The sequence below is a fragment of the Haemaphysalis longicornis genome, unplaced genomic scaffold (genome assembly GCF_048455015.1).
Source record: "Haemaphysalis longicornis isolate Haplotype H1 unplaced genomic scaffold, Haemaphysalis longicornis Haplotype H1 scaffold_10, whole genome shotgun sequence".
Classification (NCBI taxonomy): Eukaryota; Metazoa; Arthropoda; class Arachnida; order Ixodida; family Ixodidae; genus Haemaphysalis; species Haemaphysalis longicornis.
The window spans coordinates 55,594,270-55,666,358 of NW_027526204.1; the positions used below are offsets into that span (position 1 = coordinate 55,594,270).

General features: G+C 46.0%; 2 protein-coding genes and 1 pseudogene across 2 annotated transcripts in view; 1 reads left to right on the forward strand and 2 right to left on the reverse strand.

The window, feature by feature from the left end:
• Window positions 1–6,066: 6,066 nt before the first annotated feature.
• LOC144158567 (isoamyl acetate-hydrolyzing esterase 1 homolog) lies at window positions 6,067–32,379 on the reverse strand. The gene is made up of 6 exons (XM_077689529.1): window positions 32,137–32,379; window positions 31,702–31,757; window positions 18,375–18,594; window positions 15,627–15,714; window positions 12,523–12,638; window positions 6,067–6,399 (listed from the first exon to the last, which is right to left on the reverse strand). Exons 1-6 carry the CDS (start codon window positions 32,305–32,307, stop codon window positions 6,214–6,216), a joined length of 837 nt encoding a protein of 278 aa, XP_077545655.1. The 5' UTR covers window positions 32,308–32,379; the 3' UTR covers window positions 6,067–6,213.
• A 21,863-nt stretch (window positions 32,380–54,242) lies between these two features.
• On the reverse strand, window positions 54,243–55,157 carry LOC144157740 (uncharacterized; annotated as a pseudogene).
• An 8,725-nt stretch (window positions 55,158–63,882) lies between these two features.
• Window positions 63,883–72,089, forward strand: part of LOC144157741 (uncharacterized) — a 13,773-nt gene continuing 5,566 nt past the window's right edge. Inside the window, exons 1-3 of the mRNA XM_077688514.1 lie at window positions 63,883–64,040; window positions 67,949–68,103; window positions 70,822–70,889. Of these exons, the coding sequence (XP_077544640.1) occupies window positions 63,924–64,040; window positions 67,949–68,103; window positions 70,822–70,889 (340 nt within the window). The 5' untranslated portion in view covers window positions 63,883–63,923. The remainder of the gene's footprint in view (window positions 64,041–67,948; window positions 68,104–70,821; window positions 70,890–72,089) is intronic.

A 72,089-nucleotide genomic window follows, 5' to 3' on the forward strand; every position in this document is an offset into this window, starting at 1 on the left:
GGCACATACCCACGTGGGGGATTGGCCAGGAATCTCCTCGTCTTCCTTGGCAACGGGGGGAGATGGGCGTGCGCTGCCTCGCCGCTGACATGGCACATACCCACGTGGGGGATTGGCCAGGAATCGGGCGTGAGAAGGGCTAATGCACCCGCTTAAAGGAGTACTGACACGAAATTTCAAAGCTGAGATCCGCTCTAGCAATCAAGTACAACGACAACACAAATAGGTGTCTGTGAATAAATGCATCTTTCTTTGTAGTTGTGTGTGTGTGTGTGATCTCTCTTTCGCGAACATTGCCGAACCGCGCAAATTCAACTCGTGTATTCGCACTTTCACATTCTTCCCCTCGGGGAAATGCGGGGAATTTTTTCTCAAAGAAGCTACTTCGTTAGTCATGAAAGATCGCACTCCGGTCAAAACCTCATGTATGGAATGTTTGTGAGAAGTTGTTTGTTGTAAATAACGACTTGCTTACTAGCGCCCGCTGGCGGAAAACCCTTTGTCTGCAGTGTATGTCAGAAAAGCTTCACTTTGAGACGAAGACTCGTTAACGACACGAAATTTCACTCTGGTGAAAAGCCGCTTGTTTGTCGCATGAGTCAGAAAAGATTTCCCCAGAAAGCACACTTGGTGTATCCTCAGACATTGCACCGGAGCTGAAGGTGTTCCTACAGACGTATGAGAGAAATTGAGTCAGTCGCAATAATGCCATTGTCACGAGATGACGACGAAGTGGTCGCTGGCTCATAGCAGTTTGCGACTTTTCTGAGACGAAGACAAAAAAAAATCCCGCCATCTCCACGAAGTGAATGATGATGAAAGGGGCGAAGCTAAAATGCTTATCGGTAAAACCGTGAAACATTCGCCCACACATCATATTGCCACACGATCCGACAAAGCGTTCCATTTTTAGTGATAGCGGGGAATGCCAGCGACCACCGGAACAGCGCCGCGTCATGCGACCGCGTTCGAGAAAATTCTGCGCCGCGGGTAGAACGCGCAAGTGTGCCGAGTGGCGTCCAGCGCACAGCTCGCGGACGCACGTGAGAGGACTCGACGAGCAACGCGTTCGCAGTGCAGGAGAGCTCTCTCGTGCTCGACGGCGGCGTCCCTGTTCGCGTTTCTTCAGTTGGGTGGGCACAAGTTCGCCTAATTAAAAAATTTCCCGCATTTCCCTGAGGGGAAGAATGTGAAAGTGCGAATGCACGAGTTGAATTTGCACAATTCGGTGATGTTCGCGAAAGAGCGATCACACACACACACACAACTACAAAGAAAGAAAGATGCATTTATTCACAGACACCTATTTGTGTTGTCGTTGTACTTGATTGCTAGAGCGGATCTCAGCTTTGAAATTTCGTGTCAGTACTCCTTTAAGCGGGTGCATTAGCCCTTCTCACGCCCGATTCCTGGCCAATCCCCCACGTGGGTATGTGCCATGTCAGCGGCCAGGCAGCGCGCGCCCATCTCCCCCCGTTGCCAAGGAAGACGAGGAGATTCCTGGCCAATCCCCCACGTGGGTATGCTATGCGGACATCTCCGGTGGACGCAGGTTCAGGGTCGCTTAAGAAGTGCATTCGCACTTAAAACAGTTGTTTTGCCCTACTCTATTCATCTGTCGTCTTGTCATTCGTGACAATATAAAGACTGGACACGTCAAGCTTTCCATCGCTTGCTCCGTTTACAAGCCCGTCGACGACGTCGATGTTTGTGGTGATTATGTAGGGCTTTGTTTGGGACTAGGAGAATCTGCATGGGTAAGTTGGCAAATTCGGTGTGTGACATTTGACCACCTTGGCCGTTGCCTTCTGCAGAGCGTCTTGTGTCGCGTACCCCCGGTACGTGCCTTGAGCTCGCAGGCGACGAACGACAACCTCTTCTTCTTCCTCTCCTCCTTGTTGGGTAGCAACGAACGTGTTGAACGTTTTAACCTCGCAGGCCAATCTTTGGGTCGCCAATCCCTAGGGGGATCCTGCCACAATCATCATCATCATTCTGCCGTGTATGGCCGGGACAGGGCCCGAGCAAGAGGAGCTTCGCCCCTAAAATGTGTGTGGTGCGTAGCCTGGCTTGATATCTCCCATGGACGACATCGTTGTCACATGCATCCATGCTGCATCACAATACCATTGGTGTATTGAGCGTGCTAAAGGGGGGAATCTGCTCAAACTGTCTCGTGGTCCAGGAAAGCAACATTGAAGAGGAGTGAAGACAACACCGAACCTTAGGTGCACCGTGAATGCCAAGAATGATTGGGGCAGATTTTGTGCGATACATTTTTATCACTGCTTTGGGACCTGTCAGAAAATTTTAAAATATGGGAATCCGTTTACCTCAATTTGTCTGAGGAAGGTAAGAGAGCATTTCTGTGTGTTTCCTGTTATTGAAAACCCTTTTACGTCAAGCGTGGGGATGACAGGTGGAATTACATTTTCCTTGACTTACAACACCTTCGCCTCCTTCAGCTTCTGTTTAGCGGCTCCTGACTATTCCCTTGCTCGTTAAGTTTCCCACCCCTGCCGTGTTTTCGCCCTCTTTTTCTTTTTGTCTCGTGTTGCTTTCTACGTCATTAGGACTAATGTACCAACTCGCCCAACCGTCTGTTTTCGCTTCCTTAAATTTGTACTCCCACCTCAGCTTTTACGTCATTTTCCGCCATTGAGTGTCCACACTTTCAAGGTACAGGGGTGAATAGAGTTCTTGTATATAGCTCCCCTAGGGGAGCAGAGTTGCGCGTTCATCCACCATCTTGAGTTCCAAGTGGTGCGGGAAAGCCACCCGTCTCGCATGTAGGAGCTGCAGTTAGGCCGCCGAGCATTTTGCAGCGGCGAGGAGGTGCGGTGACGAGCGGCGCGGACAAAAACTGGAGCACGATAGTCGGCTGTTCGGCGGCTTATCAGCTGAGCGGCTGCCGCGGCCGCCGCTTCCGCAACCACCGATGCTCAGTTGAGCAGAGCTGACTGAATACGGGGTCTTGTGCGCAGCACTGAAAGCGGGCTTCCGTGTCGAACTGGAACTCGCGGCATGTGGCAATCAGACGCGCAACTCTTCCGCTACGCGATATACAGGAACTCTAGGGGTGACCGGATTAGCCTGCCATCTGTTGACACAAAGTTGCAGTAGTACTCAATATGGCTGCAGCTGCATTTGTTGACAGGCTATAGCATAGAGTTTTGAGTATCTAATGAGGAACTCTGTGGGCTATTTATGCAGGGCGGTTAATGTTCGGATGAGGATGGCACATTTGCCGACCCTCAAAGGACAAAATAGGTGGCTTTTTTATTTACACGATAGCGTTATTAGGCCTTTTCTGTTTTTTTTTTCGTGCCTGCTAGCCGTGCGCAATCAACCGTGCCCATCAAGCGTCCGCGAAAGTAGGTCATCGATGCTAACATGAAAATAAAAGTGAGGCATCCAGATACCATGGCTTGCCCGAATCGGAAGTACATAGCCGCGCAAGTAGGGACACTATTATCGAGTTCATAAATTCACCGTGAACTCGCCATGTTTTTTGCGTAAGCAAAACGTAAGCAATTAGTTACATGTACACTATCACTATGACTACACGAAGTGGAATTTGACGCTTAGCATATAACGCTCACGCACTAGTATCAGATATTTTGCATAAAAGATATAAAACCATTTCCATGTCGTATAAAAATTAGGACCACAGCCGAGGTTGGCAAAAAAAACCCTTTTATGGTTAAAATTTGCGTCAACACCACAAAGCCCGATCGAGTAACGTTAATCCAAAAGCTGCAAAAGCGAGCGAAAGGTGTGTGTTCAGCTGCGTAACATCACACATTTTTTTTTTCCGTATCTATTCATTTCTTTCAATCGTTTTTTAGTGACATAGTTGACCTCTCTGCTTCAATGCCCGTTTTGTTACATCACCTTCGCGACCGTCGCCGGCGCCGCTGTGTCGTCTGCTGCAGTGTACATTTTCATGACAGCTGGTTGTATGGCGCGGTAAGGACAGCGAAACGCTACGCCTGATAACGGCTGAGCGTGCTGATGCCGCCGATTCACTCATTCTTCTAGCTTAAAGAAATGTTTCTACTGGGGGGGGGGGGTGCGGCCGTTTGGAAATATATTAACAGACACAAACACTGCTGTAGCAACTCGGGATCTGTAGCCACAACAAACGCTACCTTGTAAGGTTTAACAGCTGAAAAATCAGTCCTCATATCTGAAAAACAAAAGCTGTTTTTCGATTAAAATTTTAGCGAGGGTAAGAATGGGCGAATTGAAGGCGAAATCAGCTAAGTTAGAACACCACATCGCACCGAAGGATTAGCGACGAAGCTGTTTTCGCTACGAAGCGGGAAGGCGGGGCGCCACCATGCTGATCTACTCTACGTACGGGATGTTACCGACGGGAAGGCGTCCCCAAAACGGGCTCCATCGCCTCCGGCATGTGGGGTAGTGTGGTGGTAAGCGGCCAGCAAAGGTCACTGCTTTGGAGGTGAGGACAAGAAGTCGAAGGCAAACTTAGCTAGTTTTCTGCATGGTGAGAGATGAGCCGAAGCAATACGGGATCAATACCCTACCTGGCTAGGTTAGAGTTCAGGACTCGAGCAGAGCGACAGCATGGATTCGCTGTTCCAAAGAGAATGGACTATTCACTGAGAGGGCGGATTTTATAACAATCGCCGTAAGGGCTCCGCACTTCTCCATTCTATTGAGCATACGGCTCGCAAACAGTAGAGACACACACAACACTCCAGAGTTCGTGAAGGGCCGGAAGTAGCGGCGCTGGTTGAGACTGAGAATCAAAGATGAGATCTCGGCTGCAGCGTCCGCCCGCCGAGACAAGTCGCTACGTGCCGTTTGCATCCGCCGATGTTTGAGTCATGCCAGCCGTTCTCCGGCGCGTTGTGATCTATCCGGGGCAGGCTTGTAGTAGTAGATACGTTTGGCTTTCTTACACGCCATGACACTTCTCAAAACTTGCAGCAAGCGCGAACGTGGTAGCGGCGCGCAGAATTGTAACAGGGAGCAACGTGAAGGCCGCAACGTAAAAATTCGGATCTCACGCATGTCCGTGAGTTTGCGTTCCGAGCATGCGCAGTTTTCAGCCTTGAAAGTTTCACGTACGTGGAGCTTCTACGTGCGAGAAACTAAAACTGTCTAATAACTTTCTTGAGCAGAAGCAGTAACTGGGTCACTACATCGTGAGGATAAGGTCGTTGTCCACAACGTCCGAGCCTATTCGAGCCCGCATGCCTGACAAATAGCCAAGAACACCATTAAAAAGACGCTGCAACACTTTTTTAACTATTTATATAACCGAAATGCTTTTCAGAGCGTAGTCAACAAGCACACCCAATACTTAAAACACACAAAATGCTTCAACCTAAAATTACGGCTTTATGCTCATCAGGTTACTCAGGAACTTGCTCAAAAAGGTTTCGCTTTCTTTCCCGGTCCTGGTTTTCAAGCGCTCAAATTACGTCATTACAGCAATAGGGGAGCTATTGACCGGCCTCCTTTCAGTTTCAGCAATGAGACTTTCGATATCAATTTTAGAAAAAGAGCCACTAAAGCACAGCAGAGACGAAAGGCGCATCTGCTGCGACGAGCAAATCATGCAGTGCCGCTCCGTCTTGGTGATAACTATAGCGTTTAAAATCCTTCCAGACGCGAAGGAAAGAGTGAAAGCGTTTACCAGAAGTGTTGCAGGGTCCCTTTAAATAATACGCCGCGTGGTTTTCCGACTGCAACGCCCATTTACATATCGTGTTGGGAGACTAGATCATCGACGTAACAGCAATATCGTAATCTACGAACATGAAAAACGGCGTTTCATACAGTTAGGTTGGCTGGGACGTCAAATGACGTCATTATTTAAAGATATTACGACAGTTGCGACAGCAGTCTGAACCGGACCTAAGCTTTCGTTAACTGCAGCGTTTAGAAGCAAATCAACGCAGCTAGCTCATAACTACATTCTGGCCTTCCGTATGCGTGTGCCCTCATGCCGTTAGCCGGAAGGCCAAGTGTAAAACAAAAATGTCCGCTAAGACGCCCTAGTGATAAAATAAACGAATTCCAACTCCTTCATGCTTTTCTTAAATCACGCGAAACGTTCATTTCTTTGAAGTCACAAATTCAATCCTTTATTTTGCGTCATTTCTGCCAACTCTTATCAAGGGTTTCAAGCAGAGCGTCCTCCTAGCGAACAACTATCTAGCCGCTTGTGTCACGTGCAGCTCAGTAGCGAGGCTTCCAACCGTCGATGCCGCGTCCCGGATTCGAAGGGTCGAGGTTCTTGAAGTCCGGGAAGATCTGGCTCACGTTGCCGACCGCTCTCACGAGAGCGGGCATAAGCAGCTTGGCGAACTTCTGTGACCCGACGGTGGAGAAATGTAGTCCCTCCGCGAAGAAACTGCGCCAGTTCTGCAAAGTAAAGTGAAAGTGCGGAGGCGTATAAAGTGCGAGAAATTAGGCTGATGACAGATGAGGACGGCAGGGACAAGCGCTACTTTCAACTAACATTTCTTCGTAAAAACGTTCATATATATACACAAATCTCTCTTAGGCCAAGTTGTGACCAGGATCCCAATCATGAGGCAGAGATAATTAGAAGGATAAGAATGGCGTGGAGTGCATTCGGCAGGCATTCTCGCATAATGAATGGCAGCCTACCATTGTCCCTGAAGAAGAAAGTGTATGATAGCTGCATCTAACCGGCACTCACCTACGGGGCAGAAACTTGGAGGCTCACTAAGAGGGTTCAACTTAAATTGAGGACGACTCAGCGAGCAATGGAACGGAAGATGAAAGGCGTAACATTAAAGGGAAGGTGAAGCGGTTTTAGAATTAAAAGAAAAGTTGACTAGCAGCAAGTACACATTGAATAGTTCCCGTGTACGAAATATTTTCGCAATACATGCAATAGAAGCGGCGCAATGAGACAACAAAAATGGCCCGATGCCCCGCCCCCATCTCGCCGCGCGATGCCGGAAGACCGAAGAGCGCGGGCGAAAACCGGCTGAAAAACGTCATACCTGGACTTCCGGCCGGATCGGCCGCCTCGGCCATGCTCTTGTCGCCGTGTTTCCTTGTGAATGATACTTGTCGTTGTTGTGGTTGATAGCACTCATTTGTACAATTTTCGTGTTCAAAAAGTATGCACGAACGCCAAACGAGGCATACGTTATCATGCCGTATTCCTAAGCAGAATAATGCCACGCCGGGATGCTTGATAACATACGGAAGCGACAGCCGAGGTGGCTGTGCTTGATGACAGAGAATATACTACACTACGTTATATACTTTGTAAACCGCTCCAATGCGGGTTGTTTTTTTTTTTTTTGTGCGAAGGACGTGAATGTTCACATTAGATTCTAGATTTAGGAAGGATGGGGAATGCTGCTGTACTTTGGCCGGGGTTGTTTCGTTCCATTCCAGAAACCAAGTCACATTTTTTCAGGAAATACTTGTTTCGTTAAACGCGTCGGTTTTCTTTCCCTATGGGCTCAGGACAGTGTTAAAAAAACAATTTTTTGGCGAAACTAAAACAAGGGGCCAATCCTGATAGAAGTTCTCTCCCGGCTAAGAGGTAAACAGTATTCCTACAAAGTAAAAGAACCAAGACAACGAGATTACTTATTTTGCAAGTATACATGTCACGATAAGGTGATGTTTGTCTGGAATTAAAAAAAAACACCACTCCGAACCACCACCGTGCCATAATTTGTGTTGACTGCGGGGACCCAATTTTTTGCCCAAGATTCCGTGTGGCTGCATATTATAACCTGGCAAGCACTTGTTGTCACTGAACCTCAAGTGTGCTCCAGTGATAGTCGGTGATATATATAATGATGATACTAAAAAAAATTAGGAGCGAAGAGTAAACATACGGCCTCTGTCCGACTAGCGCGGTAAATGCTTAAATCTAGAAATGCTGAAACCGGCCAACGATTCATTATCACAAACGTTTGGTGATTGTTACCTAAAGTAACGTAACTACAACGTAACTGCCTTGTCCGACTGGTCTGTTAATTATAACGAGGTGGCCGTAATATTGTAGCAGAATGCGCAACGCACAAGCGAAAATCAAGCCCTACTACAGCCAATAATGCTGAGCAGGCACTAGTATGCTGCAGTGTTTTCAGAATAAATGCATGTGAAGCAGTAAGACACCACTCATCCAAGTGCAGCTAGCAATCGCGGAGGCGCCGTAGCGCCGCTGCCGAAATGGCGCGCGCGTGTGAGTCTGTGTACGGGGATGAGTAACGGGGCTGGGGTGGGCGACAACGAACAAAGGAAATGGGGAAGTAGAGTCTGCTTGTTGGTTTATGCGTGTACCGGCAAGATGTGTCTTGCATATACGTTTACAGCGCATGAACGCTATTTTTTCGCGCAGTGCACGTACGTGCTTTTCGCTGGTAGATTGTTTATAAAACGCCCATTAATCTTCGGCATAAATGGTTTTGTGTATAATAAGAAACAGTTAAGGCAGTACCTAATATTAACATAACGTATAAAATACCCCTATGCTGGTTGCCTAATTCAAAAAATATTTTGATGGAACCCACTAGTCGACGTCACAGTCACTGCTTTGGGGTTCTCTATCGTGTAAAGCAAATTTAAGCTCCAAGATAATTGAGCCAACAGCACGGGAAATATATAAAACAAACTACCAATCATGTGCGAAAATTAAACTGCAAGCTAAATTGCCGCAAAGGCAACCGTGCGATCGTTCGCAATGCTTCCGACAACCCGCGCGACCGAAGGGTGTCCTCCTTTGACGTCATGACGGGCGCAACCAATCAGGGGCGTCAAAAGACGAAAAGCGCGCGTCTTTCAAACAGGGCCGCGCTTTTTGCAAGATAAATGCCACTTGGACTCATGTACGATAAATTTCAATGTGATATTCGGAATCAGCGTGCAAGAAACTATATAACTGTTAATCTAACTCAAATTTTTTGGAAAGCGCTTCAGCTTCCCTTTAAGGGACAAGAAGAGAGCGGAGTGGGTCAAGAAACTAACGCGCGTTAAGGAGATATTAGTAGATATTAAGAAGAAGAAATGGGCATGGGCAGGGCGCGTAATGAGAAGACAAGATAACCGTTGGTCATTAAGGGTAACAGAGTGGATCCCTAGAGAAGGCAAGCGTGGCAAGGGGTGGCGGAAAGTTAGATGGGCAGATGAGATGAAGAAGTTTGCAGGGATAAATTGGGCGCAGTTAGCCGAAAACCGCGATAATTGGAGATTAATGGGAAAGACCTTTGCTCTGCAGTGGGCGTAGACAGGCCGGCGAAGACGACGACGATGATATACACAAAACGTGCCCGCATCAGCAAGAAATTAGTCTACAGCACCTATAACCATCTCTCGCGTAACCACGTGACAACATTTTGCGACACAGCTCGCGCTCTTATGTGCAGCTAACAATAGGCAACAACCCACAATTGTGTGGAACCTTGCACTATAAAACAAAACCAAAGAGCTAAAAGAATGAAAACGCAAACGGCGGAGGAAGCGAGGCTTCTCAATGTAAAATCAAAACAGGAATACCACAAAAACCTAACAAGAATTCCTGTCGTGCAACAAAAAAAATTGTTGTGACAACAGAAGTCCTGTTGCTACGACAAAGTCATCTGTAGTTGCGACACATATTTCTGTAGTAACGGAAAAGTCAATTTTCTCAACGACAAACACTCTTGTAGTCACAACAGATCTGACATTTATGTCACTGCGATGTGAGTGCTTTATTGATACAGAAAGTGGAAAAGAAATGGACTGGGGATATTTTGAACTCATTTGGGAGTTCACCAGCATACAACTCAGCCCGAGGGAAGGGGAGAAGGGAATGAAAGGGGATAGATGAGAACAAATGGGAACAGAGAAAGAGGGAGAGAGAGAAAGAAAGAGATGAGGAGTGCGTAAGGCTGGCCGGCAGGCATTGGCTACAGTCGCTTAACAAAGGGCTGTAACGTTCAAACCTTGTGCAACTACTGATGGAGCATCAGGGTCACGACAAGACAGGAATCCGGCACGGCGGAACATCAAACGTAGGACAGGAATACGACACACGGCAGTACACCAGAATCATGACACGACAAGAATACGTGAAGAGGGCAGCACGACACGCGAAAATGCGTCAAACTACAAAAATATTTCCTGTCGTCTTTGTGACTGGGGGTGCGGCCGTTTGGAATTATTCAGAGGAAAGATACGGCAAGGCCAACATCGTCAGGCCGTTCCCCCTCTCTCACAAGCAGTGTGCTCGAGTGACAAAATGAAGTGCACGTACGCATAACCTCAAAATTTCGCCAGGAATGAGCCGTGTTCAGCATTCCCGAACGACAGACACTTGGTGCTCTCGTTCATGGCGGTAATGTGTTTTCAACCTTCCAGAATGACAGGCAGTTTACGTTCTCCTTCATGACGGAAATTGGTGTTTTCACTTTTCTCGAATGACAGACACTTTACGTTCTTGTTCATGGCGGTGAGGACAATTGCTTCCAGCTTTCCAGAATGACAGGCAATTTAGGTTCTTGTTCATGGCGGTAAGAATTATTTTCAGCTTTCCCAAATGACAGCCACTATGTTTTCGCTCACAGCCAAAAAACGTGGTGGCACAATGCACAAGGTGGTGGGATGTTGTGTCTGTCGAGAATGATGGCTTAGGCAAGGATTATCCTTGTATGCGCAAGCCAGCAGGAGCTGGAGGAACTTAAGCCTTTTACAACCTTTTGTACTGCGGTAGCACTATTCTAAATCAATACAAGCTACACTCCCTGTTTCATGGTGAGCGGAAACGAGTGCTTAATCAGAAGTCAAAAAGGTATTACAGGAAAATGCCTATACAACCTACATCAGTAGGTAAACCTTGTTACTTCGCGCATTGTTTCCTTCCTGATATGATACATAAGTTGCTTAGATTTCTCTTTCCTTTCTTCCTTCTGTTAAATGCAACCTGCAGATGTGTCGACGCAGAGCAGGCAGGTCATTCAGTGAAGACTTATACCCGTGCCACACGTACACAAAAATAGGCATTAAGTGCTGAAGGCCTTAAGATGCCAAATGCCATTAACTGGCCGGGCCGTGCTACACGCGAAACCGCAAAGGCATTAAATGTGTTAGGCATGATCGTGATAATGACCAAAAGAGAAATTCACTCATATTTTACAAGTCTTTAACGTAGAGGAAAACATCTTACAAGAGTTACAAAGGTTTCTTTGTGAAAGAAACCGTTATGAGAAACAGTGTTTTCTTAAAAATGGTGTGAGCCATTTCTAAAAGTGGCTTCATCAGCTGCCATCGCCTGCCAGTGGTAGCCAAATCCGAAAAATTTAGCACGACGTGTGACGCGATGTTTTGCCTTTAGCGCTGTTTTTGTGACCTTCGTCTTCTTCAAAACTTCGGCACCAAGGGTGCACAACAAATCGCCTTATTTCGAAGTTCAGCTACGTTTTCGCGTCAACCTCTGGTGCTGAGAGTTTCGTTGGTTTCATTTGGTGCTCATCGCGTTCGAGGGTAGGAAGATTTAAGGTGTTGGTGAAGGTAAATGAGTTGTGCGGAACTCCTTAAACCAAAATGACATTACAGTGAATGGAATTAGATTTTTGCGTGTAGCAGCGAATTAATGGGATTAAAAGTTAAGGCATTAAGCCCTTAATGTCATTTTTCGTGTCCGTGTGGCACGGGTATTAATGCTTACTCATACTTAATAGGAATGGCAGCAAGGGCGGAGTGCGAAACGTGCGGCACATCGGAGACGATACGCGACGTTTTATGCGAGTGCCCACGCTACTCGCCTGCAAGGAAGAAGCTGTCATCAGCACTGAGGAACTTAGCCTCTCGGCGGCCATTTTCGGAGGAGAAGATTCTGTGCCACTGGCCTTCTCAGTCATCCGCTCAGAAGGCGACTAAGGAACTATTGCGTTTTCTACGGGCGACGAACTTGAACACTAGGCTATAGACTGAGAGCCTCCAGTGTCAATCACTGTCAGTGCCTCAGTGCTGGGCATACGTGTCTGGTCCAAATTTGCCTCTTTTTTTCCTCTCTCTTTTTTGCCCATTTCCTCTTTCCCACGTGCAGGATAGCAAACTAGGCTCTAGCCAGTTTAATTTTCCTGCCTTTCTTTTACATTCTTCCTTCCTTCCTTAATGCGTGCCTAAAAAGGCGCAATGAAGCTGACCTCTTTTGCGCACACGACCTTCACTGTGCCGCAATGCGGTTACAAGTTAATTGAAATAGTTGATTTGATTGGGGGGAAATTACAAGCGAAACATAAAATTAAAACCAGCAATATAGCTGGTTGTATGTGACATTGATGTCAAACGTGTTGACTACACCGAAGATGAACCATCCAATAATGCATGACAGCAGACTACAGAGAAGAAACGAACACTAATGGATAATATTCTTCCCGATTTTGGCGCGTCCGTGAGCAACAACCGACATGTTTTCTGAACAGATACATGGCTGTTTTTATAGCCTAATTGCGCTAGAACAAGAAAGTTGTTTTTTTCGCAGTAGTCGCTGTAGGACTGAGTGTGACTCACCGACTGTTTAAGAAGGCCATTGAAAGAATCGACGGTTGTGATTCCACGCTCCTTCCCTACCCTGACGCAAAGTTCCGCGTACTTCTTTGTTGTTTCCAGCCGTCGTGTGGGCCTACCTGGAAACGTAAAAAGGTAAGCGTTGTTGGGAACAATCCCGACACGCATTAGGGAGACTTCGGCTGACTATTCTTGCGAACAAATGTTTATTTTAGTATTCATACTGAGATAGGTTAGGTAATAGAGTGTGTGGAAGCTGTCCCAGAAAATGCAGAAAATTTGTCCTGTAACAAAGAATTAGAACAGAACTGGGAGCATAGCTTGCACTGTATACCCTGTTCGGTTATCCGTCATTCACTTTGGAACCACCTGAAAGATCAATGCGGGAAGTCAAGGGACGATATTATCTCTAAAGAGGCTCAATACGCAAATCAAAGCGAACGTGATCGCCAGCATTCGTGTAATTAGTGATTGTTATCGGCTGACGTGGTCACAGATGCGTTGGACACTTAAATTCGCTGGGGAATGTAGTCTTAGCTCCACGTAACCATATCAGCGTGACTGACCATGGTGAAGTCAGCTTGAAAGAGTTTCGTGCAGTGGCTCTTAGTTTTCCATTGAAATTAGAAGGGTTTGCTAAAGGGCCAGTTGGTACATTGTACTACGAAGAAAAACAGCGCAAAAGAGAGGACAAGTGGTTTGGGTTCTTCGCTTTACCCTGCCTTTCGCGCTGTTTTTCTTCGTAGTACATTGAAGGCATTCTGTTTTGCCTGTACCTGTACATCAATGGCCGCAGCATTAAGGCCCCGTGAAGCTAAACTCGGACTATCACGACTGAATTCTTAAACGAACACTAAAGGCAACCAGCACGTAGGCTTCAACCGAAAGTCTGACCTTCCCATACCCATTTTAACGGTGATTTTGCGCCGATAGATGCCTTAGTTGCCAAGAAATTCGTTAACGAACGCTGAATAAACGCGGCGCACAAAGCGGCTGGAGCCGCTTTTGCGTCACGATAAACGGGAAGCAAGCGAGGCAGGGGTGGTATATTGCAGTATAGCTTGTATTCACTGGCGAGGCACGCATGCAGGCAACCATGGGAGTGTGCCGTTGCTGGTTACGTCGGACTCCGTGGGATGGCGGTACTTGTCCGCGCTAGACACATGATTTGTGTTGGACGTTCAAAACTCAACCCCACCGAACGCAAAGTAAGGCCTCGAGTCCAATGCGAGTGCGATTAAAAACATCTCTGTTGACACCACCGTTGAGAATTGGGTGTAAACGGAGCAGACTACGCATGCCGGTGATTTTTTTATTCGGCGTGCGGACGCACTGGCAGAAGCCGCGCCATGTCCATGGCCGTTTCCAGTGTTGCCAAGCGAAGAAATTGACAGCTAAACTTTTCAATGAATACCACCTATAAAAGCAACTGAATACAACGTTACTATGTACCGAGCGGTTCAATCAGTTTCGGTGAAATCAGTCGGGCTTTCACGAACTCCCACGTCCTTTGTAGCTCCGAAACACTAAGCAAAATGTTCCTTCGTGGGACCCGGGATCACTATCTGACGCTTTTTTGAAGAAAACAATTGCCCTTTTCAGACCCCGCGAATGTTGGCGTCGAACAAACTGCTCGAGCGTACTCGCAGCTGCTCGCACTGTTCATCGAAAAGCGGTACCGTCGCCCCAGGTACGGACGAGTGGCGCCGCCCAGCGGCGGACAGAAAAGACGTTGCGCACGTCAGATGTTTTTAACCCCTTCCGGTGAAACTGGCCGCGGCGTCTGTGTTCCCATTTTCTCTATTTTCGGCCCTCTTAAAAAAAGCGTTACGCATAAGACTGGTACCCGTATATTCGTGTTCTCAGTGAGCTATAAGGTATCGATTTAGAGCAACTTGTATTTTGGCTTGAGTATCCCTTTAAAGGGACAGACAACCGATTTTCGTCGAGTGTATGTTCTCTAGCTCACATGAAAGCCAGCATTTTATATAGTGGGGTGACCGCAAGGAATTTCTAAATTAACCGGCGGAAATAATTTTAATTTGCCACGACACCGTCCGCAATCTGAATGGTGGTCGTTCGCAGTGTACAAACGTGACACTACCTTACGTGTCCTGGTCACGTGACCTGCAAACCTTGCAGCTCCTGAAGCTGCTGAAATTTTTATTCACTCATTGAAAACCTTTTAACACAATTATTGATATAAGTTTAAATTGTATATGTATTTTAAACAATCATTTGAAAATTTTTAAAGACACGCCGCCCGCCGCCGCTGCGGGGTTGCGGGGTCGGCAATACAGCTACATCAAAAGTTAACCAAGCGAAACCACGACTCAACCAGACCAAGAAAAGCTCTTTGCATATCCAATGTTAGCTGAGCTAAGCCGAAACCATTTCTTTTATTTCCCGACGCGCACTGCGTTACTCTTTCTCGGAGCCTTCCAGCGACTTCGCTCTAGCACTGCTGTTCGCCTTCTGTGGCAGGTGATCCCCGGCTCGCGGTGCGCGCCTCGTGAAACTTGAACTTTTTTGGACCACGTTTTTTATGTACCTCACAACGCGGGTGCCTCATGCACAAACTTAAAGCCTGCGCCCCAAGACTTCGCCGCCATTATCGCCTTCGGCTCCATGTCTCGGCGATTGGGCATACCACAGTAAGCCTTCAATGGCCCCTGCCACTGAAGTTTCACGTTGACCCGACGCGGTGGCTCAGTGGCTAAGGTGTTGTGCTGCTGAGCGCGAGGTCGCGGGTTCGATTCCCGGTCGTGGCGGCAGCTTTTCTGATGGAGGCGAAAGGCAAGAACGCCCGTGTGGAGGAGATTTCGGCACACGTTAAAGGTCCCAAGGTGGTCAAAATTAACCCGGAGTCCTCCACTACGGCGCGCCTCATCGCCTGCGTTGCGTCGGCGTGTTAAACCCTACAATCAATCAATCAATCAATCAATCAATCAATCAATCAATCAATCAATCAATCAATCAATCAATCAATCAATCAATCAATCAATCATGTTTCTCGCTGTATTTCCGCTTTCGCGCTGCTCGGTTGTCTTTACAATCGCATCCGTTAGCTTTGGGCTTATGTAGGAAAGCGCGCTACTGGCAACCACCTCGCCTTCCGGTGTGGGCCTTCCATCTCTCCTCGTCCAGGGGCGGTGGCGTGATGAGCACTACTTTGCTGTCAGGAACCCCGCAAGACTGAAAGGAAAGAAATAAAAAGACCAAAAATACTAAGTGATGGACTGAAAATGCAAAATCGCAGCAAGGTTCGCGCTGTCATGTTTCCGACGTCGCTGGTTTGAACCCCTCCCTGAAGGCTGTATGCCTCTGGAGGAGAGGTACAAAAATGCGCGTGTAACCGCGATATCACCGGCCTTTGAAAATCGCAAAGTGGTATATAATAAAGGGACACTGCAACACTAATTTCAACGTTTTTTCGGAATCTTAAAGGCATTCAGAACGAAATCAACGAAGACTGTACTTTGAATAGGGAGTCACAAGATACCTCAGGCCAAAATTACTTCTCTGTGGCCATCAGGCAACTTACACTATATTGAGACTATCCGACTTAACAGCCACATCGTGAGCTACGGAAGTAAAAAGCAGTGTTCCAAGCAGTTCGGTTAGTTTGGACGTGAAATGACGTTATTAGAGAGATATTAGAGAGTTTTAGCATAGCGGGTTCCATCCGCTAACGCCACGGCGGTGGGTATAGCGGGGCTCAACTGGGCAGGCGCAAATTCCTTCCGGTAGGGGGGATACGTTACGCGATCCAGCCTTCGCCATTTTCGCGCATTCCTTCTCACCCTCCCCGCGCGCGCATGCGCAGTAGGGTCCCGATATCCCGCCGCCGTAGCGTGACCCTCCGCTAGCCGCTATGTTAAAACTCTCTATTACGACAGTTGCGACAACAGTGTGAACCTGGCGTTAGAGACTGGTTTAAAATGCGTTTCCCTCTTTCCCAATCTTGGCGTTCTCCGAGCGCTATAATTACGTCATTAGAGCGATGCAGCGTCCATTGGCAGTCTGTCGTTCCTCTGCAGCAATGACACACTTTGTGGCAACTTTTAAATAATCGCCACAAAAGCAACGCAGAAACAAAAGGCAGGCAGGCAGGCAGGCAGGCAGGCAGTAGGGAACACTGAGTTTGCGCCTTGCGGCGAGGTGTGTTGTCGTTCGACAAGCTTTGGGCCCGTAGCCGTGCTCGTTTAAAGGAGCCATGAAGAAAAAATACAACTTCGTTTATTTTAAAGAACTAGGACTCAGTATCTCACTCAGCTCAATTACAGCCACAAAAGATGTTTTTTAACGAAAAAAAGCAAGAAGTATTTGAAAACTTTCAACTTTTGCGCCACAGTGACGTGTTATGAGCAAGAATGGCGTAATACGGGCCAACAATAAAACATATTTTCAGTGCGTTAACTGCACGTTAGCATTCAAGTGATGCGGTCAAATGGAACTAGGGGCCCCATTACAGACGCCCAATCATGTGTCGTCGCGACAGGTGGGTTAGGCGGCCGCCAATCGCACAAACAAGGTCCTGTGACGTCATTGAAAAGTTTAAGGAAATTGGCTAGGGGGTCGCGACTGCTTCACACGTTTTCTTTAATATATCCGTTATTTATTCGAAGATTACGGTGATATTGGTATTGTAGAATCTATCATCATCAGCGTTGCACCGACAACATCACCATCATCCATGCCTGTCGTCATTGCACGATCGGCGTGCGCTCGCGCTACGTCTTCTTTTAAGTCCCCATTAAACCTTCCGACCGCTCGGTCGCTCTCTTCCTTGTCTGAAGGCCTCTCTCGTCCTCAGTGGCTAAAGAATCCCACAGGTATCATTGTTATCGGGACTGAGGACTCAGCCGTCTTTCTAATAAACCCAACTTGCATTTTGTCTTCATGGCTTTTAAAACCTCCCTATATCGCCAAACAACCGCTGTAAATTTCCGAAAGCGAGCGTTTAAAGCCTCCTAACAGTTCGGAAGTTCCAAAGAAGAACACGGCGTGCAATTTTACAGCGATGAAGTGCAGTCCCCGCACTTCGTAACTGGCTGACGAAAAACGCGCCATTATCCCCCCGCTTAGGACCAAATTTAAATACTTTTTGCACCATGCTGTCGTTTTCAGATTTCATATAGTGTTACTGAGTCTATATTAGGGTGTTAAACAAGGCTGTTTAACAGCCTAATATATACCAGGCTGGAGACAATTGTAAGCAAACACATACCCTAACCCCCACAGGTTCTGCCTCCCACCCCCACTCCCCCAAAATACATATGTGAATGCCCACACCCGGAGAAGACCCCAACCGCGTAACATATGGTAACGTAGCTGGGGTCGAGCCTCTGCAACTCACACCTCGCGCAAGCTCTGGGAGGCAGCCGTGACAGATGTGACCATTTCCTGGAGACAATTGTAAGCAAACACATACCCTAACCCCCACAGGTTCTGCCTCCCACCCCCACTCCCCCAAAATACATATGTGAATGCCCACACCCGGAGAAGACCCCAACCGCGTAACATATGGTAACGTAGCTGGGGTCGAGCCTCTGCAACTCACACCTCGCGCAAGCTCTGGGAGGCAGCCGTGACAGATGTGACAGTGAAGACAAGCTCCGCCTGATCAACATGGGTGAAGAGAGGGCCAGGCATTGTGGAGCCCTGGTCTAGCGGCACCATCCAGACAGTCGACAACCTTTAGTTTTTTTCAAATAAACTCTCTCTCTCTATTCCGGCCTGGCTATCCCCTCTGTGGATGCATGCCTAACATACATGCGCAGGCTAGAGTCAAGCACATTCCCTGTAATAAAACGTAAGGCAAAGTGGAACACGCATGGCGGTCAGCAGCGTACCCTGATGTAGTCGAGCAGCTCTCCCAGGTTGGCCGCGTACTCGTCGAGCGGCACGTGGTTTCCACCGCCGTCCTCCGGCTCGGCCGCGTCGTTGGTGCCCAGCATGACCACGAAGGCGGCCACCGAACCCGCGTCCTCGGGGCCGAACACGCGCCGCAGCACGTGCTTGCCCGCGCGCGTGTTGTAGCCGGAGTAGCCCCGAAGCACAACGTCGCACTTCCTGCGTGCGCCGTCGGGAGGCGTGGTGTGGAAAGCCAAACAGGACAAGAAGGAGTTCCTACGCTGCAGTGTACACTGTAAACGCAAACTAGCCGGAAATGGAGTTTTAATCAAGTAATGTGCCCTGAAAAGTACCTATAGCAAAAAATGTACTCCCTAGGCATGATCTAAATAAGTGGACGAACCTCCACGGTAGTACCGTTGCCCATCCGGGTAGCAAAAGGGAGGATTTAGAACGACTTAACACCATTTGTGAGATGGCGTTCGGTTCCTTGTATACTACCACGTCCACAATAAACGCCCTATCTGAGGTAATCATCTCAAGCGGGCGGTCGCCATGTTAGTCTTCTGTTGTCTCCGTGCACCAGCACTTCAACCGTGGCCTAATGCTAATTAGAACGAGTAAGCAGGACGCAACGGTTGCACGCAGCTACAAAACCAATACCGTACGTATACCCGTATAGATGCTTCAACCAGCGCGATCACAGGCAGAGAGCGCGGCCGTGTTGTCTCAATCTGTTTATTTTGGCGATAGGTGGTGTCAAACTCTGCTGCTAACGAAGAGGCAGTTCTCGCCGTTGCAAACAATTGCAACGTTCATCTGCTTCGCTTGCTTGCGCATACATAGACGATTTAAATTCCCGTGCCAGCGCGCCAACGCACCCGACTGCAGCGACTCAACTTGCCCTGGCGGCACGACTGGCTGCCCGGATGTATACAACCTCGCCTCTGTGCTATCAACGCAGCGCGGCCGGTGACTCGGCGCGGCCGGAGCTTCAAGCCTCGCCTTGGGCCGTCGTTTTTTCTTATTTGTGAAGGACTAGTAGTGCCATTTGGTGGAAAGATTTTCATGTGCCCCTGTCACACGAGGAACGGCCGCAAACGGCATTTGGATACGGCGACAGGTGTGGACAGCTCGCTGGTAAGTGGTCTTTCATCAGTCGATGCGTTTGTCAAACGTTTGGATAGGGTTAACAGCGAAGTACCCGGGTACCCGTGCCGCTCACCGCTCGTACGCGCACGGGCAAAGAAAAAAGCGCACACTCGTATTATTTTACTTGTTTGTGGGTTTTGGGGTATGCGTTCGCATTCTTTTGTAGGCTGGTTTGTAACAGGGCATTCGAGGTAAAATCGTTTGTCGCGCGCGGCGTCGTTTCAAAGCAACGTGACGGTTACTTCGTGCTGGCGAGAATCAGCGCAGTCAGACGGAAGCGGTAAGGAAGGTAGAGAGGTCGGGGAAGAGGGCGCTAATATATAAAAGAAAGCGTAATGCAAGACGAGAAATATAACACAACCCGCCTGCATTTCTCCAAACTTCAGGACAGAGCCGCACACGGGTACGTTGTCACAAACTCGAGCGTACGAAGTCTAAAAGTACCGTATATTTTTTTTTTCATTTTTCAACGTGACCTGAGCCACTTATCTTCTCATTGCCGCGCATGCAGACCTGATTGTGTCCCTGTGTTTGAGCGCACAGCCATCCTTTTGCGACATAAGAACCAGCAAACGCGAGAAATTGTAGAAGCCAGCCACATCAGAAAAGCTGGTTCCGAATGTGTCAGTCATCCCTCTATCGCCCTGCTTAATCGAGAAGTCGCATATTTAGACGCACATTGAGCGCTATTTCGGTGCTTCTGGGAATGCGTGTTGGGGGTGGGAGGGGGGTCTTGATGCGGTTATCTTTGCTGATTTTTCGCCTTTCGTGCGCCTCAAAGTTCGTTTTGTGGTTTTGTTGTTACGGTTTTTTAGTATTTTCGGATGAGTGCGCCAAGAACTGTGACGCATTGGGGGCGCGGCAATTGGGCGCTTGGGCATATAAAGCTTTGAATCGTGCAATAATAAACTAGTTGCGAGTGTGCGTTTGTGCCGTCTTCATGTGTTCTTGTCCTCGTTAATTTGCGCGCAGTTTATTTTTCGCAATGCATAATTACCAACTCGCCGAACTCGCAACCCTTTTACAGATCCTATACTCCGTAAAAATGAGTTGCCTGTCCTTTTAGGTACGGCAAAATCTCGCGCAGCGCATCATTCTGCCAGGGGGCCATATCCTAATGTCAATGCACACACTATGAAAGCAGCTTGCACTTAATGCGTCACATTGTCTGCTGATAAGCATTTTAGATTCGCCCCTCTCATCATCATTCACTTCGTGGAGATGGCGGGATTTTCTTTCATAGCTTGTTGTCACTGCAGTAATTAATAGCAGAATCAGTCCTACAAATCACAGAAACGGTTCGTTTCACGTTACACACTAACACACTTTGCACCACACGGAGGAACAATCGGTTGCAGTGATGAGGCATAAGGGTAACTTGTTGTTAAAGGGTCATTGAAGACAACCAGCAAGTTGATTTCAAACGGAAGTCGGACCTCCGCATAGCCATTTCAGCATTGATTTAGTGCCAAGATGCCTTAAGTGCTGAGAAATCGCTGTTCAACTGCTCATCAAGCGTGACGCAAACACGACTGCAGTCGCTGTTTGCATCAGAATAAACTGGAAGCAAGTGAAGCAGCGGTGATTAATAGCAGTATACAAGCAACTGAATACAACATTACCACGTACCAAGCAGTTGGTCAGTTTCGGTCAAATCGCTCATGCTTCCCCAAACTCCCCTGTCATTTGCCGTTCGAGACCACTAAGTAAAATGTTTCTCCATTGGACCTGTGATCAGTATTTACGCTTCACTGAAGAAGAACATTGGCCTTTTGAGGCCTCGGAAGTTTTGGCGTCGAACGATTTTCTCATGCGTAGCTCGCATGCTCCCTTGGAAAGCGGTACTGCCACCCCAAGTATGGACGAGTAGCACCATCCAGCGGCAGCCAAGATAGAAGTTGTGCGCGTCAGGCCACTTAAGCCCTTCCGGTGAAAACGTGTTTTTGCTAGTTTCAACCTTATTTAAAAAAAAAATGCCAGGTGTAAGAGGGGTATAATTGTGTTCCCCGTGAGCTAATCTATCAACCTAGAGAGACTTGCATTTTAACTTCATTGTCATTTAAAGTTGTGCTCGAGTATATTGTGCGGAAGTAATATCTTTTTTATTGCTGCAAAAGCCACGATGGTTATTGTACTGGCACTTGGTTTTATGAAGCCTTTGCATTCCTAATTTAAGTACTGAAATTCGCAGGGAACATGGCATAACAATTTTATTACTGTGCCGTATTATTAAGTTCGTTTAACCATAGTGTCTGTTTTGAATTTTACATGTGGGGCATTTTTTTTTTTTGCTTTTTCAGGCAGATGTTCCTTTGACTCCCTGCCTGCATTCCGCGAAAGGGGAAATTAGCCTCCGCATCGATGGCCAGAGTGTCTTGACTGCATCATCTTTACTGGGAGGACTGTGTAGTCTGTTTGCATCGTTCTGGGTTTTCAACATTCAATATCCCAAGAAGGCACACAGAGCTCTAACGTTTGTGGAACATGCCTTTTTGGACCTTGCCAGCACCAAACCACGTGTGAAGGATTTAGAACTAATTAACTTTTATCGCATCAATATCCCTCACCAATATTTTATTTGTTTTCAATCCTGTAATCATTGGATAGTAGTTTAAAGAATTTCGTATTATGTTTCTGACGTTTTCTTTTTTTTTACTGAACAGGGGATATTTGATGGACCTTTCTGTATGCTGATAATACAGCTATCTTTTAGTGAAGCAATAATATTAACCAACTAATATAACTTGAAACAATTATCTAAATAATGTTGGCAACTGGTGCCAAATGGGAAAAACACGAATTACATGGCTTTTTCTTCTCACTCTGAAGAAGCTGTCGCGATACCACCCATTCTGTTCTATATCCTTGCAATTAACTCCTCAGACTGGGTCACTTTTCTTGGCGCATTTGTGTCTTTATCAAAACGCACTGGTATTTTCCGCAGCATATTTCTCGTTCTTTATATTACTCATTTATCCATTGCCATCTCATTGCTGTCTGTCTCCTACATCATTTATCTCTTGTGCCTTTACCATCTACAAAATGCTCGTTACAAATGCTCGTTACCACCAATTGAAAAAAATTTTTGTTGTTGTAAACCACTGCAACCATTTTTTTCACTTTGTGTACTGAGTACTGATGCGTACTGATAAGTACTCACGCGTTCTCAATCCTCTAGTATTATATAATGATGTCACTTACAATGCCGTTGTGTTTGTGCCTATATGTTTTTCGCGTATTTCCAGTTCTTGTAGTAATATTGTATCTACAGTTTGTTCACCTAGCACACAGGTCGCTCATTTCACCACCGACTGAAATTTTTTTGTTGTTGTAAACCACTGCAACCATTTTTTTCACTTTGTGTACTGAATGCTGATGCGTTCTGATAAGTTCTGATAAGTACTGACGCGTTCTTGATCCGCTATTATTATATAATGATTTCACTTACCATGTGGTTGTGTTTGCGCCTATCTTTGTTTTTCGCGTATTTCCAGTTCTTGTAGTAATATTAATTCTACGGTTTGTTCAACTAGCATTCTATTGCTGTCTTCCATTCCTAACTGGCGTGTTTTTAGCAATTTACCATTTTTGCTTTCTTATAGGAGGTCGCCCTAAGTTTTTATTTCGGAGCCTCCTTGTGTACACCATGTACCATGTAAACTTGTATGCAAAAGTTCGTTTGAAATAAACCTGAAACCGAGCAAAACCGTGTGAAATCAGTACTCCCGCAGGGAACTAGAAACTCTCCCTTGTGGCCTTGAAAAAACTCCTTTCGGAAGGCCTACAAAACCGCCCAAACTTTGCAAAACTCCATTCAAAAGAAATATATGCTTCCCTTGAACCTCCTAAAAACTCCCCTCGCGAGGCCTACAAAACGTAAAACTCCATGCAAAAGAAGTAAATGCTTCCCTTGAACCTCCTCAAAACGCCCCTAAAATAACATAAGTACTTCCCAAGGGAGCCATAATAAGCTCCTATTCAACCGCCTAAAAAGTCCATAAACATCACTCAAAAACGCCTTGAGGAAGTAAAGAATACTCCATTTTGATCTCCTTAAATTCTCCCTAACATTGCTTAACACTCCCTAACTACCTCCTTTCTATCACCTAAAAACACCCTGTTTTGAGGAGGTAAACAAAACCTCCCTGTTCCATGTAGTAAAAAAAACTCCTACAAGGAGGATCACGAGAGGACAGGCGTAAAAGAACCTCTAGGGAGTATATGGGTGGAAAAAAAGTTTAGAGTGTAGGATGCGGAAGCACTGCTTGCACGGCTAACACGTCAGCGGGTCCGCCTTACTGAAATGTTTCTGAAAGACAGTTATTAGATGCGAAGTATCTCATTCTCGGGCCTGTGTCCCTCCCTCCCTCGTTGTCGTAGTCGTTGTCCGCCGTCCGCACTCAACTGCGCATGCGCGTCTCTTCAGCCCCGTCAGCGTTTGGGCTGACGTCAGCGCAGTCCACTATAAAAAGAAATAGGCGGCGGATGGTTTCGACCCCAAGACTCTCTGGCCGCAACGGGAGGTACGTGGCGCTCTTCCCACTGCGCTACAAACCGAGACGGGAGCATGTGCTACGAACGTGCCTTATGTCATTCCCTCATTCAAACTACGTCAAGAAGCTACTGATACAACGAAGGCACGCGAAGCTGAACGTCAACGGAAACGACGAACTGAAAACTAATAGGAACTTCAGTCGACCCCATGGCTTCTTCGCATACTACTAGGGGTCCCCTACGGGAAGATGGTGTAATGTTTCATGACCAGTCACAGTGTGCAAATGAGGAGGAGAGGAGTAAGGTTTCTGACTCGTTTGTAACGTGACAGTGGAAGAAAAATTACTAAGGCATCGTGGGGCGCAGCCTCTATTTGTGTTGATTTTCTATTTGCAGGTCGCCTCCCTTCCATAGAAAATTTTCTGGCTATGCTACCGGTTCAGACTGAACGCGGCCTCCCAATTACGACGACGGAGAAGAGGTGAAACTAAAAAAAATTGCCTCCAAGGCACGCTGTGAAGGTGGTTGGACTGCTGCGAAGCTGTAAACGACACCAACGACGATTCCCCATGCGACGTCACTTGAATTCCCACACGTGGCTCTACAAAGAGCGAAACCAGAGATGACCGAATGCAGCAGTGACGGAAGAAAGGAAACTGATTGATTGATTGTGGTGATTAACGCGCCGACGCAACGCAGGTGATGAGGCGCGCCGTAGTGGAGGGCTCCGGATTAATTTTGATCACCTGGGGATCTTTAACGTGCGCCGAAATCTCGAACACACGGGCGTTTTTGCTTTTCTCCTTTATCACAAAAGCGGCCGCCGCGGCCGAGAATCGAACCCGTGACCTCGTGCTGAGCAGCGCAACGCCTTAGCCACTGAGCCACCGCGGCGGGTGGAAGAAAGGAAACGGAGAGGAGCAACTGGAGAAGTCTGAGGAGGAAGGCGGTACGCATGGCTGTGGTGTCATCTCTCTCACTGCCTCCTCCTACTCACTCTTGTTTCATGCATTGCGGCCAAAAAGCACCTTTCCCGCCCTCCGACTCCCCAGACGTTGGTCCGTTCGCCGCTAATCCAAACCACGTGAACGCCGTTATGATTGCACTGCACACGAGGGCTTTGATTAAGCGCAGGTGGTAGAGCCGCTCCTGTGCTCGTTGAGTACGCGGTCTGTCTCCCCTACCCAGGCAGCACAGGACTGTTCGGCCTAAAACAGGCCGGTGTACTTTGGCCGGTGATTTTCTGTCCGGCCGTTTTCCGGCAGCCATGTTCGGCCCATGTCCAAATGTGGGCCTTTTGGCCGTATACGGCCGTACTCCCATGGCTGTCCAACGCCCAGTGTCCGTCGGCCAGTCGACCGGCTTACGGTTATACGGCCAGATTCGAGCCGTAGGGCTCCGGCCATTCCAAAGCCACCCGTATACGGCCGAAGTACGGCCGCCGGAGGACAGCCGAGATGCGGTCGTCGGACTCCAGCCGTACTAACGCTACCGGAAATACGGCCGTGCTACGGGCATTGGAGTTCGGCCACAGTACGTTAACTGTACTGAGGCCGGCCACTGCATGTCGCGCAAGCAGATGACTCATTCGCGCAGTGCAGAAGCAGCACAAACCCAGCATTTTGGGTCCAATGCAGCCACATCAAAGTGAGCTCGCGCGCAACCACCAGCCGTCAAGCTTTCAGCGCAGCCTTGCTTAATTACCAGCCTCAGTTGACAGCAAAATTCATTTATTAAACAGTGCTCACAAATTGTCGTTCCTTTAATTGCTGTGCCTCTTTTGCTGCCGAACACAGAAAATATTCAGTTCTTTGTAGAGCTTGAATAGATGTATTGGCCAGGTCCCGATATCCTCGGTGGGGCGGCTTACCTGTAATAACCGGGGAAAGAGGAGGGGGGGGGGGCGGAGGGCGCATACTTTAGTGGGTTGAATTTCAGAGAGATAAATTGCGCCGCTTTTAGCCAATTTCTTTTAGGGCAATATTCCAGAACACTTTCATGCTATGACTACATAAACTATTTTTATAACAATTGCTTGACCAATTTTGATGTATATAAAACCGGCGTGAATGCCTTCACGAAGCGTCTTGGTTCTCAACAAAACACTCAGGAGCATTTAATATAACTCCTTCACAAAAAAGTATGTCCAGTTTTTGCCCATTTTTCTTGCAAAGACATTTTATACTCGATAAACTTTTCTGATGATCTTGCGCAGGGCTGATCCTAAGAAGGAGCGAACAGGTACTTTCATTTTCAATCTATTTTAATGTTGTTTTCATGAGTATACGTCCACACCACTTAATAGTCCAAAAGAACTTAATTTTCTTCTAATGTCATACTACGTTCAAAAAATTCTAGGCGCGTTGCGAATGACGCCCTGTTTCAGGTGGCTGCAGTTGTATCCCTCTGTGTTCACGCAAGGAAAGGCGTAAAATTAGAGTTACATAATTTGTTTCAAACCAATAACATAGCAATGGTAGCATGCATACAGGAAACCTTGCATACTGCAACGAATAGGGCAATAAATATTTTCTTGGTCAAGGTTGAATGCGTAGGGTTCTCAACCCGTCGGAGGCAAACTTGCGCCTCTGGAAGTTTATTTATTTATTTATTTTTTTATTTGTTTGTTTGTTTGTTTATTTATTTTTATTCATTTATTTATTTATTTTTTATGCCTGCTTGCCTTTCCATGCATTACAGAAGCGAGATACATAACACTAAGCATTAACTATGAGACAAAATTACAAAATAATTCTACAAAGCGCGCTGAAAATCGTCAATATAAACAGTTAATGCAATCATACGTGGAAGATAATTACACTGCAGTATTGATGTAAAATAAAATGAATCGCGCAAGGCGTCACCTTTAAAGGAAAGTTAATAATTTGCTTTAAGCTAGCGGTCCCACTTTGCGATATGTAGAATGGCGCTAGGACATACTTCTCCCCTTCTACTCCAGTTTTCGAATGATAGATATTACGAAAAAAGTTCAACCTGTGGTTTCGTCTGTGATCTTTCACGTCCTGCCATTTCAGTTTACTTTTACTTTCTCTCATGCTAAGTTGAGCGTGCCAATTACCTAATACGAATCGCACTGACATATTCTGTATGTTTTCGAGCGTATCACAGCTCTTTGGTGTAGGGATCCACGAAAACACATGTGTACTCCAAGATTGAGCGCACATGAGTGAAATACGGTTATTCTTTTCAGTTAGATGGAGGTTCACTGAAATTTCGTCTCAGAAAGCCAAAAACATATGCAGCCGTAAGTTTTATGGTGTGAGCCTGCCTATTTAACCTCTAACCACTCCCTAAATAAACTCCTAGGTATTTATATTCCTCGGCCGTTGTCACAGCAGCATAATTTACGGTATACGTATTCAATTGGAATGAAGGTTTTCTTGTAAAGGTGCCGTTAACACACTGTTTAACCTCCAAAAACTTTTCTGAATGAGCACACCAGGATGTTATTAAATTCGAATAAAGCTGCAGGTATACGGAATCACGTTCATGCGCTCAGTCCGGTAAACGTTCAGTCCGGTAAACAACACAGTATTTTTGAACAAAGCTATAGGGCCAATAGTAATAACAATGCAAAAACCGATTCATTCAGTTTATAGGATGAAATGTACTACGCAGAAGGTGATATGGAACACCATCATTTGCTGTTTTGCAGTCCAAGAATATACAGTCAACCACTTTAAGCTTATCTATTGCAAGAGCCAAATCGTGTGTGAACTCAACAATCTGCGTTGAGCAAGAAAATCCTGACAAAATCCGTGTTTGCTAGGATGCTGGCGATTATGTTTAATCAAATGAGTCATATCCCAAGAGTAGCTAAGCTCGCCTTCAAACATCCGAACTAAATTAACAGCTAGGCTTCGTCAGTGACAAGGCTCTGTAGTTATCGCAAATTTAAAATAATTTTTTTTCTAAATAGGCAGTCGCAAAATCCCATGAAGTAGCAAAGTGCATGGCATGAAGTTGATCCTACCAATGCACGAGCGAGTCTCTTCTACGTTTATCACCAACAACATAGTGCAACATTGCTTGTCGCAGTTTAATTGTAAGCAGAATAACTTGCGCTTTTGCTCGCACTTGCCTTTCTTTGGTGGGGAGTCCTTGACATGGTGGCGGTTTAGCTCCTGCGTGGTGGCCGCTTGCTCGACGCCCTTGAAGGCCAGTTATTTTGGTGAACCATCTCCATCTCGGATCGGACATCTCTACCGGGCCGATGTCTGCAACGCTCTCCATTTATTGAGGGGGCGAATAGCCTCGAGCTGATGCGTCGACGAAGGCGGCGGCAGAGGCGTCGTAGCGGCGATTACTCGCGAGGCTTAGCTCACCCGTCGGTGTGGCACAGTCTTCTTGTGGCAATAAATGACATTTCGATGGCCTAAAAGGTTCCCTGCTAATGTCCAGTGAGTCCTTGCACCTTGCCCGTTCACCGAGAACACTCATTACTGTTTGACAAACGATGTTCGTTCATTTAAAACGTAGAAACACGGAGCGGATGAAAAACGCGTCCCCGTCGTTCGGCTCCCTAACGGCTTTTTCTCCCCCCAGTAAAAAACCGGGCGGTCTCCTTCCAAACACGTCTGTGCATGAATTCTCGGCGCCCAGGTGCGTGCCATTGTTCGGCTGTATGCCGTTTGCCGAAAAAATGACGTATAACCAGATACCTTACGTAGGCCGGTCTCCTCTTGAACACCGGTTGCCAAATATTCTGTGGCCATTCGCTTGCCGCAATTCGGCCGGGGACAGCTAACCGAATGAAAAACGTATATTCTGGGGCCGTACGTCGGCCGGTATCCTTCATAACACTGGTTGCCCGAAGAAAACGAATATTCTACCGCCGGACGCGCGGTTCACCGTTGAAACAACGAATGCACGGCAGCCGCGCTCCGGCCAGTCTCCTTTCGAACACCAACTGCCGCAAGAATACGCATATTCTGTGGCCGGTCGCTTGCCGTGTTTCGGCCGATTACCGCTTCCCGAAGAAAAAACGGATGCCCTAAGGCCGTACTTCGGCCGTTCTCTTTCTCAACATCGGCCGCCGTAAGAGAACTAAATATCTGGCAGCCGGTTAGCTGCCGTTGTGCGTCCGGACACGGGCGGACGGAAAAATACCGAAGCGCTGGTTGCTGAATGTTGGCCGTTCAACGCATGATCAGTGGCTGCCAGAACCTGGATGCTGGCCGGACATGCCAGAAAGCGGGCATAGACGGGCCGGTCTTGGGGCACACTTTCTGTGCCGCCTGGGTACATCTCGTGTGGGCGTAGCTTAGTCGGTAAGACGACGGGGTGTCGCTCCGTTACTCCATTCGAGTCAAGATTCGATTCCTGGCGGTGCCAATTATTCCTTTTCTTTGTTCGCGGGAGTTTTCTGTCGACGCCGACGGTCGCAACAGAAGCCTTGTCTGTTACAGGTATACTGCGTCGCAGTAAAATGTAAAACGGTAACTTGTCTCGACGACGGGATCGTTGCCACTATACGCCTCGAGCACCCTGTAGGGGTGCCACTGAAATAACCCTAGCGGCACGTTTCGAAAGCTGTCGCGGGAGTTTCCCTCCGGCTCACCACTGTAGCCGTTGCTTTTGCGCCGCGTTCGCGACTGATATTTCGCGTTTGTATGAGTTGTAGATACATATTAATGTGGATCAGTCATTCTGCTAGCAAATCTGGCACATTTACGATAGTGTAAATGTGTCTGACGCGATCTTAGTCTGGTACATTCGGTCTGTACAAGCGCCAGGTGTGCATCACAGGTCGGCATCGCGAAACCGGGATACGCATATGAAGATGATTGTGATTCCACTGCACTGAAATTTACTAAAAGTGTCTCCGTAATCATAGTTTCCTCAAATGGTCATGCTATCGCTATACACTTCGATGTAAATCAGTTTTATGCGGTTATATACCCTAACGGAGCACTGAAATACCTGACAGCACGCCAGTTATGCTGTGCAATACATACCTCAGATATTGGTCGCTACCCTGGACATAAATTTCACGAACATGCTACGAAATAAGTACGATGGATAAACCGAAATTATACCCGGGATCAGCGCACGGCCAAAAAATTAATGCTGAGGGCGTCTTGTCGTGAGCTGAGCGCCCGCAAACATTCATATATGCTACATACATCCTCCGCGAGCAGCGTGGAGAAGGGCTTCTAGAGCAATGCGCGGCCGCGACTAAACGCTTCATCGAAGCATATTAAAATCACTCAGGGAGCCTGCGGAATCCAGCGCAAACGGAAATCCGAGGGGCTTATCAGAACTTGTGTACCTAAAAAACAATGCGTCCGCCGAGTGATCAGCTGCTTGTTGAAGTGTAAAAACTAGAGTAAGGTGGACGCGTACGTAGCTTGTGTGTGTGATTAATAAAACGTTCATTCCTTGATTTCGCTCGCATTGGTACAAAACGATAGGTAAGCGTCCTCCTCCTCCCTCTCCCTCCCCATGTCTCGCTAAATAGCAGTGTATTTCGCACACTAGTTGGTCTCGTGAGTCCTACCCGGCTTAAGTTTAAACGAACGACTTTAGCATTTCAGAAGCAGCACTGAGTTTTTTTCTTTTCCGTGCGAGCTATTCTGCTCCTTCCGGACTTGCAGACAATTTATTTTTCCCTGGTTTAATTAGGTTTTCTTCGTTCTTGCTACAAGGCATGCAAGAGTGCACATCTTTCACGGCGCACAGCCCTGGAACATACCTAACATTTTCGCGTGGCTTATACACTTATAAAAGGCACAAGTTATTATCAGGTATTGTGTAACCACATCCCCAAAATATATTTTTCTGTGGCGTATATATTCAAAACGAGGCCGCATTCGTTGTCCGCGCTGCAAAACTAAACACACCTCTCACTGTGCCGGTATCAGATCTAAACAAGACCGCAATAAAATTCACTTGTGCCGCATGTATTCGGAGGTGACAGCGGTGGTATGATGCGGCCGTCGCCGACGCCCGTAACAGCGGCCCAGAAGGGCGGTACCAGATTACCAGATAGCTATTACCAGACCACGTTACCACGTTACCAGATAGCTATTGTTGGCGTTTGAGCACCCTGCCAAGATGCAGCGGCTTTTGAAGGGACCTAAACGTACTATTTAGTTACAGACGTCACCATAACAAGTTTTTTAGGGTGCGGAAGGGCAAAAAGAAGCGAAAGAGAAGCAAAACACTTCATGAGCCCCTATCAGCTGGGCAGAGCTAATCCCGTCAGCGCCGCGGAGAAGCGGCGGCAGGCGGCGCACCGATCGCCAAGCTCGAAGCGTATACACGCGTAAGCACTTACAAAGCTAACAAAGGAGGGCGGTGCGATTGTAGACTTGGTCTACGCGGTTTGCAGGGCGGGAAACCTTTCAGGAACCTTTATAGACCTTGAAAATGGTGCTTATGTTAACTGGTATTTATTAATCACTAAACCACTCAAAGTGATTATCCAAGTGATGATACTTGCCCGCTGGAAATCCACATGAATATTTTGAACAGCGTGCGACTTTGGTGATGACCGCGTGCTAATACGCACACACCATGACGTTCGTTTTCCAACGCCTGGCGTTATAGAGCACCTCGAGCTTAAAGTCACCGTGAGCCTTGGGAGTTATCGTTCGCAGACATGAAAAAATCGCGGAAGCATAGTCAGATAGGCTTCGCCTAATAGGTGCACTGTACCTTTGAAAGGTGTTCGCTACGATCGAGCCCCAGCATCCCTGGGCCGAGTGTCCGAGCTGCAGATATCAAAACAAATATAAAGTATTACACGCAGGATTCAGATATAATGATCCATAATGCACTCGTCGGTTCACTCGGTAGTGTTAGAGCACTACGTACTACGCATGAAAGAGCCCGCTAAGTCAAAAGCGGCATCAACACAATCGTCAGACCCATGGTTGGGGGAAAATAAAGCTTGTAAGATGACTACAGGACACAAAAAACTTGAAAATGCACACGCGTCGAGAGCTGACTTTCCACCACAGCAAAAAAGACGAGCTCCCGGGTAACTCGTTTTCACTTTGGCTTTTCTAGTCATCCATTATTTTTTTACTGAGTGGTTACAACTTACGAAAGTTGTGCATGGTCAACTAGCTCCTGCGTCGAGATTCTCACCTGCGTCAGAGAATCGCCGAACAGGTAGATGCGGGGGTACTGCACTGGCTGCCTGTTCGAGAAAGTCGCTGTGAGATTGCCTTGATGGCTCGAGGAAGCTAAATTAAGGCTAGCGAGAATGACACCGCACGTCAGTAGCATGGCGCATGTTGGTTGACGGGAGAAACTCATTGTTGGCGTTATTTGTTCTATCCTGCGCTGGAGCTAAGAGTTGCCGCTGGTTTATAACGTCCAGTAAACAAAGGGCGAAGTAATCAGCACGATATGGCGTCGCCTTATCGAATAGCGCGAAAAAGAGGGTGTGAGAAAATTCCTGAAAGTCAAGCTCTTGTTTTCGTGTGTCGCAGGGAATCCGCCCACAAACTCTCATATTCCGCACCCAAAATGAGTGCTCACGTTGCAGGGCGCCGTTCGTGAACAATGGGTGCAGTAAGATATGGCAAGGTGTTATCAACAATAGTAAAGAAGCTCGTGCGTTCGTTATCTATCTTCCCTCTTGGATTTTCCAGAAGTGGAAGGTGCGGTTCCCAGACGGCTTGCGGAACGTCGTCTTATCCAAGAGATGCCCGTTTCACCGAACGCCGGTTTATCGAAGAGTCTACATCCATTTCATCGATATTGAGGTTTCGTTACTTTCATAGTTTAATCTGCCATTACGCAAACTTGAAGTGGAATGTTGACGTTGCGATTTGATTACGTCTCTGCCATGCATATTATGCGTGCGCCTAATCGTGCTCCTGATGCATAGTCACATGTTTTCCCTGTCCCAGATTTTTTTTGTGTTAAGAGTTGCGTTTTTTGAGGTTATTTCTTTATTTCTAAACTGTCTATCTTTTAATTCACGTTATGGCATTGAACATGTATGTTTATTTTGTTTATATGATTATCAAATATAAACTCATACTGCGAACTCTCACGGCAACGTCTGACTTAGTTTCATTTGCACGAATTCGCGGCAGACTTAGCGCTAACTTGGCTATACGTTACTTGAATTGGGGCAGGAAATCTACAATCTCTACCTCGCCCTCCATTTTTTTTATCTCATGGCTTGAAGCATTGTCTTCGTTTGTTTCCGGTGGTCACATTAGCTGCACATGATTCGCGACCAGTCAGTGTGGTTGCAACCTTTGCATTTAACCAGACACTCACCATAACTATCGGTATAAGCATTCTGGAAACGTTATTTCTATGTACTGACAAAGGAGTTACCAATGGAGCTAGTGTGTCCACAAACATCAATAGTTATACAACCTCACTCCCCCAGTCTCGCATTACCTTTAGCCATTATTGCGCTTGGAGCCAAAGCTGCCCAAAGTTCGTTGTTTGGCAGAGCCGTTTTTTCAGGCGTCTCTCTCTCTCTCTCTCTCTCTCTCTGTCACACTTTTCAGGCGGCGCTACTGCGTGGTATATGTGAAGTCATCTTTGTTCGCCATTCCTGCGTAAAGAAACGAGTATGGACTGTTGGGTTTAGGCGTGGCAATGCCCAGGAACCGTAGGAACAGTTGAGAAAACAAGGAGGGCACGAAAATTGAAGGAGCCGATTGCTGTGTAGTGTCTGCAGTATTTCTTTTTTGAACACGTCTCTAAGAGTGCAGTTTGAAAACAGGAGAGCAAGGATGACCCCACAATAAATGCAAATATCGCAGAAAAAGCCTAAGTGTGTGGGCGTAAATCACGTGATATGTTTGGGGCGAATAGAGAGAGAGAGAGAGAGAGAGAGAGAGAGAGAGAGAGAGAGAGAGAGAGAGAGCGAGAGACGGTACAACGTATGTTACGGCGACTTTGTGCCTATTTTTGATCTCCAGCTCTTAAGAAAGGCGCTGCGAATAATAGGACAAGCCTTGGTAGCTAGCACAAACTGCTACAGGCGTGTTCAGATAAGGACAGCCAAAGGGGGGTCATGACCATTTTTTGTTTGAGAGGAAACTTTAATATTGTGTAGAAAACTGTATCCTCACCATAGAACTAGCTATATTGTATTGGGAAACCTTATAGCTGGTTTAGTAAAATATATTATAATGCGATTGATCAGGGCTTCTTTTCATTTTGCATGGTGTGGCAACTTTGGGGACCTGTAAAATGAAGCGAAAATTTCCCAAATCTTTCTTATTTTTTGTTAAATATTTGCAAACTTTGCTGCTGTATCCAGAAAAAGTGAATTCATCATGCTTATATTTTTTGAGAAAATATTGATGGAACTGAGAGCAAAAGCAATCCGTTCAAAAGTGGCGCTTCTAGAAGAAATTTTTTCACTATCGGCCTAAATCCTAAGCTCCCGATTTTTTTGTGCTTGTTTACTAGGGACTACTGAACACTTCATACCCTGCTTATTGCTTTAAAAGGAAAAGTTTCAAAATACTACTTCATAAAATGCGACAAAAAATGAAAATTTGTAGAAAAGGGCCGCCTTTGAAAGTCATTTAAAGAAATCATGTTTATCCATTTTCGCGATATTTGCACAAAATGAAACTCAATAGCTGAATATGTTAGAAAGCTAACAATGTATTGCATTATGTTTGTTTAAACTCGACAACATGAGATCACATTCAACCTACTGTTTTTAATTCCGATCAACAGTTAAGTAGCAGCATAGAGTAGCAGTTCCAAGTGTAAAAAGACAAATGATTATGGCTGTTTTTACAGATTTTAGAAAGATAAAGCAACTGATATAAAGAAAATTGATCAGAGTAGTATTATTTACCCATTGGTCAATTTGTTAGTTGCGGAAGGTATTAAATAATTGTGAAGTTTTTGAGCTTGTGTCTTCTATTACTCAATATGTTCAGATCTCTATGCTTTGTGAAACGCGTGGGGTAGGAAAAACCGTGGTGAAATCCACAAAATTGAACAGAAAATTGGAAGACGAGGTGGGAGCCATAAATCGCGTGCCGGGAAAGCGAAGCAGCAGTGGGGGAGGAGGGGTGGAGGAGGGCTTTGAGAAAGGGCTGTGCAGTGCACGCTGTAAAGGAAAACAGCATTAACGAGTTTAGCATTCCGTCTGCTGCGTACTTTCCGTTCGTACCATTCGTATCGAGATTGGACTGCACCTGCGCGCGCGGGCATAGCGAGAAGGACACCCCGCAGCGTAAAGAATGTGCGGTTATGGCGAGGGCCGGCCCGCGGAACTAATCCACCCTACCGAAACGATTGCACAAGTTGCTTAGTAAATGTCCTGGTCAACACGGTACGAACAGAACGGACGGAGCATACGGAGAACTAAACCGCTGTATTGTTATTATTTCCAAAACAGGAGAAGCCATATTCAATGACCTGCAAATCAACATCTCTCAAAAAGTGAACCTAAAAATTTACACCATCTTCCCGGGAGGGGAACCATAGGGTAGATGCAACGCACTCGGGGTTGCCGTTGCGTTTCCGTTATGTTAGCGATGTCAGCGTGTGGATTGCTGTTGTTGTGTATCCTATTTACGCATCATGTTCACCCCCGATGCGTCGCATCTACCCCATGGTTCCCCTCGCGGAAGATGGCGTAAATTTTTAACCGAGCGCAAGCTGCGCGCTAACGCACAGCTGGCACGGCGACGGGAGCGAGCGCAGCCGAGCGCAAGCTGCGCGCTGACCGCGCTGACGCACAGATGGCGCTGCGGTGAGAGCGGCGGAGCGCGCAGCTGCCGCGGCGAGGAGAATGGGGGAGGGATGTGGACTACGCCGCGACAACGACGCGGGACAAGGCGAGTTAAAGAGATGCGTTGCATCTAAAAACCAAATTCCACCTAAAAGACAAAGACGTCTGCACATAAAGCCTCTCCCCAAACATATGCACCCAGAGCACAACATTAATAAGAAAAAAGCTAGAGAGGATGCATATCAAACTTCTATTCTCTATAGATGAAGTTGTGTACGTCGACGTTTTCTGAGCACCCTGATGGAGATGCCTTACCGATGGCAGCTCCCATCAAAACCGGCATTACCGAGGAAGCCTAGGAAGCGGCCATTGCCTATGCAATAGCCTTCACCAGCACCAAGTACATACAATCTGGGATTAGGAAGACGTCACACGACAGCACTAACAGTTCTCTCAAAATTAGCAAACACGTCGAATCCCAATCACGTGGTTTGGGATCCTGGACACTCCTCCCACCATGAAGATAAAAGCGCCCAGAACTAAGCCTGAGGTCTCGGATACTACGCTGTTAGTAATTTTTACCTCAGATCGACCAAGGAACGCATGAAAACGTACTATCAGATAGTCATGTCTCCTGTCCTCCCTTAGCAAAACGTAGTACGTTTGAAATACGTACAAAAATACTTGAAGTGCACTTCAAATATCGTTCGTATTTTGTAGATATATTGCTAAAGCAGTAGAAATGTATGTTACGGGTTTCTAATTAGTGCAGTAGACTCGCGATAATCCAACTCGAAGAAACTCAAGATTTTGTTTGAGTTATCGAAAGTTTGAAATATTAGAAGTTCTGATAAATATATCTCGGGGCAACATACCAACTTGCGCTGTAAAGAAACATTCACATGTATTTTAAACGTCGGCCGTCGTTTCCACATGGTCCCCACTCCACGTGGACCCACGTGGCTCCCCTTCAAAAGTAGAAACCTGCAGCTTCGGAAAGACAACTGCCGAGGTCGACGTGCGTGAGCCGCGCTGAAGGGGGTCATCTGGATGGGCAAAAATGACGTCGGTCTTATATCTCAGTCTGACAGCCTTCGGAGACTCAAGGCAGAGCGCAGGCGGCTTATCGCATGAAATATCCTTCCTTGGAAGGTCAAGGCTTCGAAGTAGTCCCATTGAACTTCATTACTCTCTAGAAGATCGATGATTTTCTGATCTACCTTATAAAGTGCGGTGTACTTGCTCTCCAGCAGGTCAATGGCCTCTTGCAGATCGTGCGGAGACGCTGAGGAGGCATCCAGAAGATTCGCCGCTATTTTCAGAAGTCTCGCAGTAGCGCCGCGAAGGATGCGTTGCTGCCGGCGCAGCTTATCCATCGCACGCATTCGGTCGGTCGTCGGTAGGTGGTCAGGGCCACTGCCATGCTGACCTCCGGCTGAGGGCGGGGCTGAGCAGAGTAAAAAACAGTCAAAAGAGCGGGGTTCTGCAAAAATCAAGCCGGAGCGGACGTCGGTGGTCTCCTTCGTCGCGTGCGGTCGTCTTCCCGGGCTTAACGGGACCAAAATATAAACGGGAGAACGACCGAAGCGAGACCGAAGCCATGGCTGCCCTTAGCGGGGATCCTCACTTTACTCGCGCGGGAAATCTACATGATGATGCTGAGGACTGGCGCATAGCCAGCGGAAGATTAAACACCTACACGTGCCGTGCACGCCGACTAGGTGCCATCAAACGACGTCGTTTATCCATCAAGCACAAGCAGCAATTTCGCCCACTGAAATAGGCTGGTATTAAACGTTGAACCCTAATAGCGGAGGGGGAAGTTCCGTGCGGTGAAATATATTCATGTTTTGACGAAGCAGAATACAACAGTATAAATACGGTAATGTATAACCTGCACAGGCGGCACGCAATAAGTGTTTGAACCAGTGATCCGTGACATCCACCCACGGCCAGATCCTATATGGAGCACAAGAAAGGCGTTCAAGAAGAACGCTTGCTTGTCAGTGCAATAAATTTATTGGCGGAGCTTGGTTAATAGTTTTGTTGTGAGTCCAAGGCGAAACAGATGTTGCAGTGCCCGCACTTATCATCGTGGCTATTCGCCGTGAAATGTGCCCCTCACGTTCCCTGGTTGCTATACATTAAACTCGAAAAAAAAACTCTCACTAAGAGAAATTACTAAGTGAATGCATTCTCCGGGCAGCACTGGCGTAAACGGCCGAGGGGGGCATGGCCCACTCCCGCCCCCTCCCCCCCCCCCCCCCCGATTTTTAAAGGGAAGACTTTCTCATACTCGGTTACAACTTAAGAACGACAACAACTCATGTAGTGTATCACTCCGCCGAAGCGCCGGACCCGTGACGTCAGTGCGCGCGCGTTTTGGAAGAGGATTGCGGTAAATGCGGGACATCATCTGTTTTTCTTACCTTGTTTGTTTGTCGTCACTGCAGTAATTTATAGGCAGATGAAGTCCGAAAAATCATGGAAACGACTCGTGTCCGGTGTGGGTAGTGTGTGCGTGCGCTGGCGGTGATTGCTATCGGTTGTTTATCTTGCATCTATCATTTTAGAAGCGATCGATTGTCTTCACCTCACCCCAGTCCGTGGACGGTGCGAGATTCCGTAATTGTGGCATACGAGTGAAAAATAACTTTTTATATACCGCACAAATCAGCCAGTGCGTCATTAATTTGTATAAGACGAAGATTGATGCAGTTATACGCATAGAGTTTCTTACTATATACACTAGAGAGGAATCTGGCGCTAGCGTCTATGCGGCTCACATCAAGGCCGTCTGTGTCGTCATGGGCCGCCATTATACATTGCGTTCGCCTTAGTGTTATCATTGGCTTGGATTGAAAGGTTTTAGTGACCGCAAATTTAAATAAAGTGCCCCAAAATGCGAATAGCGTGCAATTATGTAAGTAGAAAATAAAAACTGGCTGTTTTATACTAAGGAAAAGGGAAGTAAAGCGTATTTTTGCCGGAATGGTTGTGACTTCTTTTCCGCAGGCCAAGGTTGTAGCTATAAATAAGGTTAATATTTGGGGGGGAAACTCCTTAGAGACACTGATTTTATTAATTTTACCATTATTGACTTACCCATAGTCCCTTCCATCCCTTCCTTGAACTGCAGACGTATGCGGGCAGACCTTACATTTCTTCACAAAATTGTTCATGGTGACCTTTCTTGCGCAGACCTGCTTAACTGTTTAGAGTTTAGTGTACCACAAAGGCCCAACAGGTCGCATCGCCCGTTCTTGACCGCTGCGCGCAACTCCAATCATTCTCCTGTGCGCAGAATACAGAATTGTTACAACCGCTTCTTTGAACGCCTTGACATCTTTCAGAAATCCTTTACAATTTACCGTACAGCGCTGTTAAATACAGTATGTTAAACACCTATGATATGTCTGTTGTTCTTTTTTTTTCTGGAATTTGGTTTCTCTGCAGTTGTGTCTATCCAACTGATAGTTGCCTATTTTTGAAACTGTTTACTGTCATTTGTTCGTCTTATCATTTGTCTCTACACTCTTGCCGTTGTTTTTGTTGTATTACTGTCACACTTTGTTGCTCTGCCTGTCGTGTGGCCTTTACGACAGGCAGAGCAACATAGACATCTTCTTTTTTTATTTTTTACCTGTACCCAGGCTCCGCCTGTGCTTTATTTCTGTCATTTTCATTACTTCAATTTGTGTGTGTTTTGTCACTTGTTTGTTTCTTGCTATATGTTTCTTGTATTTTGTTTTCATGTAACTACCCGTGCGCCAGCACTCAGGCCTCTGCCTGTTCCTGGGCACGTAAATAAACATGATTGATTGATTGATTGCAAATACTTCGTTGCTTGAAGAGTTTGGAAAGTTTTTTGAGCGTGCCTATTAAAACGTTGCCTTCGTGGTGAACCGGTGCACTGACCGCCAACTAGTTTGACAAGAAAAAAAAAACGTGGCGTTAAACAGTCGTGCACGATGACAAGATAAAACGCATACAAGCGCCCGTATCTGTCGTATCCCCGTGGTTGTATCTTGTCTTTGTCGAAGTACATTTTGTTTCTTCTTTTCGTCGGCTACAAATTTCCCGGCGGCATATTACCCGCTCAGTCATGCGTCCTTCGACTGCGACATGAGCAACGTCAGGTGCGATCACGCATTGCCTGCTGTTTCACCGAACATGGCTGCCGCAGGACAGGCAGGATTTCGGCTTCCTTGTAGCTCGTAAACGTGTTAATGCATAGTGAAGAAAGCAAATCCGAAAACCCGCTTAAGAATGCAATTGTTATGCCAAGCCCAAGCCAAAAAGGGGGTCCTCCCACGAACCCCCCCGACGACATGGCTTGCAAGGCGCAGTATCCTCTCTAGTATACTTAGTAAGAAACTGTATGGTTATCCGTACGTGAAGTACCCGTGCTGAAGCAGTAATTTCGCGAGGAATGCAACATTATGCGCGTTCGACGACGACGCGGAGAACAATTTTAGATTTTTAGATTATGCTGATGGGTAATAAAAAGGGCATCAAACACTCTTGCGTTTAGTGATGTGTGCACAAAAGCCACGCCCATCGGAGGTGCACATAGGTAGCGCGCTGTGTGTAAAAAGAAAAACAATACAAAATGGCTGCTTTCAGATCACCGTGGAAAATAACATCGCTTCTGCTGCGTTATTACGCGTGAGTTTATGAATTTTTATTCCTAGTTATTGCTCCTTACATGTGCATTGCCTAAGCACTGCCGTCATTTCTACGATTGTCCTTAATATCGCGCGTTTTTTTACGCAATCTTGCCAAGAACGCCTGCACGTTACAGGAAACGGCCATGAAGTGTCTGCACGTAAAATGCGTGCTTCACGGCGCTCCCCGTTTTTGGGAAAAAGCGCTTTTAAGCTTAGTTCTGCTCGACACTCAACGCAATGCAATTCTGATCGGGTCTAGGCGGGCGTTTCCAAATGAAACGTAACTTTTTCATTCCTGAAAAATGCTCTTTTGCAGCTGCATGGCAATGGCGATTTTGAGAACACCAATATAGGTTATAACAGGGTATTTCACTTCTATCAGATAGTTATACGCCATAACACACGGCATGTTGAGTGTCATTTTACGGTACTGGGGAAAATCCCTGTACAGAGAAAAATTTTTGGCGTCATTGTTACAGCTCACCTTTTTATGCCCATTGCTTGAATTTACATCTGCCGAGGCAAACTCAAAGACATAGCAGTCCAAACAGCAAAAACGTTTGATTTTCTTTTAATTATACCTGGGAGTGAATTGTTCAAACTTATAATTTGGCTAGAGAACCGCCGCTTATAAACAGCATTTGTTTTTATTTCCTTTTGCGCTGAAATGTTTATGAATGGAAAGTTGTAGTGTCTTCTATGCAAATTCAAGTGCCACAACAAGGGCATGATGCAGACAGTATCACTTGCAGACATACTCATAGATACGAGCTTGAGGTATCAATTTATAACACGAAAAGGTTATTACAACCCAGAAACATTAGGAGGCACCTCCCCCCCCCAACCAAAATAAATTGGGCTAAAACGTGTTGTGTGGTTTTGACATGGAACTTTACTGAACACCAGAATGCAGAGTGCGACAGGTGATTCCCTGCAGGCCTTCCATCTGGATTTACCACTACGGCACTACCGCAGGCCTATGAAGCATTCACTGTACCCGTACGCAGTTTTGTTCAATGTTTCTTCGATATTATCACAATAACGCACTGCTAAGAACCTCGATGTCACATTTCTCTCTGAAGTATGCTTTACAGTCCAGATGTTGAAACAGCTGCTTACACTACTGTTCAGCTGCTTATTTATATACATGAGGCACTTTCGACAAACTTGACACTAAGTCTTCTTTATCACATCAAAACAAAGTTGCATTTAATGAAAACGAATTTGCATTCAATGACCCCCCCCTGCCCATATTATGACAGTCACATTTATTCATGTCTTACAATGAGCCTGAGAATATTATACATGCATTCGTTATAAGCAGTGTATTCTACATGCGGAAAACTCGCCCCAGCTGCTTTTTTATACCATTCAACACGACACCAAGCCAGGGATGTGTTGAAAAATTGCATCGGCACCATTAATTGTATTTTACACTGCAAGCTTTGACTTGAAATCACATACAAGCACACCTGTAGTGAGAGGAGTATGTACACATCCTCAGTGAAAGAATAAAACATCCCCTACGTGGCGCTGCCATGAGAAGTCCATTCATGCACGCACATAGCTTACGATGCCGCTTAGAACAATGCAGTGATTTTCCTTATACCTTACTTCCAAATGCTGTTGGTGCAAAGGGGCTTAGTGAGATGTTTACACAAGTCGTTTTTTGCCTCAGCACCTCAGCAACTCTTCATTGCCAGAAGTTTCAAATAAAATAAAATCACCTAACAACGTGAAATATGGTTGCAGGTCACTTACCGCTGCAAGACAATTTCAAGCTTATGCGCAGAAGGTTCCTACTCATCAGGCACAACGCCACAAATTAGACGTAAAGATAAAAAAACGACATGAGCACGTTTTGTACAGCAGCTAGTTATCATATCAGAAATTAAAACAAATTTCTGTACTGCCACGAGGCACAGTCCCCTCGTTGAAGCTTGTCGCTGAAAGTTTCAGGCAGTCCGATAACTTAGTCAGGTAGCCTTGCCCTGGTGGCATTCAGCTTATCTTGTGCATTATTGCAACATGTTGGCATTCGTTACAAGGGTAGGAGAGCCTTTTGTGGAAAGGCAGGGCACACACGGTAGCAACGTCGAAACATTTGTTGGTTGGACGTGACAAATGCAGCCCATCTTGTCTTGGTGTGGTTGGGTTGTCGTATTGCACATTTTTCTTTGCATTTTGAATCCCAGGTCCTTTATATCTCCAGAAACTCTGGTGTGACAGCAAAAGTGGAACAGCAAGCGTGAACAGGTTTAGATTGATGACGATTTGCAAGGTCACGTTTCATGTGTTCGTTGTTCATTTTCCACCTCTGGCACCATGTCATGGCCCTTCCCACCCCCTTTACCACCATCCTGCGGATGGGCACTTCGATCGTTCTGGACAAAGTCCGTTAGCCGTTTTAGGTTTCCGTCCCTTTGCTGCAAGCGCATACAGTCACTCGCTTGGAGCACAGCAACATAATTTAGTTGCACCGTTATGGGATTCAGAAGCCAGTCACATCTGCAGCACCATAAGCGTCTGTGTCTTTGATAACCAAAGTTGCATGTGTAAATTAATCTGCTGCTGCACTTGCCTGTACTGTATTAGTTGCTGGCCCATCAGCATTCAAAACCATTTAATTTGCATGCAAGCTAGTTAAAGTGTGTCTGTCGGCTCGAGACGTTTCTCCACAGCACTGAACCAAGCCAGCGATGACACTCTCCCATCAAACAGTAAGTTAGCCTGCTAAATGTAGTCGTGCGGACAGAACAGTCATTCTTACTATAAAAAAAGACACCCTTAAAATTATTCACTGCAAGCTTGGGCAGATGGTGGTTTCTCCCTGGTCGATGCAAAAATGAGAGGGAAGTTTTTCTGTTTCCTTTGCGTGCATTCCCCTGACAAGGCTCAAGCTCGCACTGACCTGTTTGCTTCCCCAGAAACAGTATCACGTAATGTACCGGAAAATTTACGTCTTGTTTATGAGGAGATATTAACTGCGTAAAGTGTCAGTGACAAGGGAGAGCATAGCCAGACACTCCCAACTTGAACGTTAATGTTCGTTTTGTGGGACAGTGATAGAATCCAGTAGATGCGGGACGTCAGTGGGAAGCTGCCCCGCAATACATGGCGGCATGGCACGTCTAAAGCTCATCTGGACCGCTTCTGCGTTACCAGGGGCTTCTTGCAGTGGGTGGTTAGATACGGTGTCGCACGTCTTTTCTGACCATGGACTAGTGTCTTCCTCCATATTAATCAGCTTAGCTCGCGTGGAAAGAAAGACCAGCAATCGTTGGATAACGAATCCTGACGCTGCTCACAAACCTCAACTCGTCGAAAAGGTAAACAAGACCATTGGAAACCTTGAAACCAACACTGCCGACGTGCCCGAATTGAAATATTTTAAGGCAAGAATTGAGCTTTAGGCCACACAGATAGGCAGGCGGGAGGCAGCCTAGCATAAAGTTACAGAGCGTCGCCTCAATAATACAAGATTGCCTTTTCAATATTGCAAGATTGTGTAACCATCCCCTTGCTTTTATGTTTCATGTTGCTCAGCCCTACATTGTTGACCAGCCACGTAAACAACCTTGGCATTGTTCCAGAAAAAAAAGTTGAATTCGGCCTGCATAAAGCAAACATCGTGGGAGGATACACAGGTGGCAAGCTCACTGTAAGGCAGACCGCTGTTTACCATTTGGTGGGCTCTTAAAAGAGCCGTTTGGAGCTTCGGAGCTGAATTTTACAGCATGGTAAGCCTCACTCCATTTTCTCGTTGCCTGAGAGGTCGTCATCTGCACTCCCACAGCTGTCGTCGTCTTCCTTCCCGTGGCTGATGATGATTGGCTTCACATGGTCGCTGAAGCCACGCGCCTCTCGGCACTTGTCCTTAATGCCAATGACGTGCTCAACAGCCTTGGCCCAGTTGTTTGGAGAAACATTCTCAGCTGCTGTGATGTGGAGCTTCCGCACACTGTCAATCTTGAAGTCACTGTTGAGCCAAGCAACTTCACCTTTCATCTGCTCCCAGATCAGCTCAATGGGGTTAAACTCGCAGTGGTATGGTGGCAACCTCAAAACGACGCACCCAGCCTTTTCTGCCGCGACATCAACTCTGAACTTCACAAACTGGTCTTTCACCGGTGCCATCAGTTCAAGAAGCTACTTCTTTGTCATCGTTGCATCACACGGGATACCTTTTGGTGTCAGCCAGGCTAGTATGTCAGGCTTGCGTGATGACATGGTCGGGGCAGTCTCCAGGCGCCTGGAGTGGTATGACGCGTTGCCCGTGACGAAAACACTACCCTGAGGCAGCTTAGTGAGAACAGAGTCAAACCAAGCGTCGAAGTGCTCGCCGACCATTTCCTCGTGATAGTCTCCCGACTTTGTTCCTTTGAAGACGGACTGACAGCCGTCAACAAAGCCGTCCTTGTTGCCGATGTGGGTTACTATCAGCCGCGCTCCTCTTCCGGGTGGCTGAGCCCAGATGTCAAACCACGCTGGAAAGCGTCCTGAGGCGTTTTCACTGTCTCATCCCTCCAAGCCTTCGTCACGGTGTGGCCAGCGTTTACCCAAGTTTCGTCTGTGTATAACACCTTGCGGTGCTGCTGTCTGTACTCAGCGATCTGACGAAGGTACCTCTGCCACCAAATCAGCACGTCCTGACGGTCGATCATCATCGAGTTTCGTTCACGTTTCTCGAAGATGAAGCCGATGTCGCTCAGGAGGCGGTGGATGGTCCACGTTCGAAGGCTGGGGAGATGCTCCCCCCTCCGACATTCTTACGCAATCTTCTGTGCAGTAGGAGACTCGTTGCGCTGGAATAGATCGCGCACAATGTTTCTCAGTGCGCACACAGTGAAGCCGTCATATATCGCAGTGCGGCGTCTGCGGTTCTCGCTTCCGGGCCTTTTCCGCGAAGGTGTTCTCAGCTTCCCGCCCGTCGCCTTCGCTTTGGATTTGATGTCCAAAATCTTCCGGAAACTGACCCCGGTGTACTCACTTGTCGTGCGGAAAGTTTCTGTCGCTACAACGGGCGGGTGCACCTCTCGCAGCTTCATGTAGACGTTCAAAACTGTATGCTGAACGTGGCGACAAAGAATAATGCCGCTGCAGTTCTTCCTGTACAGATGCTTCGGCGTTGATGGGCTCTTTGGGGGAGGTGAACTCGCCCCAGACCGCAAACGCGACGAAGAATCTGGAGTCGAAGAAACAGTAACAAATGCGGCTGCAGGTGGAACTGCGTAGTCATGCTCCGCCAAAAAATCGACCTCGTAGGAGGCGTCCATGTTGGAGAATGAGATGGGGGAAAATGTGGGGACTAGAATACAAGTATTCTAGTTCGCTGTAACTATACGCTAATACTTAGTTTCAACGCTAGTAAATATTGCATACGTGTCTAAAATAGAACACGTAAGCCACAAAAAGTAAACTGAACTTTGCTATTTTTTCCTAATAAGGTTCTGTTTTGTCGTTTTTGCATCGGGTTTGGTCTGGGAATGGCAATTTTTTCTGATATTTTTAGGTTTTCATACATGGTTAATTTTGGTAATGTATCTTACAATAAAATTTTAAAATTTAAAGAACATTAAGCTTACTTGTTTTGTTTTTTGGAGGTTCTTTTATTTTGTGCTTTCAAAAATATTCGCAGTAACACACTCTTTGCGCCGAGCGGAGGAAACGCCGGTTGTGGTGATGAGGCTCAAGGGCAACTTCCGTTGCCGTTCTGAACTTGGAAACGAGTAAAGTGGCACCGATGGCGTTCTGTCCAAAAACTAAGGCATTTCTCCATAGACTACCGGTCTATGGGAAAGCCGCAAAGCTTTCATCACATTTCTGGACACAACGGGCTTCCGTGAAACCGGGATCCCATTTTGTAGAAACGGTTACTCGAAAATCGCGGAGAATGAGCTGTTCTAGATTTAAGACAATACACGCATCGATAAGAAAGAAGTAGTAGTAAAACCGTTGCCTCATAAGCCACGTATTGGTATAGTTTTAGATCTTTCGTCGATGCGTTTACTTTGTACGTTGGGTCTTTGAAGATTTGACGATCGATTGGACGCACCTTCAGCGGACGCAATTTTAGCTTTCACGATTCTCTCAACTTACTTTCGGAAGGGATAGTCGATGGTAAATCCAAGGGGGGGGGGGGCGGGACGGAAAGACAGGGCTTCTTACTTTGACTGTCCTGAAATGATGACCACCTATAATTTGTTTTTTGTTGCGACCTACGCTGACCACATATGTTTGCTGCGTGTACTCTCAGGGTCACGATCAACCCTTTTGCAATTTAACTGTTGAAAAATCAACAAAGCAATTAGCAACTTGTGTAGATGACGCAATAGGGGTCGGCCGAGGACAAGATGGCGAGGCGAGTTGCGGAAATTCGGGGGGAAACCATGGACTCAACTCGCACTTGATAGGCGTGGCTGGAGATCTTTGGGAGAGGCTTTCGTCCTGCAGCGGACACAACCACGCTGATGATGATGATGATGATGATAGATTGCGGATATTCCAGTTCAAATTAAGAGAATAAATAAATAAATAAATAAATAAATAAATAAATAAATAAATAAATAAATAAAACGAATAAATAAATAAATAAAATTAAGCGAAGAAAATGGGCATGGACGGGTCACTTAAACAGAAGGAGGGACAACAGCTTGGCCGTCAGCTTGACAGTGTGGCTGCCAATAGACCGCAAACGCAATAGGGGTCAGCCGAGAACTCGTTGGCGAGATGAGCATTTGGGGGGGGGGGGGGACATGCACTCAACTAGCGCTCGAAGGGTGGCTGGAAATGTTTGCCAAGAGAGGCTTTCGTCGAGCAGTGAACATAAACGCTTATGATGGTGATGATGATAGAGTACGGAACCATGCTGATATGTTGTGTTTGAATAATGTATTGATTTGGTTCTTATATTTTTTATTTGTTGCTGTTTCTTTTTTTTACTTTTTTCGACTTTAATTATTCCTCTTTCCTTGCCCCGCTCGACACGAAATCGGGCGTACGCCACTGTGTCCGGGCGACGCCAACAGACAAAAAACAGGCAACACACAGGCTCCCCGAGGCAGAGCTCCGGACCTAGAAAACAAAAATAAATGAGCTCCGTTTGGTATGTAGCTGACACCTGACAGCTATACAACATTTTTGGAACATGTTGCAAGAGCACCAACCTTTAGAATGACAACTTACAGGCTGCTATTTGAGCGCACTAATTAATAGATAACATACATGCCCAGCCGTACGTTGACCCTACGGTGTGCAGTTCTGTTGTAAGGCGGTTGTAGGCGCAGAAATATCTGTGTGAAGGTGCGACGGCCGCAGCTAGGCTCGCTGCCCCCCCGTCTCAACCGGTACCAACCAACGGAACATCGTTCCTTTCGGGCGCCGCGCGGCCGCGTCAGGCGGTTGGCGCAAGCGCATTTGGCAAGCACCGCAGCATTTCGCGGCCGCCAGAAGGCGCGCGTTTCGTGGCGCCGTGGTGTTTAAAGCAGGGAGAGACCCATTCAACAACTATCTATGAAGAAATGTTCAAGGGTGAAAGTCCCGCGGGGTCTCGGGATGCTCGGCGCCTCCTGTCGTGTTCATCGTTCGTCTCATATAGTCACGGTACAGAAATATCGGGACACTCGTTGTCGGACGCCTCGCGCTAGAACGTTTCACCTCCGTGGGGAAAAAACGCGTAGTAAAATAACGCACCGGGACAGTGGTTTTCCAAAGCCTCGCTCTAGAACGTTTCACTTCTGCGGCCAAAAACGTGCAGTAAAAGAACGCACCGGGACACTGGTTTTTAACGCCCCACTAGAACGCTTCGTGCTTCAAAGACACTAGACTTTTGCAGCAAAGCTCTATGCCTCTACCCCTAAACGGTTTCTTCTCCGTTGGCAAAAACGCCAAGGCGCCAAGAATACACTTGATGCCCTGCATACTTCGCCTCTCCCCAGGTTTCACGTTAGTGGAGATGGCCCGGGATTTTTTGTACAAATCGTAGTAGTTGTTACGACAGTATCACTGCAGAGGGGTTGAAAATTGTCTTTTCTTGAAAAATAGGAGCCGTGTATGGAAAACATTGGCTATGCTGGCGAGTGCGAGGAGCTGCAGGTGCCACTCACTGCCGCTCACTAACTCCTCCTTAGTGCCCGGGACGTGCGACGCAGGAAGTGGTGGCGCTGAGCATCCCACCTGTACGCCCTCGCTGTGTTTCCTTGGCATGCCTACTGCTGTCGCAAGTTTTGGGGCTCTTCAAAGGGTGGCACGCTCTGCTTAGACTGCGCGTTTGTGCGGCGTTTGTCTCGGTATTGCTGTTTAGCCAAATATAAGCCTGATTTTTGGCTGTTTGGTCCTACATGTCGCACCAGAATTCATCGACGTGTGTTGGCCTTGCATGAAAATTATTATTATTATTATTATTATATTATTATTATTGTTACAACCGCTTCTTTGAACGCCTTGACATCTTTCAGAAATCCTTTACAATTTACCGTACAGCGCTGTTGAATACAGTATGTTAAACATCTATGATATGTCTGTCGTTCTTTTTTTTTCTTCTGGAATTTGGTTTCTCTGCGGTTGTGTCTATCCAACTGATAGTTGCCTATTTTTGAAACTGTTTACTGTCATTTGTTCGTATTATCATTTGTCTCTACACTCCGTTGTTTTTGTTGTATTACTGTCAAACTTTGTTGCTCTGCCTGTCGTGTGGCCTTTACGACAGGCAGAGCAACATAGGCATCTTCTTTTTTTATTTTTTACCTGTACCCACGCTCCGCCTGTGCTTTATTTGTCATTTTCACTACTTCAATTTGTGTGTCTTGTCGCTTGTTTGTTTCTTGCTATATGTTTCTTGTATTTTGTTTTCATGTAACTACCCGTGCGCCAGCACTCAGGCCTCTGGCTGTTCCTGGGCACGTAAATAAACATGATTGATTGATCGATTGATTGATTGATTGATTATTATTTGTTTAGTGTACCACAAAGGCCCACCAGGTCGCATCGCCCGTTCTTTGTCGCTGCGCGCAACTCCAATCATTCTCCTATGCGCAGAATACAGAATTGTTCCAACCGCTTCTTTGAACGTCTTGACATCTTTCAGAAATCCTTTACAATTTACCGTACAGCGCTGTTGAATACAGTATGTTAAACATCTATGATATGTCTGTCGTTCTTTTTTTTTCTTCTGGAATTTGGTTTCTCTGCGGTTGTGTCTATCCAACTGATAGTTGCCTATTTTTGAAACTGCTTACTGTCATTTGTTCGCCATATCACTTGTCTCTACACTGTTGCCGTTGTTTTTGTTGTATTACTGTCAAACTTTGTTGCTCTGCCTGTCGTGTGTCCTTTACGACAGGCAGAGCAATATAGGCATCTTCTTTTTTTATTTTTTTACCTGTACCCAGGCTCCGCCTGCGCTTTATTTCTGCCATTTTCACTACTTCAATTTGTGTGTGTCTTGTCGCTTGTTTGTTTCTTGCTATATGTTTCTTGTAGTATTTTTGTTTTCATGTAACTACCCGTGCGCCAGCACTCAGGCCTCTGGCTGTTCCTGGGCACGCAAATAAACATGATTGATTGATTGATTGATTGATTATTATTATTGTTATTGTTATTATTTTCTATAAGTGAAAACGGCCATTTGGATATTTTTGGCAAGCGAATGAGGGATTACTTGATTGATTATTCAATACAGCGCATCCAGCTATCTTACCATACACCAGATGTCCACAACGTTAGAAAAACCGCAGTGTCTATAGTTACGCCCGACGCAAATTAAAATTGAAAACTAAAGTTATGTCCTACCGAACTTAAGATATTATTTAGGGTTACGTACGATGGACACAAAAATGGAACTTTTATTTACTATCGACGAAACTTTCAGCCAGTGTGTTGAGTTACTTCTTCGGGAACCCAAATTTGAAAATTAAAAATATGTGCCACGGAACTTTACGCCAGTGTTTGGAGTTGCCTCCGGCGTAACTGCCTATAAATGGAATTGAAGTGACGTCCGACGTATGCCACACTAAAAACTCAAGTCCGAAGCGGAAATTACACCGACGTTCGACGGAAGGTAAGCATTGAAAAACGTTTACAGGTGTCGGTACTAAAAACCATCAGGTTCAATGTAATCATCGCAACATTATTGCAAGGGTCCATTCTACGGTACGTGACGTCGAATTGGCAAACAACACGAATGTTGCAGATGTGCGATCTAATCGGTGTGGAATTCGTAAATAATAGTTGAAACGCTTACGTCGGTTCGTCCTGTCATCGTAGATAAGGTGAGATTTTAGGGCTAGTTTTTCATGCAATGACTAAAAATTCCCCTTTTGTCGAGTGGTTTGGAGCGTGTTACTTGCACCCGTACTATGAGGCGATGTGGGTTAGAATTCCACCTGGGTCATTGGAGTTCTCTCATAAATTCGTGTCAAAATGTTTTGTACGAATGAACGTACACTTTTTTTCATATGGAACATACGAAAGGAAAAGAGAAGTCGGGAATTAACAAACAGAACCTCTTGTCGAGGGCGGCAGAGGTCTAGTTCATAGCGTCTGCAGCTCGTGCTGAGAACAAAGTTTACATGGGCCAAGAGTCTTTTAACAAATACAATTAATAATTGATGAGGGTTAGAGAAGGAAATGCCTTGATACTCTCTTATTCTTCTAAAAAAAAATCTCAAGCAATTTAATTAATATAGCTGGCTGACTCAAGCAAAAATGTATTTTTTGAAAGCGGCAACTATTATGGGCAAACGGGGTGGTTGTTACGCCATATTTAATTGTGGAGCATGCAGTCACTTTGTATGCAGATGTCAGTAAAATGATAGCCATTGAAATATGAAACTGAAATGTTGTCTTGAAGGAAATGGTTCGCACGCATTTCTTGTCCGGTAATAGGAGCATCCCAAGCTTTATTTTTTTTCCTTTCATAGAGTTCCATATAAAATACGTATATTAGTACGAAACTATATGTTTGCGTATATGCTCTACGGAAAACTCACACGTTGGTACGTGGTAAATGGTAAAGAACACAATTAACTTTAAATGAAAGTGCGTAGTTATGTGGTGATCTTTTGTATTGTCTCTCTACTTGCCGGCGAGCCTGATGCGCATTTTTTGAGGAAGCTGCTACATGTCTGCCGGCCCCGGCTGGTGCTAACACGCTGCGGCGGGGGTCGAAGAAAAGTCGGGAGCGCTGCCGCCCCTCACTGTTGTACGGAACGCTGTTCCTGGAACTGGGAAGAACGGAGGAACGCTATCGTTTCATTAAGGGTCGACGGGACAGTAATGGTAACTCGATAGGCTTGCGAAGCAACAGCGAGGGAACAGCGGCGTTCGTTCTGTAAACGTGCCATAGCTGTAGGGTTTGGTTGCTTTTGATGGCAAGGCTTTAAAGCGCTGAAGCTAGTACAAAAAATTGGCCGCGTATCTGCTCCTTTCGTTGCAAATGCCGTCAAAAGACGATAGTCTTATCGGCTTTTGCGAAGTAAATGCCTCCCTTCGCTTTCCCGCTCACCTTTCACGTTGTTCCTCTGGCGTCGCGCTCCTCCCAAGGTAAACACTCCAAAGTTTTGCTTAAATCATTTTAAATTTCCCGCGTTCCACTGCTCCAAACCGGGTGTCTCGATGCGAACGCTGCTGTGCGGCGGAGACGCGCGTTAATCGAGGCGCCCTACTTCAACGTTTATAGAACCACGTTTCCCTACTCCACGTGCGTTGCAAGCAGAACGTGGAACCTACCTAGTGGACCCTTGCGTAACTGTTGCCGGTTGATTTCTTAAAATGGCGCGAGAAGCTATAGTGGCGCGGGCGACAGCAGGCGACGGCGGAGTGAATTTTTTTTCTGCAGTTGATGAATTATTTAATTTCGCAAAAGTTACAAAAAGTCACAGACCACTGCTGTGTTTCTCTTCCTATAGGCTGCCAAATTTTCCCGCCCTTCCGCGGAACGCGCTTCCTTGAAAGTCAAAGTCAGAAGAATAACACCGCATCGGGCCGCACCTGTCGGCAGGCTGCACCTGGTGCGCACGGCCTTGTCGCAACGGCGGGTGCCAGACGCCGATGAGACACGGGCTTTGATGCCCCTCTGAAATCGCGCCGTAGGAATATATGTGAAAAACGAATGCCGGATTGCGGCTGGGCCAGACTGCGGTGATCTCAGGACTGCCTGCGGTCTTGGCAATCGAAGGTTAGTTACCTAGAAGATGACCTGGGTCGAAACAGTGAAAGGTCGCTATTGCGTCCAGTGCATATTGAGCAATCGATACAAGTACAATGTGTTTTATGAAATCAATATGAAAGGCCCGAATGTCCGCCTCTGTCATTATTGACTTCAGCACGCGTCGGCACGCAACTCTTTATGGCCAAGGCGCGGTGCGCAAGTATTGGACAGGTACGTACGACCACTTCGTCGGGATGTTCATCTGCGCGTCTCGGATTTATAAGCCACGCAGCGCGCGTAGCACACGGCATTGAAGTTACGCGCACGCACGTATGCTGCGCATAATATACAGTTAGGATTGGCGATCGCGTGAGGCACAAAAACCATACTACAGCTTGCCTGTCATTTGTCTGTAGTGCTTTTTTTGTTATATTTACATTGTTATATTTTTAATGACTAGGATACAGAACAGGCAGCTGGGTAGGCTTCAAGGTTGTACCGTGATGGTCCCTCCTGTAGTTTCCTTCCCCATGCTGGCATGCAGGCCTGCCGCGTAAGAAGTTGCAGCTAGACATGTCTAGAGTATGTCGGGTGCTCCCTGAAAAAATTCGTGTGGGAGAGTTTCTTTTGGTTGTTTTTATCGCCAGATAATCTGCTTCCGGTGGTCTTTATATTCGTATAATATACGTAGAGCGATGTGAGTTTTAAATTGCTCATTTTGCTCAGGATTACCCGACAATATATTTTAATTAAAGAAAAATCAAATGTAACGTTATTGTAGCGACAAGTTCTACTGTTGGAAATGTAGCTGGAACGCGTTCCTTTCGCAATGAACTTGCAATGGGAACTCGTTTCAAAATTTGGAAGGAACGAAGAAAAAGCTGTCATTCCTGTTTGGGAGAAACGTGCACGACACCGCCGCCCCACACTTTCTATCGGGCGCCGACTGCCAGGTGCGGCTTGCTCTGTTCTTTGTGATATTCCTGGTCGCCTACGTAGTCTTCCGTACGGCCGATGTGCTCGTTTTGATTTCTATTTCCACTGTAAGTCTTTGCTGTAAAATTCGTCGGACGTAGCCCCAACATCTTGTACAGGCTACGCCGGACATAACTCAAATCATTCGGTTGAAGTCACGTCGAATGTGGCTTTCATTTGCAATTTTGGTTTCCGTCGGGCATAACTGCAGACACTGGCTAAAAGTTCAGCAGGAAATAATTTTTGTTTTCAATTTTGGGTTCCCTCGGAGGTGACTCTAGACACTGCGTGGGAAAAAAAGTGAAAGAAGAAATAGATCTTGCTGGTCAGCTGCTGTGGCCTCGAACGACACGAATGAGGCGACGTTCATAAGTTATGTACAAACGCACACAAGAAAATGATCAAGTACGTATGTACACAGTTCTTATTGTTTTTCGCTGCCTTACCGTTAAACGTATTGCTCAGAATGTTTAATGCACACTTGAAATCTGCATACTGTGCCCACATTTTGTGATCAATGCTAATGATGCATTCAAAAACTCGTTCCGGCCATCACTGTTGTCTCCTGGTAGCATATCATTGCCTCTTGCTGCGCCAGTGCTGATGATTCATCGTGAACAAGTTGTCAAGAAACGCATTCTTTAAGTGTGAAACGCTTTATTTAGATCCGTTAGTTATTATTAACACAAATATGAGAAATACTATACAATAAGGCACTCAGTACAAACTACAGCAGCACTTTTATTGCTTTCTATACTGAAAACTGTTCTATAAGGTCATCAAAGATTGTTGTTACAGTTTCATCTCTTTCCACGCTCAGCAGAGCAACATAAGAAAGTCAGTCGTGGGCTCATGTGGCCCGCAAATAGGAAAGTATTAATTTTACCTTGCTGAAAGACTTTTCACAGCCAGCGATCAAAACGGCTATGGCTAACTTTATCTGAATCGCGACGCTAAGGTTGTGAAAAAAGTTGTCCTCCCCATACTGTATGATAAATTTCAGATGCTCTTCAGGTCTTGACAACCACCGTTCAACACGCTGTGAAAAAAGAAGTGGACAATCTGAAGTCTCTTCATAGAGGTCCTGCGCGTTACCGTCGGAACAAAAAAGCTCACTAAAGGTATAACAATTTGTGTTAGTTCGTTCTCGTCGTCACCGTAGCACAGCTTGTTTATGTCCAGGGCAAAGCCAAACTTTCTTTCGTTCCTTATTGTTTCTTTACGTACAGAAAGGGGACCAGAGGCAAAAGGCTTGGAGCCTGACTAGGGCCCCTGCTCCGGTGGCAGGCAGCGTGCGGGCACAGTATATTATATTGCACACTTGCAGTCAAGTGTACAAAACAAAACAACTTGGCATCGGTATCCGGCAGGTGAGTAAACCTCTCGTCGATTTCAGAATGAAGGCAGTCGAGGGTGGATTTCATGTCCCTTTGTATTTTCTACTTAGCCGTTCACGCTTCTCCTTTCGACTTTTCACCAGCAATCTGTTTTTTTTTCGTCTCGAACGCCTTGCAATATTGACATCCCACGACTCACATAGACCAATACCTTCATCGAGTGACTCACTCACCAGCGTTTCCCTTTCGCCATGAAACTGTTCTCTAAAAGCGTTCATATCTAAAGCAGCCTCATAAAAGTTCATTTTTGAGTCGTGCAGCCTTCAAACATGATCTATTCAAACCAGTATCTTGTTCCAAAGGCCGATCGAAATAAAAAGAATCATATCTTAACATCCGCTGGTGCAACAGCTAGTGGGCGATCACTTCTAGTTTCACTCGTTTCTTTGTCGTATTTGCCACAACTTTGAAAACTGCAAGCATGTCTTTAAGGTACCTACTGACTATCTTTACCGCTTTGACCCTTGCACTCCAACTCCGGCTCTTATTTAACAATAGGCGCCACCAATCTTAGATATCACGACCTCTACAATTCTTTGCACGTTGTTTACCTCGCCTTGTTTGAATACCTGCAAAGAGGTAAACGAAATGTAAGGGCGCAAATTTTAAGCACGCCCCACCCCTCCCCCTCTCTGGTCGCTGCTGGAATACAAACCAGTACACATGAAAACACATGCATGCAGCACGCAAGCAAGCACACTGGATATCATCCCGTGTTGTCTCCCGAACTCCCGGGACGCTTCCCGACAAGGAGAACAGTTTAATTGCTTGAACAGCGGCACTGTCGCACAAGGATAGCTCTGCGTAAGGCGAGGGCGAAGAGAGGGGGGAGGGACACTCCCGGGACGCTTTGATGGGGGGTGCGGTGGGTACCGGCGCCTCGTGTGTGTCCCGTCTCTTCGTCCTCGTCTTCCGTAACAATAAACCCGAACTACAACTTTCTGCAACAGTGACTTCTGTAGCTGCGCCGCCTTGCTACTGAGGAATAGCCGCGCTGCCATTTTCCCCCCTCGGGCACAAGTTGGGCAGACTCGGCTCGGCGCCCCCTCCCCAGTGGCGCCCGGGACACTTGCACCCCCCTGCCCCCCTCCTTAGTTACAACACTGGCGGCCTGTTCGCTGGTAGTCCGCGGTTCATGTTGACACAATAGAGAAATTTGCGAATTGTATCCAGGAATGCAGCTTTTTTTTTTCACGTCGGCCTTCCATTTTTGCCCTTTGGGATCGATGTCAGCGGGAGTGGTCGCGCAGGTGTTCGCAGGGGCCGCCGTACGGGCAATGAACCTTGTTTGAGGCGTGCTCGTATCCGTCACGAATGCGCATGGCCGGGTTGGACGCGGGGTGGAGGAGGGTGGATTGAGGAGCGGATTAGCCTGCTGTGAAAATGAACGAAGTGCGCGATTTTTGTCGGTTGCGTGTCCCCGTTCTGTCAACTAAACGCGAACGTCACGAAACAGTGTATGCTGTCGGTTTCGAAGAAGCGACCCACGTAAACTTCGGTACAAGTGGGTAAAGCGACGCTAGGTGGTTCCAGCCTAAGGTCTGATAACGGTTTATGGACCTAAGACAAACTCTGCGAGAGTCGCCGACAAGTTACCGCACTATTTATTGTCATGAGTTGCCGCCTTTACCGCCATCGAGAACCACTAACCAGCAAAAAAGGAACGGGAACGGGGGGAGGGGGGAGCGAGCTAGAGAGGCACGCCGTTCCCGGCACGGATCTTCGTGCTGCCGTGTTCGTCTTTTGTTTATTCAAGCGGTCCCCAAAACGTACAGAACCTTTGGGGTGCTCTCCCTTCCTCCTTTGCTTTTCCTTTCAACCTCTTCCGTGTCCTTGCTGTACTATTTTCGTAGTGCACTCTTGCCATGCACGGGCGCCCGTTTCAAGCGGCCCATGCGACGCCTGTGGTCAGATTAAAACAAGGTGTCGAAAGGCACGGAAGAACACCGCCCAGAGGGATTGCGCGTGTGCTCCTTGGTGAATTGTCAGTGTTTCGCAGCTCATTTGCGTCCTGCGTGTGTTTTAAACAAATTTGTTTTAGCTGTCTGAGGTGTTTCGGGGATGGGCGGTAGAGAAAAAAAATAACTATGGGGCAAGCAGAAGTAGCTAGGCTTTTTTTGCTTAGCTTGTTTAAGCGCCTCGGTTATGTGCCTAACATATAAGAGCTTGTAATTTTAACGAGCGAGTGAGTGAAACACTTTATTTTAAGTAGAGGCCAGGAGGCCACAGTTGTAGTCTTGGGGTCCTAATCACAGAATCAGTGGCACCGAAATGCACAGTTCACACTTAAGAGAACATGGCTTGTCAGCTTTAATTTTTGTTGATGTCAAAATCAAATTACTGTGCCTTTCCTCTAACCGCAATGTTTAGTTCACATTCCAACCCAATGACTTGTATGCAAGCCTGCAATCAATCAATCAATCAATCAATCAATCAATCAATTAATCAATCAATCAATCAATCAATCAATCAATCAATCAATCAATCAATCAATCAATCAATCAATCAATCAATCAATCAATCAATCAATCAATCAATCAGTTTTATTTTCGCCCGAAAAAACTAGAGCGAAAGAAGGGAGCCGGCGAAAAAGCCGCTCATTTGCGTTGACGGGGGTACCGGACACCCATCGGCAGGGGGTCACAAAGCAGTAACACATGCAAACATACATTAAAAACATTAAAGTATACATTTGGAAACATATGTAAGCATTTTTATATGGCATGAAACACTCAAGGCAATAGGTATTAACATGCACTCTTTAAATGAACATTTCAATAATTTTCTTTCGGGGAAGTTTTATCATGTCAACTTCTTTTGAGTGTACATAATTTATTGTTGTAGGAATTGTATGCTTCCGTCTTTCATTCACAGAATTTCGCGGAAAAAGGGAACATCCCATGGTGACTGTTGGCGGAACATACATGCGTATGTGGTTTGAATTACGTGAGCTAGGTTAAAAACAAATCTAATTTGCCCTTCTTAGATCTTTGGCAATTGCATATCAATTTGTAATCATACATATCCTTCGCTTTTATAATTCGATGTTTTTTAAAGATTGGAGTGGTGTGTTCTATATAATGTACATCTTCACTAATTCGCACGGCTTTTTTTTTGTTGTACAGTAATCTTATATTTATTGCAGCAGAGTTTCTCTACACCAGCATGCTGAAGCTCAAGCTAGAGCTGAAGAAAGCATGATATACTTGCTTTTTGATTTTGGTTGGCAAAAATGGCGACTCCTGTTTATGGTTCCCACTGTTCGGCTTAGTTTTGACTGCGGTTTTTTCACATTGTCGTTCAATGACATGTGCTAGGAAAAATAACACCGAGTGTTTTTTACAAAGTGTTCGATTGACACAGTATACGGAACTGTTTCCGAAACACTGGTCGTAGTTCCAGGCGCACGAAACACGACATATTTTGTTTTGTGATTCATTTAATTTGCGGCCATTCTGTTCATTCCAAGCTTGCAGTTTAGAACAGAACTGGCTTACGTGCGCAGGAGTGTCTCCCCGTCCTTCCCCGAAAAAAATACCCTGTAGTCATCCCCATAAATTACAAAGTTACAGCGTCTGTCTATTGTGATTATATCATTTATATAAAAAAGAAAAAGGACAGGGCCTACAATACTTCCTTGCGGGGCTCCGATCTGAATGCTTCTACGGCGTGATGTATGTTGCTTTAACTCTGTGAATAATATCTATCCTGAAGACATGATCTCATGAGTTTCTTTGATAGTCCCCGAAAACCGTACTTTTCGAACTTTTGAAGCAAAATTAAGTGATGCACCCTTACTAAAATCTAAATACATTGTTAATGTCAGCAATCAATTTTCAAAATTGTTGAATATGGTATCTTTCTGAACTAGCAGTGCGGTTTCTGTCGACCTGCTTTTTCTGAAACAAACTGAAGATCAGATACAAGATCATGTTTTTGCGAAAACTTCTGAACGCGACTGTTAATAACTTTTTGAAATTCACTGGAAAAAGTAGGCAATATTGAACCGGGGCGGCAATTTACTATATTGTCTTTCTCACCTTGCCTATAGATCACTCTTTGGCAACTAGCTGCATACTAGTTGGAAAGACGCCAGTCAAAAATGCGGTTTTAAATATGTGGGTTAATACCGGGCAATCACATCCACCAAATGTATTATCAGTCGAATTTCAAGGTGATCGTTATCCAGGCTGTGGCTATTTGTTAGGCCTTTAAAAATGTCACAAACTTCTGTAACACATGTAGGTTTAAGGAACGCAGATTGTAGTGGGGAAATACAAATATGAGCTTTGGGAGAAGAATGAGTGCCGCTTACTTCCGCAAATAAGTCGTTAAAACGATTACCAAGGTCGCCGCCTTTGCTGCACTTACAAATACAAGGGACAAAGCAATAGTCTACACCGACCTCAAGCCACACATAAGACAACACCTTCGCAAAACAAGACATGCCGACTAAAGAACAGTGACAGAAAAAATTCCCCCACATTTCCCCGAAGGGGAGCATGAGGAAGTGCGAATGCACGGGTGATGCTATGAGGGGGAGTTTGTTGAAATTTGGTGGCATTTGCCCGTTAGTTACATTAACACCCCCGCGTGATCACGTTCGGGCCGCGACAGCCTCGCCTTTAAACCCTTGCGCAGCGCGACGGCAGGCGAACGAAGCGGGAGAGAAGGCGAGAGCGCGCAATGGCAGGCGGGTGAAAGGGGAGAGGAGGCGAGAACGCGCAACGGCAGGCGAGCGAAGGGGGAGAGGGAGGCGAGAACGCGCAAACGGCAGGCGAGCGAAGGGGAGAGGAGGCGAGAGCACGTGACGTCACGGCGAGCGGAAGGGGAGAGGAGGTGAGAGCGCGCGACGTCACGTGGCGTACTACGTCATGGCGCCGTTGCTACGCACGCTCTCCCCTCCGCTCCGCGCCGTTGCTAAGGGCGAGGAGGCGCGCGCGCGATAACACCTGCGGGTGAAGACGGACGGCGGCAGAAGCGTGACTCAGGGTAGCGTAAGAAGTGCATTCGCACTTAAAACAGGTTACAAATGCAAACAACCCCACTTAGGAAAATACATCACTGACTCACACAACAGATTCATCGAAGTTGCCCGAGCTAGATTACGGATAGGCCACACACCCGCGACACACTCCCATCTGTTCACTGTATCTCCAAGACTCTTGTGTAGCAGGTGTGGAGAGGGCCTGCTAATACGGAAACAGCGTCGAATGAAATCTGTGCGGCCGGTCAACCTACTGGGCCCAAAAAGCAAAGCACAACTGATTCAAGCTATTCGAAGAGTCATAAAAACTCAGCAAGTCCTGGACGATTGGCGCAAGAGCAGGATGAAGCTTATATATAAAGGTAAAGGAGACAGGGATAATACCAACGCGTACAAGCTCATTACTGTTACCTCACGTGCGTAAAGGCGGATAATGCAAGCCCTAAAAGCCGAACAACAAGCGTGGATACAGGGGACCGGCCCACTGGGAGAGCTACAAAATGGATTCAGATGAGGCAGGCGTTTAGAGGACAAGTTATTTGTCCTAATCCATTGCATATAGTTGTCAATTGCTCAAAAGCGACCTCTATGGATAACATTTCTGGATATAAACAGAGCCTACGACAATGCAGACCGAGAACTTCTATGGAGCATACTTGAGCAGCAAGGATTAGGTCAAGAGTTAATACAGCTTTTGCAGGGCATTTACAATGAGAGCAAGGTGGAAATTATGTGGGAGGACCTAAGGTGCACCGAACCGGTAGTCACAAATACAGGTTTAAGCAGGGGTGTCCTCTAGCGTCATTGTTGATCGTGCTGTATATGCCAAGACTATAAAGAAAGTTTGCAGTAAATAAATTAGGTTTTAAACTGTTACAGCCGCAAAGGACAGGAAGTCGAACCTATCCCGGGACTGATATATGCAGATGACATACTACGACTAGGAGATAGCAAACAGTGTCTGCAACAGCTCACATATAGAAGCGGGCAAGAAGCCACTGGACTGGGGCTAGAGTTTAGCACTGAAAAGTGGGGAGTTCTGGTTTTTAATGACGACGCCTGTAACGAATCGGTATTCGTTCAACCAGCAACAATACCGTGGGTAACGAAATACAAAGAACAGGGCATATGGATTAATGAAGGTCAGAAGATCTAAAAACTCATGTGTAGCATTTCAAAATGAAAGGAAAAAGAAACGCCTGCTTCATGAAGCACACAACATTATGGGGATTATGGGGATATAACAATATGAAGTAGTTAGAGGAATCTAGAAGGGTGTAACTGTACGAGCACTCTCCTTTTCAAACGCAATAGAGTGTGTGAAATCACAGATTCAATCATGGCTAGAGGTAAATCAGAGGAAGGTAGGTTGATTGGTATTAGGGGCACACAGTAAAAAAAACAAATAAGGCAGTGAAGGGAGACATGGGATGGGCCTCCTTTGAAGTGAGAGAAGCACAGAGCATAATACGTTTTGAAGACCGACCTAGAAATATTGATCACCTGAGATGGGCGGCCAAAATGTTACTGTATCTTTACATGAAAAGCGTGGACACCCAGGTTAGGAAAAGAACCGAAGGCTCAGGACAAAGTATATGAAACCTGGAAGTGCAGGGGAAACGACCAAAGCTAGAAAAAACGAAATGAAAGAATCATAGACAACGAGCTGGAAAAAGAGGATGGACGCAAAAAATTCCTTAGATATCTACAGAATGGGAAAGCGGGAGCTCACGAGGGAAAAGCTCTTTAATAATACCAAAGAGAGTGCATTCCTTTTCGAATCACGGGAGGGTTTCTCGCGGGCAAAAACACTCATCCACAAGCTGGTACAGGAAGAAAATAGCGCAGGTTGCGGCAAGGAACCCCAAACCACGCGAAATATTGTAGCGGAATGCAAGTGTGTCCGTCCAGTCCTCAGTGAGGAAGACATCCAGGTTCCTTAAGTCATTGGATTTAAGGTTCAAGCAAAAGTGAATTGGACGTTAGAATGTTGGTGCGAAAAGTGCAGGGCGCAATCTGGGAAGACATGCGAATAAATGAGTCAGACTAGCACAAAAATTCTACAAAGTTTTTTTTCTTTTTCTTTTATTTGACCAGGTGAGTGTACAGTGACGTTACGGCTATCGCTGTGCAACGCCATCCCGTTACAAAGGGGAAGCCATTAAGCACCATCATTATAAGAAATGGTATTGGCGGTGAGCGCGACCTCCGGCGGCTCTGCGAAAAGCGCCTCCATGACGTCGGCTTAGGGATTCTCACATTTGTCTCCTGCTTCAGTCGGGCTTGCTCTCCCCGCTGTTTCTTTGCGCTCGATTGACTCCCCAGCGGCGCCCCAAGAGAGCTGCGTTCGCCGTGACTGTGCAACAGGAGCTCGGTGCGCGCTCTACCACCGCGGCTACGACACGCCACCTGGACCTTTGAACACCAAAACACCACGACTGCACCTCTGAGACGTGAGGTAGGGCAACTCTGTTTAGGCAGCGAATACATATTGTGGAATTTTTATGACCTGACATTGACTCTTCCTGCATGTTCGGACTGTTTGTTTGGACTAATGACCTTCATCGCCGAGGCTTAGCTAGGCCTACCTTTTGTTTGTCTTGCATCTGTGTATCCGTGTCTGTGGTGTGTATATATTGGGTTTCGGGTATTATATAAAACACAGCTCGTTGAAAGAATTTGTTATTCAATTTATTTTGTTGAGAACCTGACAAAGAGATCATTGCGAATTTCTGTGGTGTGGCGGCAGTTGAAGATGATGATGGTGACGATGACGCTACATTAGATGGAAACAGCCATGGCGACCGGTATTCAAGTGAGGCACTCGCAACAACCGGACGCACTTCTTAGCTTCGTCGCGAATGCAGAGCTGAGTGAGCCAACGATAGCTTGCTTTTTGTAAATTTCTGAAGAAATTACTTCTCGGGGTTGAGAAGAAGAAAGAGCAGTACGTATTGACAAGCTACTTTAGGGTTGCGCGAGAAAAATGAGTTGCTGATTGAGTTTGCATATTTGCCTCCTTTTTTAACTATTTTTATTGCACGTTTCTCGTATAATACGTTCAGATTACGTTTTTAAAATATTTAAAATGCATATAAAATGTGGACAAAATAGTGTGAATAGATGTAAATTAATATATAAAAATATGCATTCAAATTACATCAAAAAGTCGCCCCACCAGAAAGTCCGATGCCAGCATTTACCCTCAGAAGCCACATTCACCACCATGTCGTTAACGAAAGAATAATTGGCCAAATCCTCCACCCAATCAATGCCTCACCGAAATTCAGCAAGCCACCTGGAGAGTTATCCTTACCCCTCTTAATTAGCCTATCTAAATTGTCAATAACTTGGGCAGGAGTTTTTCAACAAAAATGCTCCTGATGTACAGCTGAACGAGCCGATTTAGCTCTTGTTATATATGGTCCCCGAGAATCTCTCTCCTAATGACGTGCAGGTGTCCAATTCAGAGCAGTCAGAGGCCTTGATGCTTCTCGACCCGTCGACCTTAGTTCGGGCAGAGGCAAGAACAGTGGAGGACGCTGGAAGACATGGTGTTGTCATCACCACCCGTGACCAATGTCCCAACCTCCCTTACCCCATTTTTGAGAACATTTAAGTTTTAGCAGGCCATACGCGGATCTCCCCCTTTCCACCCATGCTTGCTTTAGTCAGCATCAGCCTTCTGGCGGGGCCGTTGAAACTTCAATTATCTTCCAACATACACTACACAGCTGCTCATTTAAAAAGAAGTCATTGAACGACAAGATAAGCGAACTGTCAAAACGTTCACCCAGCGGGTTAGAAAAATGCAGTGGAGGGCTGAAATAAAAAGAGTAATTAGGCTGCCTTTGTTTATTATTGGGCTAGTGTAGAGGCGATATGATCTGTTCAATCGGCAATGTCCCCGATTCAGCCAATCATAGGGCCGCTCTCACAGCCGAGTGGTCAAATGGATCGGCCCAAAATGAAGTTGAAAAGGTATTTATAACGATGTAAGGGACCGTAGCCCACACGTTTAACGATGCGTGGTCTTCTGGGGATAGTCTCAGGCACATTTTGTGTATTGTCTCTCGCTTTGTGCACCGCAGAAAGCGAAACTAAAGACGAGCTTGGCCATGGCATTGTGGACCTGAAAAAAGTAAGTTGTTTAATTTACATAAAAAGTCACCTGCATAATGCACCTTCAAAACCCGTTAAAGGGACCCTGCAAAACGTTTTTGAACGCTTTTCTAAATCTTAAATGCTTGCAGAACGCAGTCACCCAACACACCCAGTTCTTAGATTAGGGGGTCGCAAAGTACCTCATCCAAAAATTACTGCTCTATGCCAATCAGATAACTTGAAAGCTCGCTCAAAAGATTTTTATTTCCTTTCCGCTGTTGACGTTCGTCGACCTACCGAATTACGTCCCTCAGGCCATGTAGCGGCTGTTTGCCGGTTTTCCTTCAGTCGCGGCAATGAACACTTTTGGATTGCAACTTTAAAGGGACCCTGCAACACTTTTGATGAGCGCTTCACTCTTCCCTTTGTGTCTGGAACCACTAAGAAAGCTACAGCTATCGCCACCACGGAGCCCCACGGGGGAATTTGCTCGTCGCACCAGATACGCCTTCGATTCCTGCTTTATTTGTGTGGCGTTTTTTGAAGTTGCTATCAGAAAGAGTTCATTGCTGCAACTGAAGGAAAACCGGCCAACAGCCGCTACATGGCCTTTGTGACGTAATTCGATCCGTCGAAGAACGTCAAGATCGCGAAAGAGAGAAAATCTTTTGAGCGAGTTTACAAGTTATCTGATGGGCATATAGCAGTAATTTTTGGCTCAAGTATTTTGCGACCCCCTAATCTGAGTAATAAGTGTGTTGGGGACTACGTTCTGCAAGGATTAAAGACTTCAAAAAATGTTGCAGGGTCCCTTTAAAAAGAAAGCCACAAAAACAAAGCAGAAACAGGCGGCTTGGCTGGTGCGACGAGCAAAGCGCGCAATGCCGCTCCGTGCTGGCGATAACTGTGGCTTTCGTGGTGCTTTGAGACGCGAAGGAAAGAGTGAAAGCGTTTATCGAAAGTGTTGCAGGGTTGCATTAATAGCGCCACTGCTTACCAAAATCTGGTTCCCACGGGTTGAAAGGGTTTATTTAATTCATAGAAGTCGGCACACAAAATAGGCAGGTGTTTTTTTATTCTAGAGGGACAGCGTATAAAAAATGTCCGACAAGAAGCCACAGCGTGTTCATTTCTGCCAGCCAATTACGGTCAACTGACAATAGCGAACGATTGAATCATCTTGAATTGACGAGCACTTTTACAACTTAAGGCTAAATGTTAGTAGACGAGTGCGAGATGATAATGCTATAATATGAAGGCATTTTTTGCATACAACCATAATATTGAAGAAATACTGCACCTTGAATTCCATAAAAAAACAGCTGTTGAACAAACTCAAAGCATACCTAAGTTAGCCCAAATTTCAACTCACACGTATTCCAAAAGGAGTGAAGTTGGTTTCCTTTTGCGGTATTACAACACGTTCTCCAGAAGAATGGATGTCTTGGTTTGTTTCTTCGCTACGTCAAGTTTTTCACGTGTTTGAGCAGGTGATTTAAAGTATAAAACAAGAATACTGCTCCGAACTGCGACTGCTATAATCATATCTATGTCTTTAGCTTTTCTTGGTTTATTAAAGAAAAAAATATTGCCTAATACTTGTGTCCGTGAATGCGAAGGAAGCCTCTAAATTGGCAATTTTCCTTTTTCACGATTTTGAAAATTTCAACAGGACTTGAAAAAAGATCGTTTGACATGACTTAGGCATCCGTCGCTATTGTCACTCATTTACACGATATTTCTAATATTCCACAGACGTTCTTGAGGTGTACACATAGGTTAGTGGCAATTTTTTCTGTGGGTAGGGCCGTAATTTTTTACTCAGTGTGCTCTGCATAGACTGCATCTTTTTACAATGACATTAATTGGAACATCATTCGTCTGTACGTGCAGATTTGATCCTTGGTGACATTTTCAATTGTCGTGGACGTAGGCAATAATCATAATGTCGATTTCAGGAAACAAACACATGTAAAAGGGTGTGATCCGCCGTAAAAATCTACGCAGTTGTGGTCCTTGTTTTATGGTTGCTCACATTTTTTACTTTGGTCATGTTTCAGCAGCCTACGAGGTTTTCTTGTTGTTTGGTGTATTTTGTATAGGTCAAGTAAAGCCCCACATGTGTTCAGTATTAGGGAATAAATGCCGCATAGTTCAACTTTTTCTGTTATTTTTATTGATACTGTTTATCATAGACACTACCTTGGTTTGAAGGTGACCACGTAAACTATTTGTAATTCTTTGTTACAATGAAGAAAGAGTACGCAATAAGAGGGAAGTTTTCTTCACTCTCAGGAAGTCATTTTGTATCTCGTATTAAAGGCACTTTTCCCTCCATGAAATCTCTGCTTGATATTACTGATAAATTCACCACTAACGATTTTACGGCGTCAAACCTTTTATCTAAAGGCATTTGTAGTGGTGTGCCTTGCATCGTACTGTTGCTTAATGGCACACTTTGCTATTTATAGTTCTGATAAATGTTTGAAGCCTCGAGAAATATTTAACGATTAAGGTTAAGAAGTGATGGCTCCTTGAAAAGAAAACATGCCACACAATCACAATTGCACCAATTGTCTTCAACACTGGCCAAAACACTGCTGGCTTTTCTTTTGCTACTTCACGGGAATGCAGCCGGTCACCAGTACTGTTAGCAAATAGGAATAAAAAAAGGAGAAAATTCAAGTTCTGCTGGCCTTTGACGCGACGCATTTTAGAGTAGCTACAATTTTGAAATTCAGAACAAAAATGGATGCAGTTGCACCCAACGTGAAAGCTGTTGGGTGTGCGGAGCAGTGATTCACCATTGGGTTCCTTGTGTTATTGTTTTGAATACCTTGAGGTTAACTTCGGTTTATTTGTGTTTTGCCCCCATTTGCGTGCAGCTTGAATTTGTTCTTTAACCAAATTAGGGTTAGCTTGCCTCTTCTGCCATTTCGACTGAGCTTCCTGAACTTAACCGCATGATTGGCTTTTCTTGGCCTTGGTTGAGTCTTGCCTGCTGCCTGACAAAGTTAGGGATCTTCTCTTCGTGGGCGCTAAGTATCGGCTTCACGTTGTCGCACAGACGAATCGGCACTGGGCGTCACGGTGTTTCGTGAGCAGGCGCCCGCTATCGCTCGTATCGTGGCAACTGTTTGGTGTTCATGGCGGGAAGGAACGGCTATTTGTCCTCAGGACATCCGAGGACAAAGTCTTGACTAGTTTTGGAGTGTGCCAGGGTGGGTGACGCCCAACGACATTTGACGGGCGACATCGGGGGCCCCTAAAGTTCTTCACTCTTAAAATATGGAAGCAGCTTTGTCAAGAAACTTAGTGGACAGTTAGGTGTGTTGTACTCATGGTAAGACAGGCTTCCGAAATTACTGTGCACAACTAAATTCGGCCTTTTGGTTGGCATGGGAATAGCCGACGGTTCAGTGGCACCTAGTGGCACTGCAGCAAAACAAGAGCAGCAACTGTTTACTCGTATAATTTAGACCACCCCGGTTTGCCTCTGATCAGGCGAAACAATCGAAAGGAGAATGTATATTTAATCTTAATAAGGCTACACAGAAGGTATTTAAGTAACAGTCCCTATGATGTTAACAAAGGTTCAGCCTGTTGCCAACAAAATTAGCCGCAACGTAAGAATAAGTACAAAAGGGGAACAGAGCAAACTCAGACAAGACACAAGAAGAAGGAGGTGACAAACACGAGCGCTGACTTACAACTGAGGTTTATTCCTTGGCTTTTCACTCTTCTTGTGTCTTGTCTGAGTTTGCGCTGTTCCCCTTTTGTAATCATGCACCAACTCGCCCAAGCCTTAACCCTTGCAAGAATAAGTAAATCTTACAAATGTCCGCAGAATCCAAGGCAATGGTACCAGAGGTTGAAACGGTATGAGGCGACTATTGTTTATCAAAGTGAGTACACTGATAATTTACACCCCGCCCAATTCTGCAGGTGTACGCAGCATTCCCTTCTTTGTTCGCAATATTCGACCAAGACGAAGATGGAGATCTTGACTGCGTCGCCACTGAGCGTACCGCATACGATGTGGAGACGCCCGACACCGCCACTTATGTCTGGTTTCTGCAAGGAGGCAACGGACACGAAAAGTAATGCCGGAAACTTGCCCTCTTACAACGTAGAACAGCAAATGTTTGAGGCAGTCAATTCGTTGTCAGCAGAAGAAGTCGAAAGTCTGTCTTGTAACGCTTGCTGTACATATCAAGCTCTTCGAAAAGATGGTTGCGCTTAGCTAGATCCAAGCAGATCTTAATTTTTGCCACTATCTGATTGTCTACTCAGTACAAAAAAAAATGGCCGCGTATATGCTTTTTTCGCTGCAAATGGCGCTATTTGATCGCTCAGTCACCTGTACCTAACAGTCAGAAAGCATATTATGAAGCACTGCCATTTCCGGGTCAGGTGCATGCTTTTCCTAATACATCGGTTGTGGTATGTAAATAGAGAACTAGGAGAATAACTTTACGCCAGAAATTTTTAGGAATAATGCCCTTGCCAGGTGAAGCAATTTAAAGGCCTGGTATATCTGTCCGGCCTTTATTATACAAAACAGCTTGTTGCGCAAAGCACGCATACACTTAACCAGGTGAACAGACATTCATTGTACGCATTTAGTGATGTTTGAGTAGATTTTTCCTTTGAATGACAGTCCTTCCAGGAAGAATATGCATGCGCTGCATTTACAGTTCATTTACTTCAAAGCAGACATAAAAACCTATTTTAGTGTCCAAAAGAGAAATGCATTGAGAAGTATTAAACACAAGCCCAATGAAACCAGAAACACCGAAAATGACCGTAATGAAAAGATTATAGGTCGGTTAGAGTCTCCATGTTGACTGACAATAGGACGCACATTTGGAAAGCGCGTATTATGAGGTTTCCCACAACGATGGAAATATTCAAAATGGCGATGGTTGGCGGAGGATTCCGCGCATTTATGTATTCAGTAAGACAAGCATCTGAAAGATGCTGACAGTTTTGTGAACTTCAGGTGGAATTCAGAACTGTATGGAACTTCAAGGCAGTCAAAGAAGGCATGAGACACTTGCTAAGCTTAGCCTAAGTAATTGTGACAGGATAATTGGTGATCACATTTAGGAGCGCCTAGTTTCTAAGCTTTCAGCTATATGGATTATTTTATTCATCTAGGATTCCACCCACGAATGGAATTTTTTCTTTACGTTTCGTAGCGTCCCAGGAACTTCAACACATCTCAGGTCAGAAATGAATAATGAAATACTTGATCAGACAACCGTTCTACGTCAGTATATGAATTTAGCGGGTAGTTATTGCTCTCCGCCAGATGAGTCATCTCAGGACACAAAGCTGCTGACTCGGTTGTGCAGGAGGCTAGCATTTCACTAACCTCCGCTGTTTTTTCTACAGCCCGCCAGCGTTATTTAGAAGCTTCCACAATTACCTGTGATGCTACAACTTCTCTAGCCATACCCAGCTTTCTCGCTCAAAATTACAACCTCTCGGGAACCTACAAAAACCACTGTAGGAAAATGATATTTGGCATAAAGCTAGAAGCCGACCTGAAGATTAAAACGCTAAAAGAATATTTCAGGTTTCTGACTATTTGTTTGTGTAATTCGGTGTAAAATATAACCCCCCATGCATTTCTATGGCATAGTTCCCGTGGCTCAGGAACCCAGTGGCGCAACGTGCGCTACTTGAAACTGTGCACAAAGCAAGTATTCACCCCAAGTATTAGCTGTGCAAAAGAACTTTTCATTTCGCTAAAAATTGCAGAGTAATCACTGTTGAAAGGGCTGCCATGAGCGGGGAAGCTGCACAAGCATCGCTGGTTAACGTACAAAACGACAAAAAATCCTGGAGTTCAATAATTACTGTAAATCTCGACAATATCACCCAAACAGAAACAAAATCTCGCCCTGGAAACTTCTTGACACAATACTTGACAACGTCATATACAATGCTGAAACGTTCCACAAGTTGTGTAGGACAACGATAGCACCAAAATGTGCTTACTGAGATTTCTCCACCCAAGTGACGCTCCATTCTCTCACTTTTCACCGTTATACATTCCCACGACACCGAACCTCCTAGGACCCCACCACAGAACTGAACAATCCGTCCGACCAATACTTCAAAGCAACCTGACTCTCTTCGGTAATGTTGAATTTGCCATCAAATGTGGCCTCACTAATAGAACGTAGCGTTACGGCTTAATAAACCTCTCTAGCCTTCTTCTTTGACCACGGATCGCTGAACTACTACGGCGAGCCTATAACGTATCTCTGTAAATTTGCGCTCAACCTTCATTTTTTCCGTTTCCCTTTTTCTTTCTCGGTGCAGGCCACTTTCGGTAATTAGAGGTATCTAAAAACATCGTTTATGGCTATACTGAGCACCAAAAGCACAAAATGGTTGCTTCTGTCCTGACTGTGCCCTTATAGCTTTCTGTAAGTTTTCATGGAGTTCAATTCTGTGAGACGATTTTTTTTAAATCGTACATAGGTTATTACCGTACGTTTGCTCAAACGTGTCTTCTTCACCCCGTCGCCATGATCAGTGGAACTTTATAGTGTACTTTGTCTTTCTTCCTGGTACGTGATTTTTATGCAGAAGAAAGGCCAATACAAGAATAGAATGACCTACCTGACTGCTCTTGTGGCAAAGGCCCATTCCGGAAAAATTTCCTGTTTCGCTTCCTTCTTTTCCAATCAACACAAGCTTTCACACCGGAATGTCGCATTGGTCGTTTGTGTGATTCTTTTTCTCCAGCCGCACCAAAGCAGAAGTGTGCGAAGAATAATCACAAAAAGTACTTTGCTTTTTAGGAAAAACATTACCTATCACCTAAAGCCTGGACCGACTACTAATGTGGCCCTCTACACCATTGATGATGGTAAGTTTTTCAGTGGAACAGTAGAGCTTGCTTGAAACACGTGGCGCCCGAGGACGGGAAATCACCAAATCGCGTTGTTTGAGCGGTGCGCGGTACTAAAAAGTGATGGGAATGTAAATCTGTGCACCACTTACAGCTGGCAGTAAATTGTATGAATGAACAATTTGTTTTTCTCAAAAGAAGTATTGAAAGTACGATTAGTAAATATTGCAAACATAATGGTTAAAAAAACCAGAAAAACAAAACACGAGAGGGCAAACAGACATATATAACTGGGGAAATTGAAAGCACTAACACTTAAAATGGATGCTTTTGAATGCTTTTTCGATGTTCGCACTGCGAGTAATGTTTCCAAATACTGCGGCAGGGTATCTGCGGTGTACTGGTATGGGCGGGCACCTTCCGCTACAGCGATATTCTCTTGCGAAATAGGTACAAGCCCAGCACTTTTGATGCGCTGCCGAAGGTTAATTAGGCGTGTTAATACGCTGCGCACCACCCGTGAGCCGACCAAAAAGGTACCAAACGAACCTTATTTACGGTGAATTTGTAGAAATGAAGAGACAGAAAATTTTTTGTAGCGAAGATATCACGGGTCTGTGGAAAAAAATTGCGGGGCTGCGACTGGAACCCCGGCCGTTCGCTCCAATACCCGCGAGTCTACTCCTAGGCTGCTGAGTCGCAGGGCGGACTTCCCTTCAGCAGTTACTGAAGGCAACAGGGGCAATGTTTCAAGCACACAAATTCGCGCCGCTGGGAGGGTACAGGAAGGGCAGGGTTTGCGCCTATCTGTGAACGGAATGCCATCCCTCTACTGCTTTTTTTGCGGCAGCTGACGATGTGGACGTCTCAGTGTGTATATAGAAGTGTATAGTACGCACCGCCGCAGGAAGCAGCTTGGCTCGCTACTTACTGAGGCGCCATTGGGTGGCGCAAATGTGTGCTGTTCACGGGGTGTGTCAAACTGTGCGAGTTTCGTACTAGAATAAAATAGCTGATCCTGGAATTGGGTGTTGGCGAATATATCATGCTGTATGTGATCAGGAATTTGTGGGGCTTAGAGTTAGTTACCCCTAGATCGAGTGTGACGACGTTCCACGGAATGTCCAACTTACAACACGTCGAGCTTGGGGCACTTCGTAATGTCGTCAGATGTGAAAGCGTATTGTTAAGCCTAATGTTCCTAAAAGAGAACCGTTT

Excerpts from the sequence above, each read along its gene's own strand:
- LOC144158567 (XM_077689529.1), bottom strand. The coding sequence starts at position 32,307 with ATGAGTTTCTCCCGTCAACCAACATGCGCCATGCTACTGACGTGCGGT. Across the intron at positions 15,715-18,374 it reads AGCTGCTCGACTACATCAGG|TCTTGCGGGGTTCCTGACAG; the intron begins GTACGCTGCTGA and ends CTTTCCTTTCAG. Across the intron at positions 6,400-12,522 it reads ATGGCCTTCTTAAACAGTCG|AACTGGCGCAGTTTCTTCGC; the intron begins GTGAGTCACACT and ends TTTACTTTGCAG.